Source organism: Staurois parvus, unplaced genomic scaffold (genome assembly GCF_062004578.1).
Source record: "Staurois parvus isolate SC_StPar_1 unplaced genomic scaffold, SC_StPar_1.0 ptg000385l, whole genome shotgun sequence".
In the NCBI taxonomy this organism is placed as follows: domain Eukaryota; kingdom Metazoa; phylum Chordata; class Amphibia; order Anura; family Ranidae; genus Staurois; species Staurois parvus.
Window position 1 is genome coordinate 839,200 of NW_028318181.1, and position 72,089 is coordinate 911,288.

At 43.1% G+C, this 72,089-nt stretch overlaps 1 long non-coding RNA gene across 1 annotated transcript; it reads right to left on the bottom strand.

Moving 5' to 3' along the window:
- Window positions 1-4,366: 4,366 nt before the first annotated feature.
- LOC149455889 (uncharacterized) lies at window positions 4,367-33,167 on the bottom strand. Its single transcript, XR_016314003.1, has 2 exons — window positions 33,109-33,167; window positions 4,367-4,845 (listed from the first exon to the last, which is right to left on the bottom strand). It is a non-coding gene; the product is annotated as an uncharacterized LOC149455889 (long non-coding RNA).
- Between the last annotated feature and the right edge of the window lie 38,922 nt (window positions 33,168-72,089).

Consider the following 72,089-nt stretch of genomic DNA (forward strand, 5'->3'; position numbering starts at 1 on the left):
TAAATCCTCTGAAGGGCAAGTGGTGAAAATGATTGTAAAGATATATATTTTTTTAAATAACAAACATGTAACACTTGTCTGCTCTGTGCAATGGTTTTGCACAGAGTGGTCCCGATCCTCCTCTTTCCAGGTCCTCCCCCAGTGCTCTTGGCTCCTTCTGGACAAGATATGTAACAAAATATATGCAAGAAATGCAATCGGGTAAAATATTGCTCGTGATAATCAGACCTTATAGAAAGTCCCTTGCGCACTCAGGGGGTTAAGGCATATACAGTTGCAAGAAAAAGTATGTGAACCCCTTGGGATTACGTGGAGTTTTGCATGAATTGGGCATAAAATGTGCTCTGAACGTCATCTAAGTCACAACAATAGAAGAACACAGTCTGCTGAACATAATACTACACAAACATTAGATGTTGCCATGGTTTAATTGCACATAACATGTAAACATTCACAGTGCAGGGAGGAAAAAGTATGTGAGGCCCTAGCTTAATGACTTCTCCCAGAGCTAATTGGAGCCAGGAGTGAGCCAACCTTGACTCCAATCAGTGTGATGATATTGGATGTGTTGCTGACAGCTGTCCTGCCCTTAAAAAACACACACCTGTTTTGGGTTTACTGGTTTCAAGAAGCACTGTCTGATGTGAACCATACCTCGCAGAAAAGAGCTCTCAGAAGACCTACGATCAAGAATTGTTGACTTGCATGAAGCTGGAAAGGGTTACAAAAGTATCTCCAAAAGCCTTGATGTTCATGTGTCCACGGTAAGACAGACTGTCTACAAATGGAGAAAGTTTAGCACTGTTGCTACTCTCCCTAGGCGTGGTCGTCCTGTAAAAATGACTGCAAGAGCACAGCGCAGAATGCTGCATGAGGTAAAGAAGAATCCCAGAGTGTCAGCTAAAGACCTACAGAAATCTCTGGCACATGCTAACATTTTTGTTGACACATCTACAATAAGGAAAACATTAAACAAGAATGGAGTACATGGGAGGACACCACGGAGGAAGCCATTGCTGTCCAAAAAGAAGATTGCAGCACGTTTGAAGTTTGCAAAAGAGCACCTGGATGTTCCACAGCACTACTGGCTAAATATACTGTGGACAGATGAAACCAAGATTGAGTTGTTTGGGAAGAACACACAACACTATGTGTGGAGAAAAAAAGGCACAGCACACCAACATCAAAACCTCATCCCCACTGTAAAACATGGCGGAGGGAGCATCATGGTTTGGGGCTGCTTTGCTGCCTCAGGGCCTGGACGGATTGTTGTCATTGATGGGAAAATGAATTCCAGAGTTTATCAAGACATTTTGCAGGAAAACGTATGACCATCTGTCCGCCAACTGAAGCTCCGCAGAGGATGGGTGATTCAACAGGACAATGACCCAAAGCATACAAGTAATTCAACAAAACAATGGCTGCAACAGCACAGAATACGCCTTCTGGAGTGGCCCAGTCAGAGTCCTGACCTCAACCCGATTGAAATGCTGTGGCATGACCTTAAGAGAGCGATTCACACCAGATATCCCAAGAATATTGCTACACTGAAACAGTTTTGTGAAGAGGAGTGGTCCAAAATTACTCCAGATCGTTGTGCAGGTCTGATCTGCAACTACAGGAAACGTTTGGTTGAGGTTATTGCTCCCAAAGGAGGGTCAACCAGTTATTAAGTCCAAAGGTTCACATACTTTTTCCTCCCTGCACTGTGAATGCTTACATGTTATGTGCAATTAAACCATGGCAACATCTAATGTTTGTGTAGTATTATGTTCAGCAGACTGTGTTCTTCTATTGTTGTGACTTAGATGACGTTCAGAGCACATTTTATGCCCAATTCATGCAAAACTCCACGTAATCCCAAGGGGTTCACATACTTTTTCTTGCAACTGTATATTATATATTAATAATAAAGAAGCAAGTGGTGCCTAACAAAAGTACAACACCTGTAAGTACTCGCTTTATGAGGAAAACGCAATGAGTGACCAAGATTGAACCAGCCCAATTGGTCGACACTGATGGCCCCATTGGTATCGTGGTTTTCATGTTGCTTTGTCGCTCTCACTAAAGACTGTTCAGACATCAACATCCAAGTGTGGAGCTACAACAGATTTAGGATACATTGGGGTTGATTTACTAAAGGCAAATAGGCTGTTCACTTTGCAAGGGCATGCCCTTAGCTTAGTAAATGTGCTATATTTATTTGTCCAAAATATCATAGAAAGCACAATAATCATGTTAGGCCTGGTTCGCAGCAATGCGTTTTTTAGTGCTTTTTGCAAAAACGCACTACAGTCCATTTAACATAGTAACATGGTTTCCTATGTGACACGTTCACAGCTATGCGTTTTTCAGCTGCTGCATTTTTGGAAAGGGTCATGGACTTTTTTAAGTGCAAAACATTGCCTTTTTTGGTTCAATAGAATCCAATGGAGAAACTACAGAAAATGCATGTAGTGTGTTTTTGACTCGTTTCTGATATGTTTTGCATTTTTAATCTGCTCAGGAACAAGTTGGCTAACAAAAGCATAAAAAAACGCAAAACACATCAAAAAAAGTGTGAAAAATGCATCAAAAACACACATGCAAAAATGCAAAATGCACTGCAGGAACAGATCAAACACAAACTGCATTGGTGTGAACCAGGCATTAGCAAACATTATGGACACAATAAATGCAAAAGAATAATATTTCTAACAAGATTTAATTTAACAGCAATAAATATAATTACCAAAAACAGCATGCACAAGATGACATTTTTTAAAAAAATATGCCAGGTAATTGCATAGACCACATGGAATTCCCAGTTGTGATAACTTTAGGAGTTTTGGCAATTGATGCTGTACTTTGGGTCCTGATATACTTTTATTTGGATTGTCCCTTTAATCAACTGAAATGTAGACCTCCCATATTTACATTTTTTGTGTCCGTAAACCCCAGGCATCCAATGTTTTTGTTATCATATACTCCTGTTATCTGGTAATTATTTGCCCAAAATCTTACTTGCTTTCCTTTTGTGTTTATATGTTCCATGGTCTCCAGTTTTTTTGTTTTGTGTCCTTATGCTTCCTTTGTGTTATAGTAGTTTTTATTGTTATTACTACGTGCATTTACTTTAGAGGTGTAGAATGTGTTGTTTGTGGTTTTGGGCATTCCCTGTAATCATTTTATGCGCTGGACATGCGTGCCTCCACACGTGATCCCTGTCATAGCCTGCACTGCAAATTGTCACTATGTGGAGTGATTCATTATGGACTTGTAAATGCATATACTGGTAATACAGTCATAGAATGTCGCATGTCTGAAAGATCCTTTGAGTAGTTTACAATTGTCTTTTGTAACGTGATCTTGTCTGGTTGACAATTAACATAATTTTGACAAATGATGACAATTGTTATTCCACGTGGTGCTTATGAATTATTAACGTGATTTATGAGACTGAATGAAAATGCCTTATGAGACTGTTGTGATGAATTTATAATTGTGGTATTTTCGGACTATTTTGACACTTGTTGGAATATAGGACCATGGAAGCTTCGATGATGCGAGGGTAAAATATTTTCATAAATGATATAATATCCATATTTGATCAAAATATCTTTATATATCTTCAATCATTTGCTTATTGGAGGAGAAGAAAGCTGAGACAGAGCTACACATACAGTGAAGTGCCCACTTTTGCATTACTTCTGTCCAGCCCTCATAGAATGTAGACATTTCTGATGCAGGGACATATTGTACCTCTTACCATGGTGACTATCCTTCATCACAATATATGTGTGATGTCACTTGCAGAAGTGTGATGTCACTTGCAGAACTGCGGATAAAGCCTAGGACCTTGTCTTGTTACTCCAACACAGACTGCCGATAGTTTACCCTACATTCTATGTTATGGAAAAGTGGCAGTTACTACAGAGGTGTGGGCGCAACATGCTGAGGTTTTACATGCACTGTGGTGGTGAATGGAGAAACGTTATACTACTAGTGGAGAATAAAAATGAACATTTACTATTTCTGTTCCCTAGTAGTTGGTTTACCTTGTTTGTCCCAGGATGCAGCATTTGTGATCTATGGTGATTGACTTTTCATCATTTATTGATCTCGGAGATAATTCTAGCTATGCATGACCATCCTTAAGGTGGGAATACACGGTTAGAAAATCGACCGATCGGTCATCCAATGACCGAGAGGCATTTGTTCGTTGGTCAAAATCGTGGCCCACATTACCCAATCTAAAATAATCGTTCGTCGGGCAATACGTAGTGTTGACGTCTTCCGTACAAGTGGAAGTGATGCAGTGTGTGTGTGACCTTGTAGCCACACCTTTCCGGCCAGAACGAGCGATATACACAACAATTAACAGCAATGAGTATAATATCGTTTATTACATTATCTATATACATAAATAGTGATACATAAAATATAATATGCATCATTCTGGTGTCATTATCTCATTAGGCCAATCTACTTTTAACATTTGGATTTTTCTTTCGTGTTTACAAAGATTCCTTGGACTAAAACATCCGGGTCATCTTCTGTTTCTGCTCATGCGTGATAGCGCTTGATATATTTTTTTCGGACGACCGTCATACCACTGCATAGAAAATCGGTTGTTCGTTTGCGAAACGACAACATTTTTCACTGTTGTTCAACCGCATTTTTTCCTTCACAATATTGTTATTGGTTATAACATCCTGCTCATCAGCAAAGAGCAAATCGTTCAATTAGTGCTTCCGATAAATGTTTCGTACGATTTTCTTATCATGTGTACGGGGCATTAGCCATTTATTTAGCTAGATACTGGAATGGTGGTTGAGTTGGTTGAGGGATGGTAATGGGATATACCTGTATTAGGAAGAAGATTTTCTATTATACCTTGCAAAGTATAATCTAGCGGACTGTGATTTTACAAGAACTGCTAACTTTTAAAATTGAGTTTACTTTCTAATATGTGAACATGAAGCAAATACATTTGCATGGAGGTTTTGAATGTTGCCTCTTCAGTGACCCCTCATAACCTGATTTACTGGTGGCCTATCAGGATTCAAATTAAATTTCTGTGACATTGTTAGTTAAAAAAAAATGTTTTATCGGTTAAATTGTAATAAATATCAGTAAACATGTATATTTAATACCAGGTAATGTACATTATACAATACACTATACTATACATTGTAATTTTCAGTTGGCTCCTTGTTCCTATACATTTTCTTTCAACCATAAAGTAACTCAAGAAGTATAATAACCTCATGAAGTTCTGTCCCTATACCACCACTATTAAGTGTCCACCTTAAAACATAGTAGAAAACCACTCTGCAATAGTTAATGGGTTTAGCTATACAGCTGCATTATATTGACATGTTCCTTTCTCTCCACTGTTTGGACCATGAGGCTTTTAGTTATATCTTGATATCTATGGAGTAAGTCATAAATACTGGAGAAATGGAAATGTAACTTTGAAAACAGGTTAGAAAATGAGTCCAACAGGTAAAGTTATAGCTTTAGACAACATCTCCAGTTTAGTTTCATTAGTCGTATTACTGCATACATTTTAGAAATGGTCTGTATTTATTATTCTCTATAGTCTTTACCCTTACAAGAACTATCCTGGATTTAAAGTGTTTAGTCACTGTAATATCTATGAAAACCACTTCAGGCCTTATCAGTGACAGATGATTTCCAAGAATTACTGTACCTACATGTGACACCACAATACACAGACATGGAAATATCAGCCCTGTCATGCTTTCACATCATTATCAGCCATAATGTACACAGACACATCAGCCAGAGAAAATGCAATGCGGTGTTTTATATGCACAGCTGACAAATAACTAGCAGGAATGGAAAGTTTTTTTGTTTGTTTTTTTTTACTTCAAGAGAACCTTTCATAGATTTTTAACTGCATTCAATTATTTCTAGACAATTAATGATGATGTGAAAATAGTGAAAGTCTATGACCAACAAACTGTGCTAAACGTGTAAATAAGTGATGTTTATCACTACTATATCACATCTATATATAGCCAATACGCTGCTACTTTAAAATATAAGACTTAGCAAAAATACACTTGAAAATTAATCTAGTGGCGCATAAATTAATAGTGCCGAAAAACTCTTATAAAATATATAAATAATATAAAAATTTCTTCCACATAAATATATATATATATAAATTAATGAAATAGCAAAAAAATTATATATATTCCAAAAGAAAAGTCCAAATAAATCAGTCTATAAAGCAATCACCACGTGAAGAAAACTTGTGAAGAAATGAAATGCATACATATACGTGCAGTGCTCCCCTCTCAGGTGTGCACTCACCAAAAACCACTCTCGTGGTTGGCACACTAAGTTTATATAGACGGTTTCTCCAAGGACCAGATCAGGTCACTATGATGTTTTATTGAACTCTTTATTCTTGAAACATTGGAATCCCAGGATAAAACGCTCCCAAACTCCGGCACATAGACTCTTCCTCACAATGCTCCACACTTCAATAACCATGCAGGAGAAAAAACGAGAGAACCCCAAATGGTGCAGTACCAACTACAAGAATTTATTGTCACAATAGAGTGCCACTTACAAGATGAGAATCAATAAAAACCGACCGGAACCCGCGTCAGAGATTGAGGGCCGACAGTGGTGAGAACACTGGTGTGGCTTTCTTAACACTGAGCGCTTGCTAAAGTCAACATCTTTGGGCTTTTTTATTGATTCTCATCTTGTAAGTTGCACTCTATTGTGACAATAAATTCTTGTAGTTGGTACTGCACTATTTGGGGTTCTCTCGTTTTTTCTCCTACATGGTTATTGGAGTGTGGAGCATTGTGAGGAGGAGTTTGGGAGCGTTTTATCCTGGGATTCCAATGTTTCAAGAATAAAGAGTACAATAAAACATCATAGTGACCTGATCTGGTCCTTGGAGAAACCGTCTATATAAGCTTAGTGTGCCAACCCCGAGAGTGGGAGGCAACACTTTTTGGTGAGTGCACACCTGAGAGGGGAGCACTGCATGCATATGTATGCATTTAATTTCTTCAAAAGTTTTCTTCACGTGGTGATTGCTTTATAGACTGATTTATTTGAACTTTTCTTTTGGAATATATCATTTTTTTGCTATTTCATTAATTTATATATATTTTTATGTGGAAGACATTTTTATATTATTTATATATTTTATAGGAGTTTTTCGGCACTATTAATGTATGCGCCACTAGATTACTTTTGAAGTGTAACTTCTCTCTAGTTCCCTGGTCTCCTCCTCCCATGCCCACCTCCAGGACTTCTCCAGGGTGTCACCCATCCTCTGGAACTCCCTGCCCCAACCCATCAGAATATCACCTATTGTCCTCTCCTTTAGGCGCACCCTGAAAACCCACCTCTTCAGGGAAGCCTACCCCACCCCCTGCTAACTTGCCAACCTCCTCCACTCTTCCTACCACCCCATCCCCCACAGCTATCTCCTCCTGTGCCACCATCCCCTCCCTCCTAGATTGTAAGCTCAAAAGAGCAGGGCCCTTGATCCTCTCATGTTTTTCATTGTATTGTTGTTGTTCTGTCACATGTTCTGTCCCCCTTTGTAATGTACAGCGCTGAGCGAACTATTGGCGCTTTATATATACTGTATGATAATAATAATAATAATGATGATGGTAAAATACAGATTGTTTACCCCATTCCCCAAAGTTAATCTACTGCAATTATTCTTCACTAGACAACTCTGTTTTGGACTACTTCCATCTCAAGTTTGACCAAATGTGTTGTCTTTCAAAGTTTAAAGTAGGACAACTCACAGCAAATTCACAATACAAAAATTGCCCAGTACTCAATAATTCTAGCAATCTCAAAAAACGTACCCAGCCCTTTAAAAACGTATTTAGCATGGTGTGGCAATTCTCTTTTATTCTTTTGGCTTATTACATAGAAATAAAATTGCAAAAGCCTACCACATTTTAATAAAACAGTGAGAGTGAGAGGAAATCCTGCAGACGTCTGTGACATATCTCTGGTGTAATATTTAAGGGAATTTCCAGAACTACATCCTCAGAGGAAGCACACTGTGATTGTGAAACCTGGTTGAGTGGTTAGCACTTCTGCCTAGCAGCACTAGGGTCATTGATCTGAATCCCAACCATGGCACTACCTGCATGGAGTTTGCATGTTCTTCCTTTGCCTGCGTGGGTTTCCTCCAGGTACTCCCATTTCCTTCCACAATCCAAAGACATGCTGGTGGATTAATTGACTCATGTCTAAAAATGTTCCTAGTATGTGTATGTATAATTGTGAGTTAGGGACCTTAGATTGGAGCAACTTGATAACAGGGACTGATATGATTGTACAATATATATATATTTACATGTTTTTATTACATTATAACAATTTAATTTGCAAGGTGGCCCCTATAAATTAGGCCAGTGTATGCATTATTGGATGAGTATGGTATCCATTTCTTTCGACATCCATGGACTTTCTGTGGAAAATATACATATGTGTATAACTAACAATAGCTCATGATTTTGCAACCAGATAGAGACTCTTAGTAACTGAAAGCTGAACTCCAGGAAATATTTGCATTGCAAACTTACCTTTGTCCAGCTTGGCACAGTATATCATCTACAGATCATACCCGATGGACCACTGGGGAAGTTGGAAATCACTGTATTAGTCAGGGCTGCTACAGTGATAGCAGTGAATTTCCAGGTCCTGCTCAGGTTCTGTGTGAGCGGATGGATTGTTCTATGTGATGCCCCACAGCATGATGACAAGGGATTGCTTGCTTGGCACCCCCGCCATTTATTGAATGCCTTTTTTTTTTCAGTGAATACTAGAAGTGTCACCACCCTCCTCTGCACCTTGTCCACTCAGAGAACACCTTATAGCCAGAGAAAAAATACAAGACGTTTTATGGATAGTGGCAGTGCTAACCGAGAGACGCCCTATGGGAACCTGAAGATCATGGCTTTCACTGTAGTAGTGCTGATTGCTACAGTGATTTCCAGCTTGCTAGTGGTCCATCAGGTATGAATAATACATACTTAAGCCCCATATTCAAAGGCTGAATACCGGGCGGTATTGGTATGTTCAATAGAAACTGGCCTACAATCGGCCCGTGTGTATTCCAGCCAGTCCAACTTCTGTCGAAGGGGCAGGGCCATGTGTAGCATGAGCTAAAAAGGTCTGCCAGTCCGCATCTGGTCAGAGCTCTCAGCCAATGGTAGAAAGCGCTCTGGCGGGGGGCCGTCCCCCTGTCAGAACACAATAGCTCAGTGGATTTTTAGTACAGGATCTCCTCCCAAGCTCTTCAGTTTTCTTTTCATTCAGCTGGTGGGTTAAGCGAAAAAAAACTGATAGTGTGTACTAGGCTTACTTTTTTGCCAAGCTGGACCAATGTAAGTATGCATTACAAATGATTCCTGGAGTTCAACTTTAAAAGTCTCCTAATAAAAACTACTCCATTGAAATGTAACAAACAGTAATATGTAAAGTATATCACAAGTATAGGCGCTCTTATAATATATAATTCTATATATATGGGGAACACATTACAGAAACACCTTGTGGCTAGAGATGAGCGAATCGAAGTAGGCGAAGTGGAATTCGTTTCGAATATTAGGAAAATTTCGATTCGCGTCGAATCCGAAAATAAGCAGACTTCGGATGCGCGAATCGAAATTTTTCCTAAAATGGCGGCGACATGTGCGGCGACGGAGCGGGGATGTCTGGGAAAGCGCGCAGACAAGGCGCGCTGACCCATAATGCATTCATTCATGACATGTGATCGCATTAGCCAATCAGCAGCCAGCCAGCACAGTGTAATGGTCGAGCTATAAATGGCGGCCATTTTAGAATTCTCCATTTGCCTCCAGTCATTCAACAGAGGCAGACCTGGCTGTATGCAGGGAGAGAGTTAGGGACAGAGAAACGTTACTTAGGGACACAGAAACGTTAGTTAGGGCCACAGAATCGTTACTTAGGGCCATAGAAACGTTACATAGGGCCACAGAAACGTTACTTAGGGACACAGAATTGTTACTCAGGGACAGACAGAATTGTTACTGAGGGATACAGAATTGTTACTGAGGGCCACAGAATCGTTACTTAGGGCCACAGAAACGTTACTTAGGGCCACAGAATTGTTACTTAGGGACAGACACAGAATTGTTAGTGAGGGACACAGATTTGTTACTGAGGGCCACAGAATCGTTACTTAGGGCCACAGAAACGTTACTTAGGGCCACAGAATTGTTACTTAGGGACAGACACAGAATTGTTATTGAGGGACACAGAATTGTTACTAAGGGCCACAGAAATGTTACTTAGGGCCACAGAAACGTTACTTAGGGCCACAGAAACGTTACTTAGGGCCACAGAATCGTTACTTAGGGCCAAAGAAACGTTACTTAGGGCCACAGAAACGTTACTTAGGGACACAGAATTGTTACTCAGGGACAGACAGAATTGTTACTGAGGGATACAGAATTGTTACTTAGGGCCACAGAAACGTTACTTAGGGCCACAGAATTGTTACTTAGGGACAGACACAGAATTGTTACTGAGGGACACAGATTTGTTACTGAGGGCCACAGAATCGTTACTTAGGGCCACAGAAACTTTACTTAGGGCCACAGAATTGTTACTTAGGGACAGACACAGAATTGTTATTGAGGGACACAGAATTGTTACCGAGGGCCACAGAAACGTTACTTAGGGCCACAGAATCGTTACTTAGGGCCACAGAATCGTTACTTAGGGCCACAGAAACGTTACTTAGGGCCACAGAAACGTTACTTAGGGACACAGAATTGTTACTCAGGGACAGACAGAATTGTTATTGAGGGATACAGAATTGTTACTGAGGGCCACAGAATCGTTACTTAGGGCCACAGAAATGTTACTTAGGGCCACAGAATTATTACTTAGGGACAGACAGAATTGTTACTGAGGGACACAGATTTGTTACTGAGGGCCACAGAATCGTTACTTAGGGCCACAGAATTGTTACTTAGGGACAGACACAGAATTGTTACTGAGGGACACAGATTTGTTACTGAGGGCCACAGAATCGTTACTTAGGGCCACAGAAACGTTACTTAGGGCCACAGAATTGTTACTTAGGGACAGACACAGAATTGTTATTGAGGGACACAGAATTGTTACTGAGGGCCACAGAACCGTTACTTAGGGCCACAGAAACGTTACTTAGGGCCACAGAATTGTTACTTAGGGACAGACACAGAATTGTTACTGAGGGACACAGATTTGTTACTGAGGGCCACAGAATCGTTACTTAGGGCCACAGAATTGTTACTTAGGGACAGACACAGAATTGTTACTGAGGGACACAGATTTGTTACTGAGGGCCACAGAATTGTTACTTAGGGCCACAGAAACGTTACTTAGGGCCACAGAAACGTTACTTAGGGCCACAGAAACGTTACTTAGGGCCACAGAATTGTTACTTAGGGACAGACACAGAATTGTTATTGAGGGACACAGAATTGTTACTGAGGGCCACAGAACCGTTACTTAGGGCCACAGAACCGTTACTTAGGGCCACAGAAACGTTACTTAGGGCCACAGAATTGTTACTTAGGGACAGACACAGATTTGTTACTGAGGGACACAGATTTGTTACTGAGGGCCACAGAAACGTTACTTAGGGCCACAGAAACGTTACTTAGGGCCACAGAATCGTTAGTTAGGGCCACAGAAACGTTACTTAGGGACACAGAATTGTTACTCAGGGACAGACACAGAATTGTTACTGAGGGATACAGAATTGTTATTGAGGGACACAGAACCGTTACTTAGGGCCACAGAACCGTTACTTAGGGCCACAGAACCGTTACTTAGGGCCACAGAAACGTTACTTAGGGCCACAGAATTGTTACTTAGGGACAGACACAGAATTGTTACTTAGGTCCACAGAAACGTTACTTAGGGCCACAGAAACGTTACTTAGGGAGACAGAATCGTTACTTAGGGCCACAGAAACGTTACTTAGGGCCACAGAAACGTTACTTAGGGCCACAGAATCGTTACTTAGGGCCACAGAAACGTTACTTAGGGCCACAAAAACTTTACTTAGGGCCACAGAATTGTTACTTAGGGACACAGAATTGTTACTCAGGGACAGACACAGAATTGTTACTGAGGGATACAGAATTGTTATTGAGGGCCACAGAAACGTTACTTAGGGCCACAGAAACGTTACTTAGGGCCACAGAAACGTTACTTAGGGCCACAGAATTGTTACTTAGGGACAGACACAGAATTGTTACTCAGGGACACAGAATTGTTACTGAGGGCCACAGAACCGTTACTTAGGGCCACAGAAACGTTACTTAGGGACACAGAATTGTTACTCAGGGACAGACACAGAATTGTTACTGAGGGCCACAGAATTGTTACTGAGGGCCACAGAACTGTTACTGAGGGCCACAGAACTGTTACTGAGGGCCACAGAACTGTTACTTAGGGCCACAGAAACGTTACTTAGGGCCACAGAAACGTTACTTAGGGCTACAGAAACGTTACTTAGGGCCACAGAATCGTTACTTAGGGCCACAGAATCGTTACTTAGGGACACAGAAACGTTACTTAGGGACATAGAATTGTTACTCAGGGACAGACACAGAATTGTTACTGAGGGACACAGATTTGTTACTGAGGACCACAGAACCGTTACTTAGGGCCACAGAAACGTTACTTAGGGACACAGAATTGTTACTCAGGGACAGACACAGAATTGTTACTCAGGGACACAGAATTGTTACTGAGGGACATAGAATTGTTACTGAGGGACACAGAATTGTTACTGAGGGACACAGAATTGTTACTGAGGGACACAGAATTGTTACTGAGGGACACAGAATTGTTACTGAGGGACACAGAATTGTTACTCAGGGACAGACACAGAATTGTTACTCAGGGACAGACACAGAATTGTTACTCAGGGACAGACACAGAATTGTTACTGAGGGACACAGAATTGTTACTGAGGGCCACAGAACTGTTACTTAGGGCCAGAGAAACGTTACTCAGGGACACAGAATTGTTAGCAAACACAAATGCTCCTGCGCTTGGGGATGGACTCGATGCTACAACCACATTAAGAATGTCCTGGAACATGCACACCTTGCTGCCCTCAAATGGACCGGGGGAATCCAAATATACTGAATGGGGAAAGAACAAAAAGAGGGCGCACAGGCCTAGTGCATTACCATAAAAAATGTTTAATAAAAAATAAAGTAGGTGTTGTACTCACAAACGCCAATATAGTCAAGGCACATCATAGAAGAACAGCTGGATCAACACCGCGCTGAGTAACAGTCCACAATAGGGAGTTTAGACATCCAAAAGGCTGACGTGTTTCGAGGACTTGCCTCTTCCTCAGAGCCACTGGCTCTGAGGAAGAGGCAAGTCCTCGAAACACGTCAGCCTTTTGGATGTCTAAACTCCCTATTGTGGACTCAGCCTTTTGGATGTCTAAACTCCCTATTGTGGACTGTTACTCAGCGCGGTGTTGATCCAGCTGTTCTTCTATGATGTGCCTTGACTATATTGGCGTTTGTGAGTACAACACCTACTTTATTTTTTATTAAACATTTTTTATGGTAATGCACTAGGCCTGTGCGCCCTCTTTTTGTTCTTTCCCCACACAGAATTGTTACTCAGGGACAGACACAGAATTGTTACTCAGGGCCACAGAAACGTTACTTAGGGACACAGAATTGTTACTCAGGGACAGACACAGAATTGTTACTGAGGGACACAGAATTGTTACTGAGGGACACAGAATTGTTACTGAGGGACACAGAATTGTTACTGAGGGCCACAGAACTGTTACTTAGGGCCACAGAAACGTTACTCAGGCACACAGAATTGTTACTCAGGGATAGACACAGAATTGTTACTCAGGGACACAGAATCGTTTAATTAAAGAGTATGTCAGACGACATGCAGAGGAGTGGCAGAGGAGGCAATGTTTTAGGAGCGAGCAGACGTGGCAGCAGAGGAAGGGGTCGAGGCAGCACTATTCGCAGCCAGAGGCCAGTGCTCCTGGTGTCATCCAGCGGTCGTGTCTCCACCGACAACCCTGCCGTCATCGATTGGTTGGCTCGGTCGTCTTCCTCTTCCCAGGTCACCTCTGACACCTACAGCCAACGGTCGGTGGGTACGTCAGACACAACCGTTAGTTGGCATGGCCCGGGAGCAAGCCCACTGAAATCACGTGTCCTCTACCTGCCCCTGTCCTTTGGTGTTCCCTCACCAAGCGAAGTATCGCATGCTGTGGGCTCAGCCCCACTGTACAGTGAGGAAGAGCTAACAGAGGGCGGTCAGGAACGGGGGGAGACATCCGCCTCTTCAGCAGCCAGGCGAAGAAGTAGTGGCGAGGAGAGTGGCTCGGTAGCCGGTCTAGAGACAGGTCTGTCTCCTGACCCACACGCAGCCGAGGGGGCTAGTAGTGAGGCGGAGACCCTAATTGATGATGATGAGGCTGATCGCACTTGGCAGCCTCGTCGTCATCAGGCTATTGCTTCCGCATCATCAGGAGAAGAGGGTGGCAGCTTGGCAGCGAGCAAAACAGTCGGTGGGTTGCCCAGGAGGCAGCAGGGTCGCAGCAGTGTCAGTGGAGGCAAACGGCCACGGAGTACAGCACCAGCTCCACTGCAGCCTACCACCACGGCCAGTAGTGGTGCCGGTGTGCACGGAGGAAGCAGCAGTCAGCCAGTGAGGAGTATCGGGGGCAAAGTTTCCTACTCGGCGGTGTGGCAATTTTTTGTCAAACCGCCCGAGGAAGTAAACGTAGCCAGTAGTCGACTATGTGGCCAGAAAGTCAAGCGTGGCCAGGGGGCCCATGTTGGGACTACAGCGTTGCGGCAGCATATGCAGCGTCGCCATTTGGTGGCCTGGGAAAACCGTGATAAAGATACGGCGGTTCTGCCCGCCCCAGCCCCCGCTCCATCACCCGCTCCGTTACTTGCTCCGTCACCCTACGTCAATCGCCCTCTATCAGCCAGTCAAGGCTCCAACACCTCTGCTGAGGGGAGTTGTCGCTCGTTGCCATCTTCCGCTCGTTCAGATGCTCCTTCTCCTGCTACTCCTGTTCACGGATTCCGTCAGCAGTCTTTCTTGGAATCCGTTTCCAAGAGACAACAGTTTGCGAGCACGCACCCGACGGTGCAAAAGCTGAACGTCCTCCTGTCCAAGTTGCTGGTGCTGCAGTCCCTCCCTTTCCAAGTGGTGGACTCAGCACCTTTCCGAGAAATGATGGCTTGTGCCGCGCCGCGGTGGAGAGTGCCAAGCCGTCATTTCTTTGCCAAAAAGGCAGTGCCAGCCCTGCATTCCCATGTAGAAGAGATGGTGGGCCAGTCTTTGAGCATGTCGGTCTCTGCCAAAGTGCACGGCAGCGCCGACGTGTGGAGCTGTAACTACGGTCAGGGACAGTACATGATATTTACGGCCCACTGGGTGAACGTGGTGCCGTCACAGCCGCACCAGCAACTTGGACAGGTCACGCCGCTTTTGCCTCCACGTTTGCACGTCCTTGGTCCACAAAAGATGTCCGCCTCTACCACCTCTTCTTCCTTCGTGTCCTCAGCCGCCACCCCCGTGCCAAGTCCCATTACCCGACCGGCATATCACATGTGCAGGGCGCAACGGTGTCACGCTGTGCTGCACCTGGTATGCCTTGGCGAACGTAGTCACACAGGGGAGGAACTTCTCAGTGTAATGAACAGAGAAATCGACAGATGGCTGTCTCCGCGCAAACTCAAAATCGGAACCATGTTGACCGACAACGGAAAGAACATGGTGTCTGCTCTGCGTCAAGGAAGGTTGTGCCAAGCGCCATGCATGGCTCACATGTTCAATCTGGTTGTCAAGCGGTTCCTAAAATCCACCATCCCACTGCAAGACATCCTTAAAATGTCACGTAAACTTTGCATGCATTTCAGCCATTCCTACACCGCAAAGCACACCCTCCTTGAGCTGCAGCGGCAGAACGGAATTCCACAGCATCGCCTGATCTGCGACGTTGCAACAAGGTGGAATTCAACCCTACAAATGTTAGACCGCCTTTACGAACAGCGAAAGGCCATCACCGATTTCCTGATGTTACAAGCGGATAAAGGTACTCCCCTGTGTAACTTCGATGTCAGCCATTGGCAGCTCATGCGTGACACCTGCCGCTTGCTCAGGCCCTTTGAGGAGGCCACGCTATTCGTGAGTCGGCAGGACTATGGGATGAACGACGTCATTCCTCTGTTGCACGTCCTGGAACAAATGCTGTTAACAATGGCTGGTCAGGGTGCGGTAGACGTGGCGCACAGATCTCAACGCCACATGACCCCTGTGGGGGCAGGACAGGAAGAAGAGGAGGAGGTAGAGGAGGACATTTGTGCTCAGGAATTATTGAGTGAAATGGGTGATTTTTCCACTCAGCGGACAGGAGTGGAGGAGCAGGAGCATCTGCTAGAGGAGGAGGAGGAGGAGACAGAGGACCCAGACGCACCGTGGCAGTATGCTGTGGAGATGGAGGCAGGGAGTCCCTCGCATTCCTTGGCACAAATGGCCCATAGCATGCTCGGTTGCTTGCGTAGCGACAGCCGAATAATAACCATCAGACAGAGGGATGACTTTTGGCTGTCCACCTTGTTGGACCCTCGCTACCGTTCAAAAATGGTGGCCTTTTTCACACCTGCTGAGAGGGAGGCCAAAATAACGTACTATAAAAACCACCTATGTAGTCAGTTGGTCTCTGCCTTTGTGCGCCAACGTCCATCCTCAGACACTGTGGGCCCTGTGCGCTCGCGTTCCGCTGCCATGGCAGCAGGGGAGGGGTGGGGTGGTAGGAGCAGTGGTAGCTCCACCAGCAGCGGCTGCCTCAGTCTGCAGTCGATGATGAGTAGCTTTCTTCACCAGCGCAGTGAGGAAACTAGTAACCAGCCGCAGCAGCAGCAGCATCAGGTGGACCTGGAGCAGGACCTCAAACAACAGGCTTGGGCATACTTGGACAGCACCCAGCCAACCGAGGTAGACAATCCCCTTGACTACTGGGCAACGAAACTTGACCTTTGGCCCCAACTAGCTGAATTTGCCCTTGAAAGGCTGTCATGCCCGGCCAGTAGCGTGGCAGCGGAGCGCGTGTTTAGTGCGGCAGGAGGTATTGTAACTCCGCGGAGGACACGACTGTCCACCCAAAGTGTGGAGAGACTCACGTTTGTGAAAATGAATCAGGCGTGGATTAGTCTGGATTTCAAACCACCAGTTCCTGACACAACTGACTAAATCCGCCATGAATCATGCCCCTGCCATGTGCCACTTTCAGGTCTACTCACACTGCTGGTGTGTTCAATTTTTTGTCATAGGGTGCTGGCAGATTACGGGCCTCCCATAGCTGCTGCCAGGCCCCTAATCTGCCATGGGCCCCTGTACCGCCTCCTCATGCTGCTGCCAGGTCCACAGTGTCTCATGCCATGTGCCACTTTCAGGTCTCCTCACACTGCTGGTGTGTTCAATTTTTTGACATAGGGTGCTGGCAGATTACGGGCCTCCCATAGCTGCTGACAGGCCCCTAATCTGCCATGGGCCCCTATACCGCCTCCTCATGCTGCTGCCAAGTCCAGAGTCTCTCATGGGTCCCTGTACGGCCTCCCATTGCTGCTGTCTCCATCGCCACACTCTGCCATGTGCCACTTTCAGGTCTCCTCACACACTGCTGGTGTGTTCAATTTTTTGACATAGGGTGCTGGCAGATTACGGGCCTCCCATAGCTGCTGCCAGGCCCCTAATCTGCCATGGGCCCCTATACCGCCTCCTCATGCTGCTGCCAAGTCCAGAGTCTGTTATGGGTCCCTGTACGGCCTCCCATTGCTGCTGTCTCCATCGCCACACTCTGCCATGTGCCACTTTCAGGTCTCCTCACACACTGCTGGTGTGTTCAATTTTTTGACATAGGGTGCTGGCAGATTACGGGCCTCCCATAGCTGCTGCCAGGCCCCTAATCTGCCATGGGCCCCTATACCGCCTCCTCATGCTGGTGACAAGTCCAGAGTCTGTCATGGGTCCCTGTACGGCCTCCCATTGCTGCTGTCTCCATCGCCACACTCTGCCATGTGCCACTTTCAGGTCTCCTCACACACTGCTGGTGTGTTCCATTTTTTGTCATAGGGTGCTGGCAGATTACGGGCCTCCTATAGCTGCTGCCAGGCCCCTAATCTGCCATGGGCCCCTATACCGCCTCCTCATGCTGCTGCCAGGTCCACAGTGTCTCATGCCATGTGCCACTTTCAGGTCTCCTCACACTGCTGGTGTGTTCCATTTTTTGTAATAGGGTGCTGGCAGATTACGGGCCTCCCATAGCTGCTGCCAGGCCCCTAATCTGCCATGGGCCCCTATACCGCCTCCTCATGCTGCTGCCAGGTCCACAGTGTCTCATGCCATGTGCCACTTTCAGGTCTCCTCGCACTGCTGGTGTGTTCAATTTTTTGACATAGGGTGCTGGCAGATTACGGGCCTCCCATAGCTGCTGCCAGGCCCCTAATCTGCCATGGGCCCCTATACCGCCTCCTCATGCTGCTGCCAAGTCCAGAGTCTGTCATGGGTCCCTGTACGGCCTCCCATTGCTGCTGTCTCCATCGCCACACTCTGCCATGTGCCACTTTCAGGTCTCCTCACACACTGCTGGTGTGTTCAATTTTTTGACATAGGGTGCTGGCAGATTACGGGCCTCCCATAGCTGCTGCCAGGCCCCTAATCTGCCATGGGCCCCTATACCGCCTCCTCATGCTGCTGCCAAGTCCAGAGTCTGTTATGGGTCCCTGTACGGCCTCCCATTGCTGCTGTCTCCATCGCCACACTCTGCCATGTGCCACTTTCAGGTCTCCTCACACACTGCTGGTGTGTTCAATTTTTTGACATAGGGTGCTGGCAGATTACGGGCCTCCCATAGCTGCTGCCAGGCCCCTAATCTGCCATGGGCCCCTATACCGCCTCCTCATGCTGGTGACAAGTCCAGAGTCTGTCATGGGTCCCTGTACGGCCTCCCATTGCTGCTGTCTCCATCGCCACACTCTGCCATGTGCCACTTTCAGGTCTCCTCACACACTGCTGGTGTGTTCCATTTTTTGTCATAGGGTGCTGGCAGATTACGGGCCTCCTATAGCTGCTGCCAGGCCCCTAATCTGCCATGGGCCCCTATACCGCCTCCTCATGCTGCTGCCAGGTCCACAGTGTCTCATGCCATGTGCCACTTTCAGGTCTCCTCACACTGCTGGTGTGTTCCATTTTTTGTAATAGGGTGCTGGCAGATTACGGGCCTCCCATAGCTGCTGCCAGGCCCCTAATCTGCCATGGGCCCCTATACCGCCTCCTCATGCTGCTGCCAGGTCCACAGTGTCTCATGCCATGTGCCACTTTCAGGTCTCCTCGCACTGCTGGTGTGTTCAATTTTTTGACATAGGGTGCTGGCAGATTACGGGCCTCCCATAGCTGCTGCCAGGCCCCTAATCTGCCATGGGCCCCTATACCGCCTCCTCATGCTGCTGCCAAGTCCAGAGTCTGTCATGGGTCCCTGTACGGCCTCCCATTGCTGCTGTCTCCATCGCCACACTCTGCCATGTGCCACTTTCAGGTCTCCTCACACACTGCTGGTGTGTTCAATTTTTTGACATAGGGTGCTGGCAGATTACGGGCCTCCCATAGCTGCTGCCAGGCCCCTAATCTGCCATGGGCCCCTATACCGCCTCCTCATGCTGCTGCCAAGTCCAGAGTCTGTCATGGGTCCCTGTACGGCCTCCCATTGCTGCTGTCTCCATCGCCACACTCTGCCATGTGCCACTGTCAGGTCTCCTCACACTGCTGGTGTGTTCCATTTTTTGTCATAGGGTGCTGGCAGATTACGGGCCTCCCATAGCTGCTGCCAGGCCCCTAATCTGCCATGGGCCCCTGTACCGCCACCTCATGCTGCTGCCAGGTCCACAGTGTCTCATGCCATGTGCCACTTTCAGGTCTCCTCACACTGCTGGTGTGTTAAATTTTTTGCATAGGGTGCTGGCAGATTACGGGCCTCCCATAGCTGCTGCCAGGCCCCTAATCTGCCATGGGCCCCTATACCGCCTCCTCATGCTGCTGACAAGTCCAGAGTCTCTCATGGGTCCCTGTACGGCCTCCCATTGCTGCTGTCTCCATCGCCACACTCTGCCATGTGCCACTTTCAGGTCTCCTCACACACTGCTGGTGTGTTCAATTTTTTGACATAGGGTGCTGGCAGATTACGGGCCTCCCATAGCTGCTGCCAGGCCCCTAATCTGCCATGGGCCCCTATACCGCCTCCTCATGCTGCTGCCAAGTCCAGAGTCTCTCATGGGTCCCTGTACGGCCTCCCATTGTTGCTCTCTCCATCGCCACACTCTGCCATGTGCCACTTTCAGGTCTCCTCACACACTGCTGGTGTGTTCAATTTTTTGACATAGGGTGCTGGCAGATTACGGGCCTCCCATAGCTGCTGCCAGGCCCCTAATCTGCCATGGGCCCCTATACCACCTCCTCATGCTGCTGCCAAGTCCAGAGTCTGTCATGGGTCCCTGTACGGCCTCCCATTGCTGCTGTCTCCATCGCCACACTCTGCCATGTGCCACTTTCAGGTCTCCTCACACACTGCTGGTGTGTTCAATTTTTTGACATAGGGTGCTGGCAGATTACGGGCCTCCCATAGCTGCTGCCAGGCCCCTAATCTGCCATGGGCCCCTATACCGCCTCCTCATGCTGCTGCCAAGTCCAGAGTCTGTCATGGGTCCCTGTACGGCCTCCCATTGCTGCTGTCTCCTTCGCCACACTCTGCCATGTGCCACTTTCAGGTCTCCTCACACACTGCTGGTGTGTTCAATTTTTTGACATAGGGTGCTGGCAGATTACGGGCCTCCCATAGCTGCTGCCAGGCCCCTAATCTGCCATGGGCCCCTATACCGCCTCCTCATGCTGCTGACAAGTCCAGAGTCTGTCATGGGTCCCTGTACGGCCTCCCATTGCTGCTGTCTCCATCGCCACACTCTGCCATGTGCCACTTTCAGGTCTCCTCACACTGCTGGTGTGTTCAATTTTTTGACATAGGGTGCTGGCAGATTACGGGCCTCCCATAGCTGCTGCCAGGCCCCTAATCTGCCATGGGCCCCTGTACCGCCTCCTCATGCTGCTGCCAGGTCCACAGTGTCTCATGCCATGTGCCACTTTCAGGTCTCCTCACACTGCTGGTGTGTTCAATTTTTTGACATAGGGTGCTGGCAGATTACGGGCCTCCCATAGCTGCTGCCAGGCCCCTAATCTGCCATGGGCCCCTATACCACCTCCTCATGCTGTTGCCAAGTCCAGAGTCTGTCATGGGTCCCTGTACGGCCTCCCATTGCTGCTGTCTCCATCGCCACACTCTGCCATGTGCCACTTTCAGGTCTCCTCACACACTGCTGGTGTGTTCAATTTTTTGACATAGGGTGCTGGCAGATTACGGGCCTCCCATAGCTGCTGCCAGGCCCCTAATCTGCCATGGGCCCCTGTACCGCCTCCTCATGCTGCTGCCAGGTCCACAGTGTCTCATGCCATGTGCCACTTTCAGGTCTCCTCACACTGCTGGTGTGTTCAATTTTTTGACATAGGGTGCTGGCAGATTACGGGCCTCCCATAGCTGCTGCCAGGCCCCTAATCTGCCATGGGCCCCTATACCGCCTCCTCATGCTTCTGCCAAGTCCAGAGTCTGTCATGGGTCCCTGTACGGCCTCCCTTTGCTGCTGTCTCCATCGCCACACTCTGCCATGTGCCACTTTCAGGTCTCCTCACACACTGCTGGTGTGTTCAATTTTTTGACATAGGGTGCTGGCAGATTACGGGCCTCCCATAGCTGCTGCCAAGCCCCTAATCTGCCATGGGCCCCTATACCGCCTCCCCATGCTGCTGCCAAGTCCAGAGTCTGTCATGGGTCCCTGTACGGCCTCCCATTGCTGCTGTCTCCATCGCCACACTCTGCCATGTGCCACTTTCAGGTCTCCTCACACACTGCTGGTGTGTTCAATTTTTTGACATAGGGTGCTGGCAGATTACGGGCCTCCCATAGCTGCTGCCAGGCCCCTAATCTGCCATGGGCCCCTATACCGCCTCCTCATGCTGCTGCCAAGTCCAGAGTCTGTCATGGGTCCCTGTACGGCCTCCCATTGCTGCTGTCTCCATCGCCACACTCTGCCATGTGCCACTTTCAGGTCTCCTCACACACTGCTGAAGTGTTCCATTTTTTTTCATAGGGTGCTGGCAGATTACGGGCCTCCCATTGCTGCTGCCAGGCCCGTAATCTGCCATGGGCCCCTGTACCGACTCCTCATGCTGTGACGTTGCAACAAGGTGGAATTCAACCCTACATATGTTAGACCGCCTTTACGAACAGCAAAAGGCCATCACAGATTTCCTTATGTTAAAAGCGGATAAAGGTACTCCCTGTGTAACTTAGATGTCAGCCATTGGCAGCTCATGCGTGACACCTGCGCTTGCTCAGGCCCTTTGAGGAGGCCACGCTATTCGTGAGTCGGCAGGACTATGGGATGAACGACGTCATTCCTCTGTTGCACGTCCTGGAACAAATGCTGTTAACAATGGCTGGTCAGGGTGCGGTAGACGTGGCGCACAGATCTCAACGCCACATGACCCCTGTGGGGGCAGGACAGGAAGAAGAGGAGGAGGTAGAGGAGGACATTGGTGCTCAGGAATTATTGAGTGAAATGGGTGGTTTTTCCACTCAGCGGACAGGAGTGGAGGAGCAGGAGCATCTGCTAGAGGAGGAGGAAGAGGAGACAGAGGACCCAGACGCACCGTGGCAGTATGCTGTGGAGATGGAGGCAGGGAGTCCCTCGCATTCCTTGGCACAAATGGCCCATAGCATGCTCGCTTGCTTGCGTACCGACAGCCGAATAATAACCATCAGACAGAGGGATGACTTTTGGCTGTCCACCTTGTTGGACCCTCGCTACCGTTCAAAAATGGTGGCCTTTTTCACACCTGCTGAGAGGGAGGCCAAAATAACGTACTATAAAAACCACCTATGTAGTCAGCTGGTCTCTGCCTGTCTGCGCCAACGTCCATCCTCAGACACTGTGGGCCCTGTGTGCTCGCGTTCCGCTGCCATGGCAGCAGGGGAGGGGTGGGGTGGTAGGAGCAGTGGCAGCTCCACCAGCAGCAGCTGCCTCAGTCTGCAGTCGATGATGAGTAGCTTTCTTCACCAGCGCAGTGAGGAAACTACTAACCAGCCGCAGCAGCAGCAGCATCAGGTGGACCTGGAGCAGGACCTCAAACAACAGGCTTAGGCCTACTTGGACAGCACCCTGCCAACCGAGGTAGACAATCCCCTTGACTACTGGGCAACGAAACTTGACCTTTGGCCCCAACTAGCTGAATTTGCCCTTGAAAGGCTGTCATGCCCGGCCAGTAGCGTGGCATCGGAGCGCGTGTTTAGTGCGGCAGGAGGTATTGCAACTCCGCGGAGGACACGACTGTCCACCCAAAGTGTGGAGAGACTCACGTTTGTGAAAATGAATCAGGCGTGGATTAGTCTGGATTTCAAACCACCAGTTCCTGACACAACTGACTAAATCCGCCATGAATCATGCCCCAAACATGTGCCACTTTCAGATCTCCTCACACTGCTGGTGTGTTCCATTTTTTGTCATAGGGTGCTGGCAGATTACGGGCCTCCCATAGCTGCTGCCAGGCCCCTAATCTGCTATGGGCCCCTATACCGCCTTCTCATGCTGCTGCCAAGTCCAGAGTCTCTCATGGGTCCCTGTACGGCCTCCCATTGCTGCTGTCTCCATCGCCACACTCTGCCATGTGCCACTTTCAGGTCTCCTCACACTGCTGGTGTGTTCCATTTTTTGTCATAGGGTGCTGGCAGATTACGGGCCTCCCATAGCTGCTGCCAGGCCCCTAATCTGCCATGGGCCCTTATACCGCCTCCTCATGCTGCTGCCAGGTCCATAGTCTCTCATGAGTCCCTGTACGGCCTCCCATTGCTGCTGTCTCCATCGCCACACTCTGCCATGTGCCACTTTCAGGTCTCCTCACACTGCTGGTGTGTTCCATTTTTTGTCATAGGGTGCTGGCAGATTACGGGCCTCCCATAGCTGCTGCCAGGCCCCTAATCTGCCATGGGCCCCCGTACCGACTCCTCATGCTGCTGCCAGGCCCGTAATCTGTCATGGGCCCCTATACCGCCTCCTCATGCTGCTGCCAGGTCCAGAGTGTGTCATGGGTCCCTGTACGGCCTCCCATTGCTGCTGTCTCCATCGCCACACTCTGCCATGTGCCACTTTCAGGTCTCCTCACACTGCTGGTGGTTTCCATTTTTGTCATAGGGTGCTGTATGGCCTCCCATTGCTGCTGCCTCCACCGCCACACTGTGGCTCCACACTCTGGTTTTGGCCCCGTGACTGCCCAAATGAGTGAAGTGTGCGGTGATTCTAAGATCGACGGCACTCATCTGCATGTCATACTGACTGTCAGTATTATTTCTCTTCCCCAGCAGACTCCAAGGGCATTTAAATTAAAGGTACAGTGTTCTGCACTAATATAAAGGCTCTCTGAAGCCTAGAAACACCCTTTTATAAGTTAAATTCGCAGCGAATATATTCGACTCGAATCGAAATTTTTCCACGAATTCGCCGAATCAGTCGAATCGAATTTTTGAATACTTCGCTCATCTCTACTTGTGGCACATTTTCTAGTTTTGCAGATTTGGTGCAACCAAGACTTCTAAATGTTAGACATAGTTTACAGTTAGATTCTTTCAGTTGGCTAGCAGCATGGTGTGATCCGTTATTTTTGTGATATTTTATTTACCTGGACATCCCCTGATTCTGGGACCTTTGATGCATATGATAAAGCAAAAATAAGTCTCTTCTTAGTTTTCCATCCACCCTTCACTGAAACTTAATGCAAGAAAGTACCTGGCATTGCTGGGAGCAGGAACATGACATTTACAAGAAGATAAGGGAATTATTCTTGTGTGGTTCAAAGTAGTTTAGATATATTTCCTAAATAAACAAGGCAAAGTTACAGTCTCTTTAAAGCCACCCCCAACCCATCTATATTCACCTTCTTTACACTTCCTTGCTGCTCCATTCCTCCAAACATGAAACCCTGTACTCCCCATACTCACCCTAAACTGGAAGAACTGGGTATTTTGCAGCAGTTTGGGCTTTAAAGAGACTCTCACTTGGGTTGGCCATACACTATACAGTTTTCTGTCTAATTTCCTTTAGATTTACCTTCAATTATGTAGTGCAAGAGCCTGCCTAATTGAATACAATTGAAAGTGTTGTTAGGTTTGACCTCCTATTATATGGTTTTTGTTAAATCTAAACCAAAAATCTCAAGATAATTGTATAATGTATGGCCAGCCTTTGTCCTGGATGGACAAGGCAACAGAGTCTATCTAAAAATATTACCGCTCTAAACCAACACATTGACTGGTGTCATGCAGAATTTGGTTCGGATTCTGGTCTACCATGGGTATGAGGTAAATTCTGCCTGTTTTCAGTCCCACGGAAATAAAGCTGCATTTCATCTGGCTGAATGCTTTGAAGCCATAATGAACTGCAAGGGCCTTTGAACCAATCAGCTGGTATAGAATAAAGACTGGTTTCAGGGGTTCTTTTTTTTTCCTGCAAGGCTTTGCTTTAAATAAAGTAGGCTTTTGTTTCAGGAATGCTTTAAGTTTTTTTTTTTGGGGGGGTTCAATTTCTTAATTCTGAATTTATTTTTAGGGTCTTTTTTGGGGTGCCCAGAATGCAGTATCAACTATCTCCAGAGTAAAAAATTCACCGGTTATGCCTATTCTCTGTGAATAAAACTGTCCTGCTGCTGGCCAATTTTACACTTCTAAAGTATCTTAATTTCTGTAGTAAAGCCCCAGCCTGTGTCTTTCTCTCTATTAAATTGAGCCTAGGCTTGCCTTGATCACAATGAAATAATCATTCCCCACTAAACTACTAGTTAGAATTCTTACCCTAGCACTTGCAGTTTACCACTTTCAATTCCTTTCAATACATTTTTATTGAAAACATTTTTGTTTTTAGAAGATACAGTTACAATTGCAGTCATGTATACAGGTAGAAGTATGGAATCAATAACAGGCAAGTCAAATGTGGTTATGCGTTAAACAGTAAAACTGTACCAAGTGTCGAGATAGTTGGTATGTCAGAAGGTGCACAGATTATGCCATACTAATGATACAATGTGGATAACAGGAGAAAAACCATACGCCTACAACATGAAACCAGGTCTTGGTGAGGGAGGTGTCTGTGTATAAAATTTACTGAGCAAAGGATCAAACAGACAAGTATATAAGAACAAACCGTAAACTGTCCCTACCACTTTCACGTCTTCCAGCTCCTGCCCTCTCAGTGCTGCTTCTCTGAACTTCAAGTCTTCACAGGAAAAAGTAGACAGTAGACAGTACAGTCTACAGCTTAGACTGGAGACTGTACTGTTAGATTGGAGAAGAGAGGGGAGCAGTGTGTGTGAGTGTGTGTTTTGGGGGGGGCAGAAGTGTGCCTTGTCATCCTAGACCAGGGGTCTCCAAACTTTCTAAACAAAGGGCCAGTTAAAGGTCTTTCAGGCTTTAGGGGGGCCGGACTGCGAGAAGTCAGAGAAGAAAAAGTCCTGGCTTCACTGGGAGTAAACAACGCCCGATCTTTGGAATCAGGGGAGGAGTCGTACCCCATCTTTGGTGTTAGTGGAAGGAATAGTTCTCCATCATTGGTGTCTGTGGGAGGAATAGTACCCCTTCACTGGTGTCAATGGAAAGAATTGTGGCCCTTTGTTGGTGTCAGTGGGAGGAATTGTTCCCCATAACTGGTGTCAGTGGGTGGAATAGTGGCTTGTCATTGGTGTCAGTGGGAGGAACAGTGCCCCACCACTGGTGGTAATTTGAGGAATAGCACCCCATGGTTGGTGTCATTGGAAGGAATTGTATCCCAGCACTGATGTCAGTGAGAGGAATTGTGCTCTGCTATAGGTGTCAGTGGAATGATTAGTGTCCAACTGCTGGTGTCAGTGGAAGGAAGTGTGCCATATCGTTTGTGTTTTTGGAAGGAATTGTGCCCCATTGTAGGTGTCAGCAAGAGAAATATTGCCACATCGTTGATGTCATTGGGAGGAATAGTGCTCCATTGTTAGTGATATTAGGTGGAATTGTATACTATCATTCGTGTAAATGGGAGGATTTTTGCTCCATTGTTGGTGTCATTGGCAGGAATGATGTCCCAATGCTGGAGTCAGTGGATGGAATAGTCCCCCAAGGGCCGGATAAAAACAAGCAAAGGGCCACATCCAGCCCCTGGGCCACAGTTTGGAGACATATACTATAGACTATAGGACTGTATGTTTCTATTAATGTACACTGTATAGCGTGACACAACTGCATGTAAGGATGGCTCCATAGGATGCTGCAAGAGAAAGGAGCCACCCTGAATAGACAAGGATTAAAAGAAGTTGCATACTTAGTAAGTGATTAAATCAGCTGCTGAAAGTGCTTAAAAAACTGGGGGTTTAATGCCACAGTAATGTGAGTCATCAGACTTAAACCACACATGGCACTATTGCAATGACAAAAGCAGGCATAACTGTCTGTCATAGATATTAGTAAAATAGTTTACGGCTGTACTGTTTGCATTGTTTGTTTAATGACTGTAAAGGAAGTATCAGTAATGCACCAAATGTGCCTCACCTTATGAAACTTGATTGGAATACATTAATCACCATATCCATGTATCATAGTTTTATTTGACTCATAAATCCTGCTGAAAAGTTTTTTTAATTTTCCTTACAAATTGAGTCAGTCATAGCCATAAATTCAAAATCAACCCAAATCTAAGAAAAAAACTGCACATTTTCTGACTAATGAATGAACGGATTTGTTTTGTAACATGTGGGATGTATCCCATGGGTGGTACACATTCCCTTGGTGGGCTAGGCACTAAAGACCTTTATCTAAAAATGGGAACAGATAAACCCACAGCAGAAAACAGTTGTAAGAGATGGTTTAAATCACCACTCCATCCAGTAGCTGGGGTGAAAATATTCTCTATATATTTACAACTCTGATTTTACATTCTCCTTTAGATTTGCTAAAAAAGGTCTGCTTTAAATTTAAATTAAATGGATTTTTTTAGCCCAGCTTTTCTGAAACGGTTTACCATAAAGGAACCCTTGAAATCATTTTCAGGTGTCAGGGAACTCCCTGCTAAAAAGTTCTATATCTACAACTCACAGACAATGAACATGATCAGTAGACAAAATTAGAACAACCAAGCTTTATCTAAAAATGAAAATAAGATAAAAATGATGACCGGGCAAGAAAAGCAAACAGTGAAAACTGCAATTTTCCCCTGACATTGGTGATCATAGAGAATTGCCCTCTACAATGATGGTCTGTGGAGAAGGGCCTCCTCACATTGGTTATTGGCCAGTGGAGTAAGTGACTCCTCACATTGACGGAAAGGTAAAGAATGTAATTTACATTATTAACCAGTGAAGAAGAGCATCTATTGAAATGGTGGTAAGTGGAAAGGTGCCCCCTATTTTAAAGGTCAGTGGAGAAGGGTTAGTAGGACAAGGGCCCTCACATTGGTGGATAATTGGAGGAAAAATGTCCTTTACACTGGAGATTAGTCAAGCCCTAGCAAAATCTGAAGGAACCCTGGTTGAAAAAGGTTGGTTTGGGCCTTCTTACTAGAATATGTGTTGGTAAATCTGATTGAGATTGTAGAACAAAATTGTAATATGTTTGGCCAACTTGGACTTTGTACCAACCGTGTCTCTTTTGGGGTATAGTTAATATTTTAGAGTGATGAATGACTTGATTAGATGTTGGTAACTATAGAAAAAGAAAGGACTGTGTAGAGATTCAAATAGCAGTATAGATAAAACAGAAGTATAGCTGAGACAAAGATGGTAGTTAAGATGGCACATATGGCTCACAATGGTGCTATTCCCTATATTGCCTGTGATTACCTTACATTGCTAAATGCTTCCAGATATTTTTGGTGTAAGTGTACATTAGCAATGCAGTCAGTGACCTATTACAACCCTGTTAGATGCAATTATGCATGTGTTTATTTGCAGTGAGGAAGCTAGGTTTGGGGATGAGGTCTTAATGACCAACTTCCATTAATTGTTTTGATACATCATAGTCAACCTGTACTCCATTCCTAACCTTTAAAGTCCAACTTCACCCAAAATCAAATCCCTCCATCCAGGTCCTTTGCTGACACCATTTCCTGCTGATGGGATCATGAATCCGGTGCAACCTGTAAGCCTCACTAGCCAGTCCTCTTCACTCCCATGTGTCCAACATAATCTCTCTTCATGATCATAACAGGACGCACCCATTGGCAGGCCAATGGAAATTGTCAACATCGTACAAGAAGTGATGTGGACACCAGGAAGAAGGACACCTCCAGGAACAAAAAGTAAGAAAAATAATCCAGTGCTGGATGATCACATGGCCATGGGTTCAGGTAAATGCAAACAAGATTTAGAGAGGTCGTTTTTGTTAACGCTGCGATCAGCTACAGGGAAGTGGAAGGGAGGGCTGGGAGGGGGGTTATGTTTATCCTGAAGTTGGGCTTTAAAGCCAACAGTCTTGCCTAACAGCATTCTCAAGATGCCTAGTATTATATTTATCATTCACAAGGGCCTTTTCTGTGCCCCTCTGATTTAGATTTTATATGTTTTTTTCAGGGACCTGACTTTCCCTGACTTTAGTTTCATCAACTGTCATCTCATTGTCAAATGAGAGAGACTTTACTGGCAACCGAGGCAGTCTCATTATATATGTTACAGTACCCCCGTAAGAGCCAGTAGTTTAATAGGTTCCTGAGCTCTTTTCCCAACTTTGCCCCACAACTAGGCACACAGTCACTCTATGGCTCAATAAGAAGTCCAGGGTAATTCTTTTGGTGTTTTTATTTTTAGGGATAACTTGGATAGGGACAGAGATGAGTGGGATACTCCAAAAAGAACTATGTACAAGAGGAGGACACTGAACTTTCTTCTGTAGAACTGTAAGCAAAGTCCGTGTAGGGGAAGGTAGTGAACATGGCTTTGTAGAAGCAAATAAAAGGCACACAACTTCCTTCTTTAACCCCTTCGCACTGGCGCCTCCTTTAAGGGTTTCAAAAGCCAGGAGGCGGGGCAGGGTTTAGGGCCATGTGACTGCCGTGACACGCTGTCACGGCGGTCACATGATTGGTAAAGGTCCCGATCGAAAGAGGACCTTTCCGTGAGTACCGGATATGTGCAGGGCACGCACTCTCAGCACATATGTTCTTTTTTAATAGAACGCAAATGTGCGGTAGCTCGGTGTCTATGCCCAGACGCCAGGAGGCCGCACATTTGCGGTCGGCAGGCGTGAAGAGGTTAAGCAACTTGAGCAGAGTCCCTTCACACAGAACCAGATGGACACAGCTCTTCAAGACTCCAGCCAGTACCCCTTTGCACACACAGTTGACTCTTTAGTACCAGAAAGGTGGCAGCAGCCAACTGTTTCTAGGATCTCGCACACCAGTCTGTACTCATAAATGTCCTCAGATGATGGTTGCCTCCAGTCAAAATCCTTCAGACATCTTTACCAGTGACCTTAGAGTAGATGCTCAGACAACAGCCCTTCAGTCAGCTTCCAGCCACTTTCAGCATCCAGGCCTATCAGCTTGCCCAGTTGAGGCATCACGAACAGGAAGCACATGGGAGGACTGGTCAGAGGGCAGCGGGCCCTCCAGGCTCCCCTGCAGGACAAGACAAGACTTCCCCAGGTCTCAAACTATTATATCCAATTCCAGCAGCCATCTGTGCAGGGCTCACAAATATTAGCTGGGACAGTATAATTCATGCTGCCCATTTACATTACTCCACTCATATGTTCCAGAACTGAGGGGGTTCTGGGGATACAGGGTGAGAGCAATTAAATCTGCAGCCCTTGAGACACTGAACAGACCTAACCAATATCATGCAGCTGCACTGACTACATTGCATTAGAGCTAAATTTGCCTAACTCAGAAATTGTAGCCACACTGATTACACCGAGACAACTAAATTTGCCTAACAACAAAAAATGCGGCTCCACTGGATACAATGAGCCAGAACTATATCTATCTACTCCTAGCACCTACAGTATCTAGGAGTGTGCTACATACAATTGAATGTTGGTGGAATTTAGCCACGGAACGTAAGTCCCTGAGACTAATTTTAAAATGTTTTAGCAGGCATTCTGTGACATTTGCTACTAGGTATGATACACAGAACACAAGAAAACTTAAAGGAAACTCAAGCACAGATTGCAACTTCCCCTAATTTCCTCATACAACTTCCACATGCATAGAAATAGTCTACATAATCGCAGCACATTCACAATTATTGAAAAGATACAGTTTGCAATAAGTTAATATGGTTGCCCAAATCTATCTGTGTTTTTTTTACACATGTTTACACTAGTCTATCCACTTCTAACAAAACAGATGCACAAAATAACAGTTCTTACATGCTGAGACTGCTGTCCCAGGGTGTCTCTCTGAAGAGCAAAATTGCTTTGGCTTCCTAAAGGTTTTTTAAGACTCTGAAAGGCTGAGAGAGACTGAAGAGCAGCCATTCTCAACCAGAATTCCATGGAACCCTAGGGTTTCTACAGAGGATACTAGGGATTCCCTGAGCTGTGGCTGATTGGCCTCCTATTTGGTGGTGCCTGCAAAATTCTGGGACCAACACCACTTGGCAGACCAACAGCATGACACCAAGTACCTTTTTGGCTGTCTGTAAGGGTGGCCACCTGACCACCACTGTAAGGCTTTTATTTCTCCTACTGACTACCAACGTAATGGGCACTTTTTCCCATTGACCAACGATAAATTGGTTTTAGTAAGGGTTCCCCAAGACCTATAAATGAGTGTAGGGGTTCCTCTGTGGTAAAAAGGTTGTGAAAGTCTGCTCTGGAGAGGCTCTAATGGTAGCTAACTCCTCTATCAAGAACATTCAGCCATGGCACCTTTCCTTGCCACACTTGCTTTCCTAGTATTCCAGTAACCCCTGGGATAACTTTTCAGAGAGAGAGAGACATAAGCATTATCAATCTATCTATAAAATATAAATTGGAAGGATTTTATATGTACATACAGTGGCTAGACATTCTTCCACTGAACTAATTGATTCTATCTGTCTATCTATCTATCTATCTATCTATCTATCTATCTATCTATCTATCGCTCTATAAAACATGACATAATTGAAATTACCGTATATGAACACACAGTGGCTAGGCAAGCATCATTCACACTGATTTTAAAGGTCACAGTATGCTTTCAGGGAAGTAGAAGCAGGGTTCTCTGCATGCGACTGATAAAGCGGTCTCAGATCTTTCTATGAACTAGCTTCCACATTCTAAGAAATGATCTACAGTCTTATACCACAGAGCGCTTGCAGAATGTTAACACATTGCGAGACGGGAAGGGAGCTGTGACAACTTCTGTTACATGTGTGGCTGCACGTATTTTAAGCCTTACACATGCCATGCTTTGTAGGAAAAGTTTTTATATCTGTATTAACTCATTTTCCAAACAGCTCTTTCATGTTAAAGTGTAGGTACATAGGTAATGCTCCTTTTCCGACTGAGGTAAACCTGTAGTGATGAATAATATATCTAAACCAACACTTCCACATAAAGTAGCAGTACATAACTCTGTGGTGTCATACTGACCTTGCAAAATACTTCAAACCCCAGCTTGTGTTACTTCTGTTTGGCCTTATAAGTCAGTTGTACATTAGCTGAACATTGGTCTAGGCTTCATTGACAGATGTGTGTTAAAGGGTTTATATCTTGTGAAATATGAAGCAGGTAATCAATCACTTCATATTGAAACATAATTTGGTGAACAGTATGCGGCACTACAACAAGTTATAACAAAAATGTTAAAGTTGTTCTAAAACCAGAATGTTTTTTACCTTAATGCATTCTATGCATTAAGGTAAAAAACCTTCTGCATGCAGCTCCCCCTCCCCCAGTCCCCTTTTACTCACCTGAGCCCAATCTCAGTGCAGTGGCTCTCTCGGCTCTCTCCTTCCTCATTGACTCAGAGACAGCAGCAGAAGGCACAGTCAACCACAGTCAGTAAGGAGGGATCAGGGGGTGGGACACATAGCCAGCTTGGGAGTAAGCCAGCATGAGTGTCCTTAGCGGCTTAGTATGGGAGCACTCGGGGGGGGTGGAAGCGCCAGTGGGGGACCTGAGAAGAGGGGGATAAGGGCTGCTCTGTGCAAAGCTATTACACAGAGCAGGTAGGTATAACATATTTGTTATTTTTAAAAAATAAAATGTAATCATTTACAATCACTTTAAAGCCCAAACCTAGGAAGAATAAAAGTGCTGGTCCTCCCTTGCAGTGGGGGTGTGCCCCCATTGCAGGGGTCAACCGCTCATTTCTGTCTAGGGCACAGAAACATTTTTTTATTACTTTATCCCCTGCTCCCCTGGCAGACAGTATTCCCCCATGTTTCACCGATGCACTGTTCCTCAGCATCCTCATGTCCAATTCAGGACTATTACTTGATGATGTCAGGACCTTAGATTGCCATTCTGCAGAGGAGAATATGCTGCAGGCACCGGTCTAGCAGAATGGAGGAGCCTGAAACAGATACGTGCTTTTCAATGTCCCCTAGACAGCAATGATCATTTAACCCTTGCAGTGTGGACCATGCTCCAATGCAAGACGGCATTTTCACTTTTACTGGAGATCAGTTTTAAAATTTGTAATTTCTAGTTAAAGACAGCTTGATGGTAGTTAAACATTACAGCTATAAGCAATGGCCTTCAAAATCCCCTTTTCATAGCCAAAATGCAGGGCTGTTCTGAGAAACAAAGCCTTGAAATTTTTTTTTGCTGAAGCTCACCTGCCCTTTTCTATGTCCTACACTTTCTTATCCAACAGTTTGGCTGCCTACCATAGTGGGGGGTCAATAAGAATGGCTAGGACAGGGCATAGTGGAAAGTTACAACTCTTCCCAGAAGTATCCAAGCTTTGCCTGTTAGAATGTCACAGCATTTGGCCAATAGAGGAGGGTTTGGGAGGCTTCTGAGTGTATGTGCAGGTAGCTGTAGATGTCATCTTCTGCCCCACTCAATATCGTACAACTGCATAATGCCAGAAGATCAGTGGGCAGAAGAGGTTGACAGTATTGAGGTTTAATTTTAGAAGGGACTATGGCTTAAATTTAAAATTAAAAACAGTGGGCTCCTGTAAAGCCTTGACCTAGGATTTAAGAGGTTCCACAAGCACACAGAGACCAATATGAAGACTAAAGTAGGTGCCTACACCTTAACAGCCCTGTTACCTTAGAATAACTTTAGATCAAGAAAGGTTTACTTTAACTTTTAAGAGATTTTCAGAGGAGCAGTAGTGAGAGGGATAGATAAGTTATACAACAGTACACATGAGATTGTAGATAGAGAATCTTGTCAGTGAAATTCCAGGTAGGAGTGTAGTGTAGTGCCCTTTACTCTCCATACTCAGATGAAGGTGCAGGCATCTTTAACTAATTTTCCCACAATTCCCTGGGTTCCTGGACATGCCTAGAGAAAATAAATTACTCAGCTTCTCTCCCTCAACAGCTCAGACAAACCTAATGTGGCAGATGAAGCTGGGCAAGTGATCTGCAGCCAGGTGAGTGCCCCTCCACTGTCAGAACCGGCATTCAGGCAGCCAGGCCAAAACCTAATATGCAGTTTCCATAAAGGTACCAGCTACTGTCGGGAGCCCCTCTTCAATTGCCAGAGTACCCCAGTTTCAGTGCCCCCTCCCATGCCTTTGAGCTTTGGATCCCTCCATCTGTTCACCTGTGTTACCAGAGCTGCCCTGGACTTCACTTTGAGCCTGGGTTCACATATATGCAGTGTGGTATATTGCATGTGTATTGTACAGGAACCACACCGCATTCCTGTGCAAATCACATGCGATTTGTGTGGGGTGCGATTGGAGCCAAACATTTTGCATGGCTCTATTCACACCGCACTCACACCCAAAACATGCAGGACCTATTTTTTGGTCCGCACTAGAATCGGATTGCATAGGTATTCACACCCATGCGATCCTATTCTGCACATCGCAGTGCATTTTGCAGATCGCTTTCGGGGTGTTGTTAACTTATCATACACACCTGTTCACATGAATGGGGTGCGATTCTGATGCGGTGCAGCATTTGCACTGAAAACGCTGCAAATTCTACACCACATCAGTGTGAACCAGGGCTCAGAGATGCTCTTTATGAGTATAATCACAAGTAGCTGTTTGTGATATAAAATATTTTACTGAAGTTACGATTCTCAAGTAGACACTCTGTTGTTATAACGTCTTATAGAGACTATGCTTTATAGCCACATGTTAACCTGACTGAGCCTCAGGTACATTACTGTGAAAGAGTCCATGTTTGTGCAGCTTTCATATTCTGTTTTATCGTATTATTATGCATGCCCTTTGCCATTTTGAACGTATTTTGCATTATTGCTTCTAACTTTGCATCTGTTTAGTAAACTGCAAAGTGACAGTTACTCCCTGTCAGGGGTGGACTGACCATTTGGAAACTCGGGCACTGCCCGAGGGCCTGGGGTCAGTAGGGGGCCCCATGAGATGCCCCTGGTACCTTTTTCATAGGCTTTTTTGAGTTTGGGCAAGGACACAGGGGCCCCATGATCCCCTATTGCCTAGGGGCCCCATGAGTTGTCAGTCCGCCCCTGTCTGATCTTTCAGCGGATTGCTTTTTCTTTTAAAAGTCTACTTTTCACAATTTTTTAGTTAGCTAAATTTTTTTTTTTGCAAATTTGTCTGACCTGAAGAAAACTATACAATTCGGGAATTCAGGCAATTGTGAGCCATTGGTTGGACAAATCTGTATGCTATGCAAATTGATTAGTTCATCAATAGCCACATTTATGTCATACCATGAGCACAAGATATAGCAGAAAAACCATTACAGCTTCCACCTCTGCATCACTGCATTGTTTTCCAACCATCTCTGGTTTTCTAAGCATGAGATGTCATGCCATCATCTGTCCAAATAATGTATCTCCAACATGAAAATGACCCAGGCATCCTCTCATTTTTGTGCATAAATAAATAAGTAGATATAAAACAGTACGCTGTGCAATATTTTTATATATATATATATATATATATATATATATATATATATATATATATATATATATAAATAAAATGTTCTAAATTACTTATAAGTCATTTAGTCAACATATTTTGCTTGTTACATAAATGACGTGGAAGACTTCTGTTTTCTCATGTGTGTTGTCACCTGGTGGTTCATGTAGGCTAAAACCAATAGCTTTCAGGAGTCCCACAAGTATATTAAACCAAGCTAACATGCAAATGAAAAATGTGTCAATCTTTCCCACAGAAAGGTACTTTCCAAAAGTCATATAAAATATCAAGTTGAGGTCATTTTAAGTAGAAATGACTCTATAGAATAAAAACAAAACTGTTAAAACTTAGTACATGTTCAGAACCTGTTCATGATCTAAAAAAATTCTGATAGGTTGACTTGTGGAAAATAGCCATTAATATTTTTTTTTAACCCCTTCACGCCTAAGGGTAAAGCAAATCTTAACGCCTGAGCACAATTTTGCAACTTTGACATGTGTTAGTAAAACCGTACATATCATCACTACATTGTACATCCAGATGAATTATACTTGTTTTTTTCAGGACAAATTGGGCTTTCATTTGGTGGTAAATGGTAATGGATATCTCCCGATTTTCTTTTATTATCAAAGGAAGACTGGCCCAAAATAGTAAAAAAAATAAATTTCTTTTAACTTCTTTTCTTGTTACTACCATAACCTACCACCAAAGAACAACCCAAAATACATTTTCCAGCCCTTGACGATTACAGTGATACCATATATGTCTATGTTATTTGTTGTTTGTACCAGTACTACAGCCCAGAAACAATAGTGCGCATTTTGTTTTTTTTGTTTTTTTCCTAAAACACACTGATACTGACACTGATACCAATTAAAAAAAAAAATCAAATCCTGACCTTTGACCCCGACCTTTGACCCTGACCTTGACCCAAACACTAACCCTGGCACTGAACTAGATCAAACCTTGATCTAGGTATTTTTTATTTTATTTTTTAATATCTATTTATTTATTTATCTATGTTTTTTTACAGTTTTCTTTTCTCTATGCAAGGAGAGAGAGAGATACAATATATCTCTCTCCTGCATTTAGAGAGAGAAAAAAACAAGGGGGGCAGGCTTCACAGTGACTGATCACTGTGATAGCCAGGCAGTGACTGATCACTGTGATAGCCAGGCAGAGGCTATCACAGTGATCATATGATCCGGAAGCAGGAGTCCTGGGTCCCGATCGTTAAAAAGGGACTCGGAGCTCTCAGTGACACGACGGTCTTTGTGCTGGAAGTGTGCTGTGCAGAGCGCTCCCAGCACAAAGACAGGTACGCAAATATGCGGCCCCACGGAATAAAGCCCAGTTCTGTGAGGCAGCATATTTGTGTGACGTCGGCGTCAAGGGGTTAAATAATAAACATGTTATACTTTCCTGCTCTGTGCAATAGTATTGCACAGAGCAGCCCAGAAGCCTCCTCTGGGGTCCCCCGCTGGTGCTCCAGGCTCCTCCTTTTCTCAGTGTACCACCATAGGAAGTTGCTTCCTATGGGGGCACACCTGCAGACTTACAACCAAGCCAGACTGTGTGCATCTGTAGACACACACAGCACGGCTCAACCCTGCCTCCCACTCTCTGCTTACAGGATTTGACTGACAGCAGCAGGAGCCAATGTCTCCTTTCTGCTTCTGTGTCTTGTGAGGAGAGATAAATTGGCACAGTGCTTGATCAAGATAGGACTCAGATAAGTATGGTGAGGGGGGGGTGAGCTGGCAATACTTGCACTGGAACAATTCTTACCTTAATGCAGGGAATACAAAACATTTACAGTAAGGCTGCATTCATATCTAAGATTTCCGTTTCCATGTTTCTGCCTGCATTTTTGTAAACATGTGAAATACGCGCATCGCCCTTGCAGCGCCAGTATTTCTTAATGGCACCCCAAATGCAGATAACAGTTATTAATTTTGCCATGCGCTTGGCTCAGTGCCAAATAAAAAGGTACACAAAATACTTTGGCATGTTTGTCACATGTATGGCAGCTCTATGCTGTGAATAGGTTGCCCAATGCTGTCATGTGACAAAGGGCGCACCAAAAAAATCAATGCATCACTCAGGTGTGAAAGCAGACTAACACATTTCTGGATCTCTTAGGCTGGATTTACACTTGCGTAGCATCTTTGAGCATTTGTTGGGCATTTTTTTTGGCTATTTTTGCGTGATTGTGCACGTTTATGCGTGTTTTTCAGCTGTTGGTGATCTTTAGCGGTTTTTTTTTATTAGTCAATAGAGAAAAATATCATCTGTTGCAAGGTTTTTCAGCTTTTTTGCTTTTCCATCAGCTTTTGTTTATTTTTATTTATTATTTATTTATTTTTTGTTATGCTAGAGTTAGAGTGTTAAGGTTAGGCTACGGCTAGGATTAGGGGTTGGGGTTAGGGGTTAATAATAATAGTAAATGAATAAATAAATGTAAAATTAATTTTAAAAAATACACAAATAACTAAAAATAATCATAAATATATCCAATAAATGAACAATATGTAATAATAAATGAATAAATAAACAATAATTAATACCCTAACACAAAATAATAATAATAATACTTTTTTTGTTTGGGTTTGGGTGTTTATTATTATTATTTTATTATTATTATTATTATTATTATTATTATAATTAATATTCATAATTTATTTGATATATTTTTTAGGGTTGGGGTTAAGGTTAGCGGTTAATTATTATTATTTATTTGTTTATTATTACATATTATTATTATTTTATTTATTCATTATTTATTTATGATTACTTTCATTTATTTGTATTTACTTTATATTTATTTATTTGTATATTATTACTATTTTCTTTTACATGTTTTCATTTGAGAAGAAAAACGCACAAAAATGTATGACAAAAGGCACAATTTCTATGGTATCAAAAAATACGCAGATCTGCCCGATTTGAGTGACAATAAAAGCGCCAGTACTTGGTTGAGCTTCAGGCGTTTGGCTTCAGGTGACTTGGAGTGGAGATGTGAACCACCTCCATTGAGAATAATTGATTTTTTTCTACTCAAGTGTTTTGGAGCTTTGAGCTACGAATCACTCAGCTGTGAAAGGGACCACTGGAGCTACCTGTAGAAAAACTCTGCTCAGCCAAGGAGATGCATAGATTGCAACTTAGCAGCCTCCATTATGGCACACGATTATGGGGAATCTGTGAACCCCACAAAATGTCCATGAACTTATGGGGTCTACCAATGAGCCCCTCAAATAGCAGAGATCTCTCAAAGAATATCATGCAGAAGGACATACTAGCAACAAACCTGTTACTTCTCAGGTCTGTTGTAAGATTTTCCTTTGATATGTGCCAGCAAGGGAACATACAGTCAGGTCCATAAATATTGGGACATTGACACAATTCGAACATTTTTGGCTCTATACACCACCACAATGGATTTGAAATGAAATTAACTAGATGTGCTTTAACTGCAGACTGTCAGCTTTAAGTTGAGGGTATTTACATCCAAATCAGGTGAACGGTGTAGGAATTACAACAGTTTGCATATGTGCCTCCCACTGAAATTAACCCCAAGCTACACTCGGGATTACCGCCAGGAAGGTTAAACAACACATGCACTGAGCTTTTGCAATGGGCATAGTAGCAGCATTAGAAGTCTATGGCAAATTGCAGATAACACATGGGAAATCCACAAGTGCATTGCATTGCACCCTCGGTGCTGGTAAACTGCAGCGCATCGATGTGGAAGATACTTTTAGGGGGCTCAGCACGGGTATGCTGTTCCTTCAGAGCGCATGCGCTTGCTCTAAAAATGAGCTAATATCTCCTAAATGTGCACAAATATTCATTTTACCTATGGGTAAGCTTTATTATAAAAAGAAGAGTTTGCTACCACTTTAAAAATAGAGCTTAGATCTGTCTGTCTACCTGTCTGTCTCTGTCTGTCTGTCTACCTGTCTGTCTCTGTCTGTCTGTCTACCTGTCTGTCTGTCTGTCTGTCTGTCTGTCTCTCTCTGTCTGTCTGTCTACCTGTCTGTCTCTGTCTGTCTGTCTGTCTGTCTGTCTGTCTGTTTCTGTCTGTCTGTCTGTCTCTGTCTGTCTGTCTGTCTCTGTCTGTCTGTCTCTGTCTGTCTGTCTCTGTCTGTCTGTCTACCTGTCTGTCTCTGTCTGTCTGTCTGTCTCTGTCTGTCTGTCTACCTGTCTGTCTCTGTCTGTCTGTCTACCTGTCTGTCTCTGTCTGTCTGTCTGTCTACCTGTCTGTCTGTCTCTCTGTCTCTGTCTGTCTATCTGTCTGTCTCTGTCTGTCTGTCTGTCTGTCTACCTGTCTGTCTCTGTCTGTCTCTGTCTGTCTCTGTCTGTCTGTCTGTCTGTCTCTGTCTGTCTGTCTGTCTACCTGTCTGTCTGTCTCTCTGTCTCTGTCTGTCTATCTGTCTGTCTCTGTCTGTCTGTCTACCTGTCTGTCTCTGTCTGTCTCTATCTGTCTGTCTGTCTATCTGTCTGTCTGTCTCTGTCTGTCTGTTTGTCTCAAAGGGCAGCACAGTGGCTAAGTGGTTATCTCCCACCTAGTAGCACTAGGGTCATGGGTTCAAATCCGGACCATGGTGTTCGTTCAACTCTTAATTTGTTTGTGAAAAAATGAACATACACTTTAAATATTTTCAAACACACTTCCACTTTCATTTACAACAGTTTTTATATATGAGCCCTTAAAATACAATTCATGTTTGGAAGCATAGGGGGAAGAGGCGGGGGAATGGGATAAGAGCAGAACGCGGGTCTACTCAAAATATCATATTTAGATGTTTTCATTTAAAATGTGTTTTTTTTAAGTCTCTTAAAAGAAATCCCATGATGTGACCATTAGAGTTGAGCCAATGAATAAAAACTGGCACAAAATGTGCTGCTTATGACTGCTAATCAGATTTCCTAACTTGTGCTAGAAAAACCACAGCTGGGGTCTGAATGGCTGCTATACATGCAACTGATTTCTTTTTGACCTGACAACAGAGGAGCTAGTATGTATATATTGTAGCGTATGCAGCCAGCAGTAATAATCTATGCAAGTATCAGAAAATACTATTTTACGTATGACTATTGGCTCTCAGAATTTAGGTAAACTATGCCGGAACAAAGCAGCATACATTTGCATACACATCTGTCTGATTAGGTACTGATATCAACTAAACCATTAAAATAAAAAAATTAAAAATAACTAATAATAATAATAAAAAAAATAATAATAATAAAAAAAAATATTTATATATATATATATATATATATATATATATATATACCCAATACCCATGGGCATTTGTGCCAATATATGAACATAACCTCAGCCTGACAAAGTTTTGTCATTTAAAGAAGTATGTAATTATGTGCTTTATATGCCAAGGACATTTTTGTTTTTAGTCTGTCCTAGATGTCTTAATGCTGAAATGTCTGAAACCAGGCAAACTATGTTGATACTAATGTGGGCTATTAGGTGAAAAGAATTTGAATATCAGCTCATATTTTTCTTCAATTATTCCTAATTAGTCATCAGCTTGTAATAAAAGCACACCCCCACATTTTAAATGCATAAGTATAAATGTTACTACTACGACTCATTGATTTACAGTGCCCATTAAATAAAAACAAATGTGTACTACTATGGTGCTACATTTCCTATTAAACATAATACAAAAAAAAAAATGTTATATATATATATATATATATATATACACACACAGTATATTACTGTCCAAAAGTTATAGGCAGTTGTGAACAAATGCTGTATATTCACCACTTGCCCTCCAGAGGATTTACCCCCCTACCTGACCAGGCTATTTTTTGCAATACGGTGCTGCATTACTTTAACTGACAATTGTGCGGTCATGCAACGCTGCACTCAAATTAAATTTATGTCCTTTTTTTTCCCACAAATGGAGCTTTCGGTCGGTGGTAATTGATCGCCTGTGCGGTTTTTATTTGTTGCACTATAAACAAAAAACAAACCTGACAATTTTGAAAAAAAACCCCCAATATTTTTGACTTTTTGTTATAAAACATATCCAGTAAAAAAAATTTTAAAAATCAAATTTCGTCATAAATTTAGACCAAAATATATTCTGCTACATGTCTTTTCTAAAAAAAAATCCCAATACACGTAAATTAATCGGTTTATGTGAAAGTTATAGTGTCTACAAATGGTGGTATATACATATATACACTGTATATACACCCTGTTCCAAATTATTATGCAAATTCTATTTAAGTGTCACAAAGATTAAATATTTTGTTTTTCAGTTTAACTCATGGAACGCATTGTGTCTCAGGGCTCTTTTGATCACTGAAAACAATCTCGGACACCTGTGATAATTAGATTGGCAAGTGAGCCCAATTTAAGGAAAAACTACTAAAGGAGGGTGTTCCACATTATTAACCAGAGCACCATTTTCAAGCAATATGGGGAAGAAAAAGGATCTCTCTGCTGCCGAAAAGAGTGAAATAGTTCAATGCCTTGGATGAGGTATGAAAACATTAGATATTTCACGAAAACTTAAGCGTGATCATTGCACTATTAAGAGATTTGTGGCTGATTCAGAGCACAGACGGGTTCGTGCAGATAAAGGCACATTGAGGAAGATTTCTGCCAGATCCATGCATCGGATCAAGAGAGCAGCTGCTAAAATACCATTACATAGCAGCAAACAGATATTTGAAGCTGCTGGTGCCTCTGGAGTCCCACGGACATCAAGGTGTAGAGTCCTCCAGAGTCTTGCAACTGTGCATAAACCTTCTATTCGGCCACCACTAACCAATGCCCACAAGCAGAAACAGCTGCATTGGGCAGAAAAATACATGAAGACTAATTTTCAAACAGTCCTGTTCACTGATGAGTGCCATGCAACCCTGGATGGTCCAGATGGATAGAGTAGTGGATGGTTGGTGGATGGCCACCCTGTTGCAACAAGGATGCGATGTCAGCAAGGCGGTGGTGGAGTCATGTTTTGGGCCGGAATCATGGGAACAGAGCTGGTCAGCCCCTTTAGGGGCCCTGAAGGTGTAAAGATGACCTCTGCAAAGTATGTGGAGTTTATGACTGACCACTTTCTTCCCTGGTACAGAAGGAAGAACTATGCTTTCTGTAATAAAATCATCTTCATGCATGACAATGCACCATCTCATGCTGCAAATAATACCTCTGCATCAATGGCTGTTATAGGGATAAAAGGAGAGAAAGTCGTGGTGTGGTCTGCATCCTCCCCTGACCTCAATCCTATTGAGAACCTTTGGAGCATCCTCAAGCAAAAGATCTATGAGGGTGGGAGGCAGTTTACATCCAAACAGCAGCTCTGGGAGGCTATTCTGACATCTTGCAAACAAATTCAAGCAGAAACTGTCCAAAACCTCACAGGTTCAATGGATGCAAGACTTGTGAAGCTGCTATCAAATAATGGGTCCTATGTTACAATGTAACATGACCTGTTAAAATGTTTAAAAAGTTAAAATGTTGTTAAAAGTTTGATTGAAATAGCTTTTGATTTCAGTAAATATGCTGCAAACACAACAAATGACAATTTTCAGTTCTTTACAACCTATAAAGTGTTTTGAAACTTACTGTGCGTAATAATTTGGAACAGTGCATTGGAAGTTGTTTATGTTTAACCTCCCTAACGGTATTCCCGAGTGTAGCTCGGGGTAAAATGTCAGTAACAAAAGCGGTAACCCCGAGCTACACTCGGGCTTACCATGCGGCGCTGCATAGGGAGTCCCTGCAGAGCTTACCTTGTCCTTCGCTCCCGCGATGTGTCCCCTGCAGCGTCCCCGGCCATCTCCTCTGGCTGATGCCGGCATCCGGCTCCTGTTTTCCGGTCCCTGTGACGTCGGAACGTACGGGCGCCGGCGGCAGCGGGAAATTTGAAAATTTGAAAAAAAATTCATTTTTTTCAAAACAATTTTACATAGTAAAACATTGCTGTTTCAACCCATTTCACATACATATTGTCCCTAGTGCTCTGTCCTGTGCCCTGTCTGCATTTTGAATGTTCTTTCTGCCTGGAAACTTAGAAAAGTCCATGGCGTCCAAAAAGTGTCGCTTTAGGTCAAAAGCGGGTTTAGATCAGCTAGAGAACAGCAATAGTAAATCAGAACCACTTGCAGAATTGAGTGATAATGATTCGTGGAGAAATTCGTCATCAGACACTGAAAACAATTTTGCGACTTTGCTCAACGATGTGCGAACTTGGCGCTATATTTCAAATTTCAGTGTTTTTGGTTTGATTATATTATTGAATTAAATGTAATATTATTATATTATTATTTTTTATGATTATTTATTAAATTATAATTTATGATTTTGTGTTTCAAATTTTATCATACCCGGGATGTTTAATAGACTCTTGTTCGGACAGATTTCAGTGAGTTATTCCTAAAAATTACAGCCTACAATAAAAAAAACGACATATTTCCATGCAAAATAATGGTACCGCTTTCAGCACCAAAATCTGAAATAATCATACCGCTAGGGAGGTTAAAGAAAATACTGTTATCATTAGGAGGTTTGTTCAATAAAATTTGAATTGTACTCTTAATAGTTGATAACATGAGAATTATGCTGACTGTTATTTACATCAATTATTTAGGTAAATGAGAAAAATATAATTTGCATAATAATTTGGAACGCGGTGTATAATATATATATATTGAAATTTTTTATTTATTTATTTTTATACTGTAATGACGGCGATCAGAGACTTATAACAAGATTATGGCAGACATTCTGACACTGGGTGGAAACTGGCTGTCACTGACATCCCCAGTGACACTAATACACTGATCAGTGCTAATAAAAAGCACCAACACTGTATTAATGACACTGGGCAGGAAGGGGTAACATCTGGGACGATCAAAGGGTTAACTCTGTGCTGTTTCACATTATATGCTGCTTGCTGTTTTACTGTGTAAGCATGCAGAGCAATACAAAGCAGAATGCTGGTGCTGACAGGGGCGAGATCTGTATTGTTTACATACAGACCTCTCCCCTGTCAGTGCTCCTCAGCGATCGCCGGGTACCGGCAGGGAATCTCCAACCGGGAACCAGTGATCAACAGCTGTAGTCGCCAATGGCAGTGCATGTAGAGCGGCACTCGCGCCCCCTACCCGGAAATACAAAATCACGTACAGTGGATTTAAAAAGTCTACACGCCCCTGTTAAAATGTAAGGTTTCTGTGATGTAAAAACATGCAAAAAAGATAAATAATTTCAGAACTTTTTCCACCTTTAATGTGACCTATAAACTGTACAACTCAATTGAAAAACAAACTGAAATCTTTTGGGGAGGAAATAAACATAAAAAACTAAAATAATGCAGTTGCAGTTAAGTGTGCACACCCTCTTATAACTGGGGATGTAGCTGTGTTCAGAATTAAGCAATCACATTCAAAATCATGTTAAATAGGAGTCAGTACACACCTGCCATCATTTAAAGTTCCTCTGATGAACCCCAAATAAAGCTCAGTTGTTCTAATAGGTCTTTACTGACATTTTCTTAGTCGCATCCTGCAGCAAAAGCCATGGTCCGCAGAGATCTTCCAAAGCATCAGAGAGATCTCATTGTTAAAAGGTATCAGTCAGGAGAAGGGTACAAAAGAACTTCCAAGGCATTAGATATACCATGGAACACAGTGAAGACAGTCATCATCAAGTGGAGAAAATATGGCGCAACAGTGACATTACCAAGAACTGGACGTCCCTCCAAAATTGATGAAAAGACGAGAAGAAATCTGGTCTGGGAGGCTGCCAAGAGGCCTACAGCAACAATAAAGTATCTGCAGGAATATCTGGCAAGTACTGGCTGTGTGGTACATGTGACAACAATCTCCTGTATTCTTCATATGTCTGGGCTATGGGGTAGAGTGGAAAAACGGAAGCCTCTTCTTACAAAGAAAAACATCAAATTTGCAAAAACATATCTGAAGTCTCCCAAAAGCATGTGGGAAAATGTGTTCTGGTCTGATGAAACCAAGGTTGAACTTTTTGGCTATATTTCCAAAAGATATTTTTGGTGCAAAAACAACACTGCACATCACCAAAAGAACACCAGACCCACAGTGAAGCATGGCGGTGGCAGCATCATGATTTGGGGCTGTTTTTCTTCAGCTGGAACTGGGGCCTTAGTCAAGGTAGAGGGAATTATGAACAGTTCCAAATACCAGTCAATGTTGGCACAAAACTTTCAGGCTTCTGCTAGAAAGCTGAACATAAAGAGGAACTTCATATTTCAACATGACAACGACCCAAAGCATACATCCAAATCAACAAAGGAATGGCTTCACCAGAAAATTAAAGTTTTGGAATGGCCCAGCCAGAGCCCAGACTTCAATCCGATTCAAAATCTGTGGAGTGATCTGAAGAGGGCTGTGCACAGGAGATGCCCTCGCAATCTGACAAGCTTGGAGTGTTTTTGCCAGGAAGAGTGGACAAATATTGCCAAGTCAAGATGTGGCATGCTGATACCCAAAAAGACTGAGTGCTGGAATAAAATCAAAAGGTGCTTCAACAAAGTATTAGTTTAAGGGTGTGCACACTTATGCAATCATATTATTTTAGCTTTTTATTTTTACTTCCCCCCACCTAAAAGATTTCAATTTGTTTTTCAACTGAGTTGTACAGTTTATAGGTTACATTAAAAGGTGGAAAAAGTTCTGTAATGATTTATCTTTGTCTAATTGTTTTACATCACAGAAACCTGACATTTTAACAGGGGTGTGTAGACTTTTTATATCCACTGTATATACGTATATGTGATTTTACACAGCCCTACCGCCCTGTAACAGTAGTTCTACTATAGGGCGGTCGGGAAGTGGTTAAGAATGCTTTCAGACATAGAAGTGTTCAAATTTATCAATTAACAAAATGGAAAGTAAATGAACATAAGAGAAATCCAAATCAATAGTTGATGTGACCACCCTTTGCCTTCAAAAAAGCATCAATTCTTCTAGGTAAACTTGCACACAGTTTGTAAAGGAACTCAGCAGGTAGGTTGTTCCAAAGATCATGGAGAGCTAACCACAGATGTTCTGTGGTTGTAGGCTGCCTCAAATCCTTATGTCTCTTCATGTAATCCCAGGCAGACTCGATGTTGTCGAGATCAGGGCTCTGTGGGTGCCAAACCATCACTTCTAGGACTCCTTGTTCTTCTTTACACTGAAGATAGTTTTTAATGACATTGGTTGTATGTTTGGGGTCATTGTCCTGCTGAAAAATAAATCTGCAAACATGCAAGGAACATCCACCATGCTTCACTGTTGCCTGCAGATACTCATCATTGTACTGCTTTCCAGCCCTTCAGCAAACAAACTGCCTCCTGCTACAGCCAAATATTTCACATTTTGACTCATCCGTCCAGAGCACCTGCTGCCATTTTTCTACACCTCAGTTCCTATCTTTTCATGCATAGTTGAGTTGCTTAGCCTTGTTTCCATGTCAGAGGTGTGGCTTTGTGGCTGCAATTCTTCCATGAAGACCTCTTCTGGCCAGACTTCTCCAGACAGTAGATGGATGTACCTGGGTCCCATTGGTTTCCACCACTTCAGTAGTGAAGGCACTTCAAGACATCTGATGGTGTGACCCTCCTGCGCTCCAAGTGTATATTTAAAAAATTAAATAAATCAATTAAATATGTGTGTAAATCCCAAAGAGAGCTGCTAGCATTAAATCATATACCAGTGATTAAGTAAATATAAAACATAAGGAATGCTGCGCTACATTCAAATCAAACAAAATGTGAATGTGGGATCCCAAAATATTAAATAAAAAAAAAAAAATGTGACAATGTTATCAAAACAGGTCTATACGTGCTCACTGATAATAACATAAATCAAATAAATAGCTCAAAAACATGTGGAAACACAAAAAAACATCTATATATATGTGCATAAACCAAAAAAACACACATATATAATATAATCACACGTGCCTATTGTGAAGTGAAAAATAACCATAATAATGGTACACACAAACTTATATCTCAAAGTCCAAAATATAAATATTGTTGGTGAACCAAACAGTAAACGGTGCTTCCAAATTGTACTGTTAGTGACCACAGGTGAAAACTCGTGCAGGTTTCTGGGTGTATACAGATCTGCGAATCCAACCACCATCTGGATTAGCCTCTCACCTTATCCCTTCGACCCTTGCGGATCAAAGAGCAGTAGTGGATCCCTCTCACAGATCCTCCAGGCATCAAAACACTCCAAAGACAGTTTTCTCAGAGTATAATATTCCCACTATGGCTCTTCTCCAGGAAAAGTTGTAATATCAATCTCTCCTCTGCTGCCACTTCCACCAATGTCTCCTCTTGGTGACATGGAGATATAAGTTTGTGTGTACCATTATTATGGTTATTTTTCACTTCACAATAGGCACGTGTGATTATATTATATATGTGTGTTTTTTTGGTTTATGCACATATATATAGATATTGTTTTTTTGTGTTTCCACATGTTTTTGAGCTATTTATTTGATTTATGTTATCAGTGAGCACGTATAGACCTGTTTTGATAACATTGTCACATTTTTTTTTTTTTATTTAATATTTTGGGATCCCACATTCACATTTTGTTTGATTTGAATGTAGCGCAGCATTCCTTATGTTTTATACTTCAAGACATCTGATGTCAAAGGGAAGTAAGCATGATGTGTCTTTCATCTGCTGCATTAAGTTTCCTTGACCTACCATTGCATCTACGATCCTCAATGTTACCCGATCAATGATGTCCTCAAAGATCTGATGAGACCTTAGAATGCCCCCACTCTGGATGAAGGAGAACAGGGGGCACCTCAGATCAGTAGCATTGTCAGTCTGGTGGGAGGGGAGTGTTAGATATACTAGCAGATTTAAATACATTTGCAGCCACATTCCAGCTAATACTTTTTAATCAGTTAAAACAAACAGTTTTTTTACTTTTGGGATAAAAGTTTTACACAAATTATATGACAAATTGTAGGCACCCCTGCTAGTGTTAAATGCTTTGTCTCATCACAATACTGTATACCTTTTTCTGGAGAGCTTGTTCTTTTGAAAAACAACAGATCTACTGCCTGGATCACTAGGTGAACATAAAAGAAAGAAAGCCTAAAAAAGATAATGACTGCAGCCAACACATCTAAGAAATGTTAAGCTGCAATATAATAAATAATTGCTTTTGAGTTTAATACCACTTCAAAGATTCCCTACTCTACCCCAATCAAAAAAAATATTCACATTTCCATGAGTTCTGTACCAGACACAGTGGTCACAAGACAATTATAGAGTGTGGATCTACTCACTGGAGATAGACATAAAAGTTTAACTGGGTTTTAATATTTCCATACAATATTTAAAACTAAAAAAAATTGTCTTTAAATAAACTTTAAAGAACCACTATAAGGGAATCATTTGTATTCAGTACATATATTTAATGTACTAAATATATATATTGTTGACATATGCAGTACAATGTCCATAGAAGAATGTATACTCTCAGATACCATTGTGTTCCCACATCTGAACACACACAAGCCATTAGAAGCTAGTTGACTTGGCAGTGTGATTCTGGTTTGTGGGAAGAATTCAGAACAACCAAAGAAAACACACACCATGAAAACTCCATACAGATGACATCCTGGTGGAATATTAACTCGTCATTTTGGGAGGTCATTGCAAGACCTCAATACTAACCCATCCATGATGCTGTGAAAGAAACTACCAAGAGAAGTTTAAAAACCATTAATAAAACATCCAGGGCCGGCAGCAGCATAAGGCGGTTTAGGCAGCCACCTTATGGCACCTGGATAAAGAGGTGGATCAGTTGGACAAAGAGTTGGATCAGTATTTTTGATTGTTTCATTTGTTTGTTTATTTTATTTTATGTTTAAGAGCACTTAGTTCTCCAGTGCTACGAGGGATATACAATAAAACACACATTTATGTATAAAGGAGAAGAGACAAGGAGAGAAAAGAACTAAGTGAATTTTTTTGTTATTTCCATTACTGTTGGAAAAACCCTCAAGGGACTTTACCTCGTGTAATGTGGAATCATTGAATACTGTGCATTTACAGTAAATAGGGTACTACTTGGGGCTTTTTTTCAGCAGAATGCAGCGATACGCAGTTCCGTCACCTTCAGCAGCAAATGTATCTGTCAAGGGGTGCTTGGATGTGCAGGCAAGCGCCCAAAAAAATCTCCAGGCAGTTGGACTATTTGAGTGCAGGTCGGACTGTGGATTTATCTTGGCCACATTTGCCGACATTTATTTTATAGTTCCAGGCCAGCTCAAATAGTCGCCTCCACTTGCAAAGGAGGAAGTCATTATGTCATTCTGTCAGTCATGACTCCCTACCCACAATGACAGATGGAGGGGGGGGGGGGGTCTGTTGTAGCTGGAGTCTATTGGTGCAGGCTGCTGGAGGGTCTATTAATGCAGGCGCTGGGAGATCTATTGTTGCTTGGAAGATCTATTGTCGCTGGAGGGTCTTTTAATGCAGGCGCTGGGAGATCTATTGTTGCTTGGAGGATCTATTGTCGCTGGAGGGTCCTATTGTTGCTGACTGCAGGGATCTGATTTTACTGCCTTTGCTGTATCATTATTAAATTTCCTGCACATGACCTACACTACACAGAACAATACTGGCTTCTCTATCCTCTAAAAGGGAGCAGAACTGGGAGCCAGATAGGTGGTGGCAAAAAGTGATGGTGCGTAGAATGTGGAGACAATGGTGATCAGGGTGGGGGGGTGAGTATTTGTTCCTATTGTCTATGGTTGCATCAGATAGCTCTGTGACAGGTTGCAGTGTGTCTGCATCCTGATGCAAACTAGGGAACCCCTCATTTTCATGCTTTGTGATTAGTGAGTGTTGGTGGGTTATGGTGAAACCCGGCAGCAATAATTATGCAGCAACTGATTTTTAAAAGAAAAAGACTGTTGTTATAACATTTTCTGCCTGCAGATCAGTCTGCTTAGGAGTATTTTTAAGTCCATTTAATATTCTGACATTTCTTCCAGCCCTGATGAAGGGGGGTTGTATGACCCCCAAAATGTGTTGTCTGTCTTTTGCCGTGCTTATTGGAACCAGTCAAACCATAAAGACTAATTTGTGCACACATACTGTATTTGTACAACGTAGTAAGGCATACAATTTAATGCACATTGTGTTAAGCTGGACTTTTTCTTTTTTTTTTTTTCTTAGAGAATATGTGAAGGAACTTTCCCTCACCAGCCAAGTCCCCACTTACAACCAGGCCATTATACAGAGGAGGGAAGTAAAGCAGCGCCACATAATGGGTATGATCAAGGCTCAGAACCTTGTATCACATAAGGCACAAGGTTTATGAATGTGTCACACACAAAATACAGGACTCAGGGATCCATAGTAAACAATGCACAGGGCTTAGGAGTGCATATTGTAAAATGCTGAGGCGTGTGTATTACACAGGATGCAGAAAAAAATCAGCACATGGGACAGTACTTACATGTAATGCTAGTGTCCCTTGTGCTGCTGATTGCTGTTGTAGTTGGAATCTGAAGTCCTCTGCCCCATGTAACAAATTTTCAGCCTGTGACAGGTCCCTCGGGTCTATTAACCCCTGCAGTTTTGGAAGACTACAGCTGCGAAGAAGTATGTGTTGGGGGAAGCTGTCTTAGGACTTAGCATTTCAACTAAAACAGCAACACAAGAGACACTTTGCATTTCATGTAAGTATTGTGTGTTCGACAAATGAGAGTCTTACAGACACATTGAAACCTCAGCACAATCATTTCTAAATAATTAAACTGTTCCATTACATATACTGTACTTTTCTGCACACAGAATATAGACAGAGGGCTATCACCTTGTCTAAACCTACCCTAAAGAAGAACTTTAAAATAATTAGAGACAGCTTAGCAAATGGAAACTGTTGAGAGAATAAACAGTTTGGCCAGCAGTGTGTATATACAATATAGCATAATACAGCCGAAACTTCTATACTACAATATAGCATAATACAGCCGAAACTTCTATACTACAATATAGCATAATACAGCCGAAACTTCTATACTACAATATAGCATAATACAGCCGAAACCTCTATACTACAATATAGCATAATACAGCCGAAACTTCTATACTACAATATAGCATAATACAGCCGAAACCTCTATACTACAATATAGCATAATACAGCCGAAACCTCTATACTACAATATAGCATAATACAGCCGAAACCTCTATACTACAATATAGCATAATACAGCCGAAACTTCTATATTACAATATAGCATAATACAGCCGAAACGTCTATACTACAGTATAGCATAATACAGCCGAAACGTCTATACTACAATATAGCATAATACAGCCGAAACCTCTATACTACAATATAGCATAATATAGCAGGGACTTCTATACTATTATATAGCATAATATAGCAGAGACTTCTATACTATTATATAGCATAATATAGCTAAAACGTCTATACTACAATATAGCATCATACAGCCGATACATGTATACTACAATATAGCATAATACAGCCAATACTTCTATGCTACAATATAGCATAATATAGCAGGGACTTCTATACTACAATATAGCATAATATAGCAGGGACTTCTATACTACAATATAGCATAATATAGCAGGGACTTCTATACTACAATATAGCATAATATAGCAGGGACTGCAGCAGCCATAAACATGAAGGATACAACAGTAAAAGGAACAGTATGCCTTGCCTCCTTAAAGCAGAACTAAACTCCCGCAATCAACATCAGCTATTTTTAATCCTTAAACTGCTAACATTAGTACATCGATGAAAAGGTATAATAGATTTACTTTGTTTTAAACTTTTTTTTTTTACATTTCCTAATTTCTTTAGTTGTTTCCAACTGAGGTCAAAATGATGTCAAACATCCCCAGAGTTTTCATGTTTTTTTTACATCTGGAGAAGGAGAGGAGGGGCTTTCTCAGCTAAGCTTGCCTGCACGTCTGAGCATAGAGCAGATGGATTCTAGGAAGTGTATGCTAAATTAATCATCTGCCCTTACTCAAGATGGCCGCAAGTAGTAATTCAAAGTGATTTCTCAAGAAACTAAAGTATGGAGACATGGATTGATGGGTGAGTTTGCTTTGAATATTAAAAATTAATTAAATATTGTTTCCATTTTTAATATTAAAAATTAATTAAATATCGTTTTCTATTCCACTTTTAGTGTATAACAGGGAGGTGACCTGTTTTTAGTGGAAAGCTATCATTTCTGGTCCCCCGCTGGTGAGATATGCGTAAACATTAGCAAGTATTGGCAATGTGAGGAAAAGAAGGAGCGAAGAAATATCAGGGTTTCCTGGTGGGTGGAAGAGTTAAGGGGGTCTTACCTGGCACAAGACTATGAAATGGACGATGAGACCAACTCATACACTCTCACGGCTTCAACTACCACCTCTATGCCGACGACACACAAATCTATCTCTCAACCCCCCACCTCACCCCCTCGGTCTCCGCCCGAATCACACACCTAATGAGCGACATATCAGACTGGATGTCGCTCCACTTCCTTAAACTGAACCTCTCCAAAACAGAGTTTCTTGTCTTCCCCCCAGCCCTGACACCACCCCCCATTGACTTCTCCGTCACATCCAACAACGCCACCATCAAACCCGCCCCGCAGGTCAGAGTACTTGGTGTCATTCTGGGCTCCAACCTATCCTTCCAGCCCCAAGTCCAATCTTTAACAAACTCGTGCAGACTCCACCTCCGCAACATCGCCAAAATACGCACGTTCCTAACCCCAGAAACCACTAAACAGCTCATCCACTCCCTCATCATATCACGACTCGACTACTGCAACTCCCTCCTTACTGGCCTGCCTCGTCGCTGGCTATCCCCGCTTCAGTCGATCCTGAATACGGCTGCCAGACTCATTCACCTTTCCAACCGCTCCATTTCCGCCACCCCCCTCTGCCAATCCCTCCACTGGCTTCCGATTGCGCAATGGATCAAATTCAAAATCCTAACACTGACGTACAAAGCTGTCCACCATACTGCCCCGAACTACATCACTGACCTAATATCCAAGTACCGCCCAGCACGCACACTCCGCTCCTCACAAGACCTCCTTCTCTCTAGTTCCCTGGTCTCCTCCTCCCATGCCCGCCTCCAGGACTTCTCCAGGGTGTCACCCATCCTCTGGAACTCCCTGCCCCAACCCATCAGATTATCACCTACTCTCCTCTCCTTTAGGCGCACCCTGAAAACACATCTCTTCAGGGAAGCCTACCCCACCCCCTGCTAACTTGCCAACCTCCTCCACTCTTTCTACCACTCCATCCCCCACAGCTATCTCCTCCTGTACCACTATCCCCTCCCTTCTAGCTTGTAAGTTCGAAAGAGCAGGGCCCTTGATCCCCTCATGTTTTGCATTGTATTGGTATTGTTCTGTCACATGTTCTGTCCCCCTTTGTAATGTACAGCGCTGAGCGAACCATTGGCGCTTTATAAATACTGTATAATAATAATAATATTGATAAAATAACCAAGTTCAATGAGACATAAAAAGAGAGTCTAGAAGACTAGACTAAGGTAAAATGATTGATACCATTATTGTGCCCATTATTCCAGCCAAATGTGCATTCTCTGGCAGAAAGCTGCACTGGCACACCATTACTGTTAGCCTGTATTTGGTCCCATTTCTTGAACACTGTTAACTTGTTCATCTCCATTACTAATACATTCTTCTGTATGGACACTCTGCTAAACAAAACTGTATATTGTAGGATGTATGGATATGTGTTGTCTCAAATCATTAAGCAGATCAATCACCTGCCAGGGGTATTGTATCCTCTTCACTTAAGGGTTATCTATATGATTTAAAGTGACTCTAAACCATATCCTTAATCTCCAAAAATAATCCATATACAACTGCTACTTAAAGTGTTACTAAACTCACAACAGTAAAATCAGTCTGTATATGCAGCACAGCATGTTTGTTATACTCACTGTGGAACCTAAAGGGTAATCCTCCACATTGTATAAAAAGGCTGTTTGATCCTGACTTCTCTGATCCTCCCCTTCTTTCATGTTCCCCATTTCATCTCCTGTTAGAAAACAGCCTCGGGAACACTCTGCACATGCTCAGTTTGGTGTGTATTGCTAGAGTGTTTTTTTTTCTTGGGAGAGTGCATATGAGCAGCACAGGGCCAATCAGCACTGTCCAGACAGAGGTCTGGGGTTTCGCATCCTCCTAGAGCAGAAAGAGAACTCCTCTTACAAGCTTTACCAGTGCTCTGCTGGACACTGATAGAAGTCACAAGACTGCTGTAACTGCTGTTGAGAAAAGGTATTTAGCAGTTTATATTTACTAAAATAATTGCATTTCCATGTTCGGGGGAGACCATATAGTGAATGCAGGATTCTGGGCTTAGTAACACTTTAATGGCCCTGTAATCTATATTTCATGAAATTGTTTCTTAATGTGTATCTCTGCTTTTCCACCCCATTCTTTGGGATGAGCAGTGCACATTAATTGTGGTCATATGCACTGCTCTAAGCACACTACAAAACAAAGATTTGGAGAAGAATGAGAGTAACAGAAAGTACTTTTTTTAATTTAAAGTGTTTGTAAAGGCAGAAGGTTTTTTACCTTACTGTATTCTACTGTATGCAGCAGGGTAAAAAAGCAGATTCTCCCGTAGCCCCCTAAATACATACCTAAGCCCGATCTCAATCCAGCGATGTGCACAAGAACCGAAGCAGTGTCGGCTCTTTTGCTGCCCATTAGCTCAGATTTAGCAGCAAGAGCCATTGACTCTTATGGACACACAGAGCAGGAATCAGGAGCGAGTGCACATGAGTGCCCCCAGAGCAAGCGGCTTGCTCTTGGAGCACTTGGCGGGGTGTGGAGCCCAGAGTGCCGGCGGGGTCCCCAGAAGAAGAGGATCGGGGCTGTTCTGTGCAAAACTATTACATAGAGCAGGTAGGTATAACATGTTTGCTATTTTAAAAAAAATGAACCTTTAATATCACTTTATAGGGTAACTCCACTTTTGTGGGGAAAAAAGTACCAAATAAAAAAAAAAATATTATAGTGTATGCAATCGCAACACAAGTCATATTGTAACTGAATGTTAATAAAAATGACCTTTCTTTTTCAATCTGCATCGCTGTAATTTTCTGTAAAATGCAATGCAATATGGCAACCTATAGGCATTCTGTACACAGATGGTGTTCAGAATGCCTCCCAGAAATGTCATTTTCTGTTTGTGTGCTTGGTTCACTGATTTTTCCTGAAGTCTGCACTATGATACAAGTCTGATTTGAGCTTCCCCTGCAACAAAAAGGTCATGTTTGGTGAGATACTCCTAAAGGGAGATCATGACTAAAGGGATGCAGACCCTGCCACTTTCTTCATTAGAGCCCTGCAGGTGCAGCAGCTGATTGATAATTATAGAACCACTCCCATACAGGTTTACTTTGCATATGGACACAAACAAGCAAACAAGCTATTTCTTCAGAATAACAAAAGGGAGGAATCTGCAACCAAGTGTGTTAAAATCTCTGCAATGTACATAGATCACCCAGAGGGGAATGTTTTTTTCTCAACAAAGGTGAGGTTACTCTTTAACAATTCATAATCGAATAGAATTGTTTTAACCGCTTACGCACCGCCCTATATTAAAAATATTGCTACAGGGCAGCATGGGTGAGCATAATCATGTATATATATGTGATTTTGCAGTTCTGCACGCGCCCTACCTGCGTCGCCATTTGTGGCCTTGGATGTCAATCACCGGGTCCCGACCTATGATTCCCCGCCGGCACCCGGTGATCTCCCAGTATTACCGACGGGAGAGATCTGTATGTAAATAATTCAGGTATCTCCCCTGTCAGCTCCTGCACACTTACAGTCTAAAGCACACACACAGCCCCATAGTAAAACAGCACACAGTTAACCCTTTGATCGCCCCAGATGTTAACCACTTCCTGCCCAGTGCCATTAGTACAGTGTCAGTGCTTTTTATTAGCACTGATCACTGTATTGGTGTCACTGGGGATGTCAGTGACACCAAGTCAGTCACCTCCAGTGTCAAAATGCCAGTCGCAGTACCACTATAAGTCGGTGATCGCTGCCATTACTAGTAGAAAAAAAAAATTCCAGCATATATACTGCCATTTGTAAATCCTATAACTTTCACGTAAACCAATTAATTTACATGTATTGGGATTTTGTTTAGCAAAGACATTTGGCCTAAATTTATGACAAAATTAGATTTTTTTGTATTTTTTCACTGGACATGTTTAATCGCAAAAAGTAAAAAATATTGCATGACCGTGCAATTGTCAGTTAAAGTAACGCAGCGCCATATCGCAAAAAATGGCCTGGTCAGGAACGGGAGTAAATCCTCTGGAGGGCAAGGGGTTAAACCAGAGTTTGGTGTGACTTTAACACCTCCAACACAAGTAGGAGGAAATTCACTAGAAAGAGAGAGTCCTTTCACTAGGTAACCCAAACCCAAGACAGTTTTCGTTATTACCAGTAATCAGCTTTTCTATCAGGGTTCAGGTCCAGCTCTATAAACATGATTGGGACCTCTGCTAGACATTCTCAGTCATATTACAAAGCCACAGTGGAAGAACCCTTCAAGCTGGGTATTTCTAATGGCAGGAACCGTGGGTGTGACGTGTGGTTTGTATGCTTTATGACAGGGAATTCACCTTTCGGCACAAAACAAAAGTGAAAATGTTTCAGAGGAGTGATAAGGTAATAGTCTCGCAGCTTGACCTTTGTATGGAAAATGTTAGCTGGAATTTCATTTTATGTTTTGGCTGCCACCCTGGTTTGCGTATATCCCCTACAGTAATTATTTTTTACCCAGACACAGACATATCCAAATCCCCAGACAGATCAGATAAGAAGCTTATATGTTATATGTAAAGATGCTACGGCTGAAAGCATAAAGCAGCAAATTGGAAATGTTACCCTGGCAACAGGATCCATGGGGGATTTGTAGAGTAAATTGATGTTGTATTTAGCATGTTATACGTGGTTACTATTTCTTGCTGTCACTAACTAAAGGCATTCCTTTTATTTGAAGTTTTATAATGAGTTGGTAGCTGATCCAATTTAAATCGGTATTAAAATTCAAAACAAAAATGTAATATATTGCAGCAATCCTTAGATATATTCCGAATAAATAAGTGCAGCGCTAAAAATGATACATATAATAGTCCACATAAGTAGAGGTATTCAGAATGAAAACTAAACGGAAACAGTCCATAAGTGACAATCTGTGCAGGTCTAGGTGAAAATAGCAGCAATAAAGATCCAGTGTAGGTGCTCCAAAACAGTATGGTAAGAATTCGCACTCACCAGATGCGTAATGTAAATACGTATTAAATCAAACAGTAGAGGTCCCCTTTAGGAGTTGGATATGATCCTGGCCAAGAATAATCCTCCCTCTGGATAAAGGTGGTGCTGTCGGAGCTCACAGGTGGTAAGGGATCCAGTCAGCCAGAGGTCCCCTTAAAGGGATGGGTGAGTGTAGAAGCCTGTGTGACAAGGACTCCCTCCTCTGGATACTGCGGTGGGCTGGATCAGGTGAGCTCTACAAATGAATTGCTCTGCATAGCAAGCCATAAAGAGTGCCCATAGTGTAGTAGGTAAAATCGATATAATTTATTAAGCAGTAGAATTTGCAAATTCCATAAAATCAAATGAGTAAAAGCAGCTTAGTGAACATGGACTAATCTAATCCTTAGATATAGTGACTGCATTGGTTTTCTTTTTTTAAACTTTTTTTCCCCCTTTATTTCACCTGATGATCCTGCCAGTAACACACCTCCTGTCTTAGGGTGGCTCCTCTCTGAATGGAGCAACAAACAATCCTTTGGACATTACATTGCCATTCTGGGGAGAAGGTGGTATTATAGCAGTAGATTTAGATGAACTTGAATAACAAAATTGAGGCTGTACTCCAGCTGACGCTTTATTGGAAAAAATGGCCTGGTCGGGAAGGGGGGTAAATCCTCTGGAGGGCATGTGGTTAAAGGAAGTTGAACAATAAGACATACTGGCTGGATCACCAGATTGTATTAAAAGAGGTATAGACTCCAGAGAGAGAGATATCATATTACCCCGATACAAATCATTAGTAAGACCTCATCTGGAATATGCAGTTCAGTTTTGGGCACCAAATCACAAAAAGAACATTGGGGAACTGGAGAAAGTACAGAGAAGGGCAACCAAACTGATAAGAGGCATGGAGGAGCTCAGCTATGAGGAAAGATGAGAAGAACTGAATTTATTCTTGAGAAGAGGAGATTAAGGGGGGATATGATCAACATGTATAAATACATCAGTGGTTCATATAGTGAACTCGGTGTAGAGCTCTTCACTCTGAAGTCATCACAGAGGACAAGGGGGCACTCTTTACATCTGGAGGAAAAGAAATTTAATCTCCAAACACGGAAAGGTTTCTTCACAGTGAGAGCTGTGAAAATGTGGAATAGACTCCCTCAAGAGTTGGTTCTGGCCAGCTCAGTGGATTGCTTTAAAAAAGGCCTGGATTCTTTCTTAGATACACAAAATATAACTGGATACTAACATGTATAGGTAAAGTTGATCCAATCAATATATCTGAAATATCCAATTGCCTTTTGGGGGATCAGGAAGGAATGTTTTCCCCTGTAAAAGCAAATTGAATCATGCTTTGCTGGGGGGGTCCTTCCTCTGGATCAACTATGAGTATAGGATTATAACTATTTTTTTTATGGTGGAACTAGATGGACTTTTGTCTTTTTTTCAGGCAGACTAACTATGTAACCAGATACAAATAAAGTAAAGAAGTAAAAAAATAAAATAAAGCAAATGCAGCCATCACATCTAAGAATTGGTCATTTGCAATATAATACATGTTTGTTTTTGGCTTTAATTAAAGTACAACATCTCCACAGAGTTAATAAGTAATTACTATACAAACATTTGTCCTCTGAATATATGGGTAAGTTTGGATAGGGAAGAAAAGGACTAATCGGATTATTTGATCTAAATACCTTGATTTTCTTAGCATATCATGTATTATTAATAGGTATTTTAATTTTATGTACTTTTTTAGTTGCACGAGAAGGTTAAAGATGTAAAAAGAGAAGTATTAAAAAAGTGCATTCCATTCTGGTAAAACAAGTTTTGAAAATTCTTGAAAAAATAGGTTCAGGGTTAGCTTTAGACTTCAGTTTTCTGCTTTTCTTTAGTAAATGGGGCTGCCTCCATAAATTGAAGCGTAGAGCTAACCCTTTAGGAGTTGCTGAGTTATTTTCAGGCTCCCTGCCATTCCGGACCCCTCTCTGAAAGCCCAACCCCTGCTGACACCACAGTACTCTCTTGGCTAGAGTACGTTATCCCCAGAAAATAGACTCACACACAGATTAGAGTGAACTCATATGATGTGTATAGTAAACTTGACTGCAAGCTCAGTCAAACAGTATAAAGTGATATATGTGTACGTAATAGCAGTTATCGGTGTTAGCAACTCTAAGCAAGGAAAACAACACATACAGTCAGTGTTAGCAGCCCTGCTATCCAGAATTTAACCCAAACCACAAACCTGAGGTATTTCTAATCCTCAGTGAGAAAGGAAACTATCAAAGGTTGAACTAGTTCACTCTGGGTTCTCAGGATCTGATGGCAAGGTTTAAATCTGCGATAGGAAAGAGCTCTATATTTGGGGTAGTCAGTGTCCCTTTAAATGCAGTAAGGGATCTTCTGCACACTCATTGGGGCCCAGTTGATGCACTACAATGATCCAGACCTTTTTAAGTGGGAAGAGATGAAGGTGCCAGTCCCTCAAAGTATTAATACAAGAACAAGAAGAAGGAAGAAAAAGTACTATCCCTTTAGGTGGCACTTGACCTGGATGGTGTCCCTTTTTAGTGCACTAAGCAGGTTGAATATTCTAGGCAAAAAGGGTGCCAGAAGTTGGCAGAAACACTTGCTGGCAATGGGCAACTCCTCTCTGGAACACAGTGACTAGTAGCAAAGGGGTAGATGGTCCTTTGAGAGGGTAGGCTGATGGTCAAGGGAAATTATATGGCTCAGCCTGTCGAAGGTGTGCACTGAGCTCAGCTCTGATGATTGGACGTGCTGTAAATGTGTATAATAGGAACGGCTGGGGGAACTAGGCCACAACACGTGTTAACTATATGCAATGTCCGGAACTGTGTGCAGGAAAGTGACAGATTTGACAAGAATATCAGTGTTCACTTATTTGACTGGTTTGTGGGACTCTGACCTGAACTGTAGCATCACTCAGGTCCCGCTGGTCTCTTACTATGTGTAGATAGAGGCCCCCACAAGTTCTCCATTTCCCTGTGAAGCATTTTGTCCGGGCCCTGCACTCCAAGTCACCTGCTGGCAGAATGTCTCGCTGAACAGGTTGGCAAGGCTGGCAGTCAGTGACTCCTCCTTGGACTCCTTGCTCTCTAGCTCTGTGGCCTGCTGCGGAACTCTGGCAGTCAGCACAACTTTCTCTTTTCACTTCTGCTCTCCAGATCTCTCCCTTCTCACTTCCCATCCTGGGCTTCTGTACATAAATGCCCCTGCCCACACACCCAGTAAAGTCCTGTGGTTCAGCATACAAGATCCATGAAGCTGTTCTACAGAGTGTGAGCTCCACTGAATAGCAGGATACTGCCATCTTAACATTCTGCAAGTTGCACTATACCATGGTGTTACACAAGTTTGTATGACAACTATAAAAATTATTCTTTTTGAGGGGGGTGGAGAGTCTGTGTGTGAACAATCCTAAAGTTCTTTTTTGAGAGCTCTGCAACTAAACACTGATACTAACACCATCATCAAGTTTAAAACTACAATCATCCTCTTGAGGGAAAGCCTTTTCCATGACAAGAGAGCATTCATCAATAAAATCCCATCAACACCTCACATAAAAAACGTTTTCTTTTCCAACCCCTGAAAGGTTCAAGATGGTGCAGGATGGCAATGCTGAGGCCTTGCTGTCCTCTCCTCTCTCACAATGTCTCTTTAACATCCTTATACTACTATAATATAGAAAGAGATCCTGATCCATAGAAGAGAATTTTACAAAACTAGACCTCAACCATGAACCCTGGGAACCTGCACAAAAAAGATCTCTAATACTATCTAAATGAAAATATCTAAAGCCACACGGTTTCTTAATTTGGATTGCAGAACTGAACAAACTGGCACAGTGAACACAATGGTGCACCTTTGTCAAATGGTAACATTTCTGTAAGAATCCCTCTGGAGAACCATAGTAGATGAAACAATGTAAACCGACCATAAATGGTTCGAATTTTGGCCTGTTCAGCAGGGACCAGCCGAGATTTGAACCATCTATGCGCAGACTGATTGTATCCAAGTTGATTACTGTATGAGATGGGTACAACCAGCATGTCTGATTTTACACAGTAATCACTGTGTTTCCCCGTCAGGGATGGCTCCAGAAAAACACAATAGCTTCCAGGGAGCACTTCATCATGGTCAGTGTTGATGGGGGAATCAAGCGATTTTCTTTCCTGCAACCTGTGGTTACGCATTATGTATGGCCTGCCTTTCGCAGCCACTGAGTATTAGAAGGGGTAACAGATATTCAGGTCTACATACTTGGCCTCTTCAGCTATATGCTTCCTGATACAGCTCAGAATAGGTTTGAATGTGATTGCATACAGTTCATATAGCTTAAAGTAGAACAGGGGTCTCCAAACTTTCTAAACAAAGGGCCAGTTTACTGGCTTTCAGACTTTAGGAGGGCCAGACTGTGGCCATTGAGAGTAGAAATTGTCCTGCTTCATTGGGAGTAAACAATGCATATTTGGCATTAGGGGAGGAATAGCGCCCTATTCTTGGTGTAAGTTGGAGAAATAGTGCCCCATCGTTGGTGTCAGTGGATAGAATAGAATTGTTTCAGTGAGAGGAATAGGGCCCAATTGTTGGTGTGAATGGGAGGAATAGTGTCTGTTGTTGATGTTAGTAGAAGGAATTATGCCCCTTTGGTGTCAGTGGGAGGAATAGTGTCTTGTATCAATAGGAGAAAAAGTGCCACATGGGCAGGATAAGGGTAAGCAAAGGGCCGCATCCAGCCCCTGGGCCTTAATTTGGAGACCACTGAAGTAGAACAACAGGCTAGAACTAACTAAGCTTAAAATGGCTCCCACCCTTATCTCCTACATTAACTACCCTGTAGAAGAAAGACGCTTATACTTATGTAGTACCTTCCTAGATAGGTGCTAGGATTAGGTAAACTTAGTTCTGGCTCACTGCATCCAGTGGAGCTGCATTCTTGTTGTTAGGTAAATTTAGTTTGGCTCACTGTAATCAGTGTGGTTGTTTGTGATTGCTTAGGTCTTTTTTGTGTTTCACATACTGCAGGTGTGATTACTGATAGTGCAATCTAGAACTATCTGAGTGGTTCTGGAACATAGGTGTGGAGTAAGGCAGATGAGAGACATGACTATCTATACTGTCTCAGCTAATCTCTGTGGGAAGAGGGCACAGATGTATGCTGGGAAAGTGTATAAATAGTTTGAGACCTGGAACAGAACGGGGGGTGGTGGTTGTGTTTGATTGCTGCCTTAGGCAATCTTGCCATGCGCTTGCTGCTTGTGGAGGCCTCAGCTGGGGTAGCTGAGGGGCCTGACTGTTGAAGATTGCTCAAAGCTGACTGAGAGACTGTCATCTGAGGATCTAATCTGGTATCACAGGGAGGAAGTGTCTGGAAAGCATTGGAAGGAGGCAGTCAATCATCTGAAGACATTTGTGAGTTCAGACAATGGTGAGAGATCCTAGAGACTTCTATTAAGAAGTGGAATGTTCAGGGATCTCTTGATACCAAGCCAAGGTCAGGTAGACCAAGGAAGATTGCAGGCATAACTAACAGAAGAAATGTCTGGGATTCAATGAAAAACCCACAGGCAACCTCAAAAGAAATACAGGCTGCTCTGGAAAAAGATGGTGTGGTTGTTTTTAAGGAGTACAATACGGTTATACTTGAACAAAAATGAGCTGTTTGGTCGAGGTGCCAGAAAGAAGCTTTTTCTGCACCAATGCCACAGAAAAGCCCAGTTACAATATGCCTGACAACACCTTGACATGCCTAACCAGGCCTTTTTGTGTCATTGATGCAGTAAAGGCTTCTTTCTGGCACCTTGACCATGCAGCTCATTTTTGTTCAAGTGTCATCATATTGTGCTCCTTCAAAACAACCACACTGTCTTTTTCCTGAGCAGCCTGTATTTTTCTTGTGGTTATCTATGGGTTTCCCTTTGTATCCCGAACAATTCTTCTGGCAGTTGTGGATGCAATCTTTCCTGCTCAACCTGACCTTGGCTTGGTATAAAGAGATCTCTGAACTTTCCACTTCTTAATAGGTGATTTAACAGTACTGATTGGCATATTCAAGGCTTTGGACATCTGTTTATGTCCTTTTCCATCTTTATAAAGTTCCATTACCTTGTTACACAGGACTTTTGACAGTTCTTTTCTGATCCCCATGGCTCAGTATCTAGCCTAGTCAGTGCTTCCATGTAAGAGCTAACAAACTCATTGACTATTTATACACTGACACTAATTGCAATTTAAAAAGCCACAGATGTGGGACATTAACCTCTAATTGGCATTTTAACCTGTGTGCGTCACCTTGTGTGTCTGTACCAAGGCCAAACATTTCAGGGTATGTAAACTTTTAATCATGGCCATTTGGGTGATTTATGTTATCATTATGATTAAAAAAGGAGCCAAACAACTATTGGATAATAAATGGCTTCATATGGTCATCATCCTTTAATAAAAGAGCATTTTTTGGCATGATCAGTCATATTTTCAATATCAATGCCAAAATTTCACAATTTCTGCCAGGGTATGCAAACTTGTGAGCACAACTGTAATTCCTAGTGAAAGGACTTTGCTTGCACTTTCCAGAGAGGAAGATTATTCTCCTCAAGTTGCTGCTACAACACTTAGCCCATTCCTTTACTTGTGCAAGGACTTGGCTCATACCTCTACAGAAGTGTCCTCCTATTTGTACGTAGTCTTGGAGTAGCCCGCTCAATTCCCTAACCCCATCCAAGCTGCCCAAAAATAAAAACACCAAAAAAAAATAACCCTGGACTGTTCATTGAGATAATGAGTGACTGTGACCGTGTGCCTGGTTGCAGGCAACTACTGGGAAAAGAACTCTGGGCATCTTTCTAGCAGCTCCTTTGGGGGTAGTACTAAATTTACCTGTTACTGGTTTGGTCACTTGATTGGCTCTCAGCGGCCAGCTTCAGGGGACAGAATGTGGACAGACAGCAATGGATGTCCCAGAGTAAGCCCATGGGTAATGTCACTGCTCAGGCATTCTATCCATTGTCAGTACTCTCTCCTCTCCCTTGAAGTCAGCTTCTGGGGTGATCACATGACCAGACCAGAGCACCCTGAGAATAGGTAAGTATAAGCATCTTCCTTCTACAGGGTAGTTATTATGGAAGTTAGAAGCTGGGGAGGAAAGCTTTTATAGTTAGTTCTAGCATGGATTTCTACTTTACAGATGAGCAAAATATAACTGGGTTTGGTGAACATTAGATAAGCTCAAATACTGAATCCAAACTGAAATCAGTGGGAGCCAAATATGTAAAATCAATAACAGCTATTTTGGCTAATAGGCTAGGGATTGTTAAAGTGTAAGTGCAGCTAATATCACAAATAGAAATATCAGCACAAGGAACATACCTCACGGTCAATAGCATATGCTCTTGTGCTGATTCCTCTTTTGTTAGGGAAAAGCTTCCTCTGTCCACAATAAGGGAAGGTGCGAGGATAGTGGTGACATCATTGCCCATGTATAGCCATTTACAGTGCCTTAAAAAAGTATTCATACCCCTTGAAATTTTCAACATTTTGTCATAGTACAGCAAAAAATTTATTTTATTGGGATTTTATGTGATAGATCAACACAAAGTGGCACCTAATTGTGAAGTGGAAGGAAAATGATAAATGGTTTTCAAAATTTTTTACAAATAAATATCTGAACAGTGTGGCGTGTATTTGTATTCAGCCCCCCGAGTCAATACTTTGTAGAACCACCTTTCACTGCAATTACAGCTACAGATTTTTTGGGGATGTCTCTCCCAGCTTTGCACATTTAGAGAGTGACATTTTTGCCCATTCTTCTTTGCAAAATAGCTCAAGCTCTGTCTGATTGGATGGAGAGCGTCTCAGAACAGCAATTTTCAAGTCTTGCCACAGATTCTCAATTGGATTTAGGTCTGGACTTTTACTGGGCCATTCTAACACATGAATATGCTCTGATCTAAACCAGGGCTCTCCAAACTATGGCCCTCCAGGTTTTAAGGCACTACAAGTACCACGAGGCCTTGCAAGACTCTGACAACCACAGGCAAGACTCCCAGAGGCAGAGGCATGATGGGACTTGTACTACTTCAAAAGCTGGAGGGCCATAGCTTGGAGAACCCTGTTCTAAACTATTCCATTGTAGCTCTGGCTGTATGTTTTGGGTCGTTCTCCTTGTAGAAGGTGAACCTCCGCCCCAGTCTCAATGCTTTTGCAGACTCCAACAGGTTTTCTTTTAAGATTGCCCTGAATTTGGCTCCATCAATCTTCCCATCAACTCTGACCAGATTCCCTGTCTCTGCTGAAGAAAAGCATCCCCACAACATGATGCTGCCACCACCATGTTTCACAGTGGAGATGGTGTGTTCAGGGTTAGTTTTCCACCACACAGAGTGTTTTGCTTTTAGGCCAAAAAGTAAAATTTTGGTTTCATCTGACCAGAACACCTTCTTTCACATGTTTGTTGTGCCCCCAACATGACTTCTCGCAAACTGCATACAGGACTGCTTATGGCTTTCTTTCAACAATGGCTTTCTTGCCACTGTCCCATAAAGGCCAGATTTGTTGAGTGCACCACTAATATTTGTCTTGTGGACAGATTCTCCCACCTGAGCTGTGGATTTCTCCAGCTCCTCCAGAGTTACCATGGGCCTTTTGCTGCTTCTCCTTGCCCATTCTATCAGTTTAGGTGGATGGCCATGTGTTGGTAGGTTTGCAGTTGTGCCATACTCTTTCCATTTTCGGATGATGGATTGAACAGTGCTCTGTGAGATGTTCAAAGCTTGGGATATTTTGTTATAACCTAACCCTGCTTTAAACTTCTCCACAACTTTATCCCTGACTTGTCTGATGTGTTCCTTGGCCTTCATGATGCTGTTTGTTCATTAACGTTCTCTAACAAACCTCTGGGGGCTTCACAGAACAGCTGTATTTATAATGAGATTAAATTACACACAGGTGGACTCTATTTACTAATTAGGTGACATCTGAAAGCAATTGGTTCCACTAGATTTTAGTTAGGGTTATCAGAGTAAAGGGGGCTCAATACAAATGGATGCCACACTTTTCAGATATTTATTTGTAAAAAATTTTGAAAACCATTTAACATTTTCCTTCCACTTCACAATTATGTGCCACTTTGTGTTGGTCTATCACATAAAATCCCAATAAAATACATTTACGTTTTTGGTTGCAACATGACAAAGGCACTTTTTCAAGGCACTGTAGATATATTTAGGCAATGTTATCACCCCCAATCCATGCCCCCTTAGTTTTGTGGCTGGTGATTTGCTGCCATGTAAGCAAATGGGGCAATGCGAGTGGTTGCTGAGGATGCAGCAGGCGCTTGCATCCACCTTGTCCTTAACAACCACTGACATCACCCAGCCCATTCACTTACATGGCTGTGAATTCCCAGAGAAATCCTCACTCTAAGACATTCCATTCACCGGTCCATCACTCCTCCTTATATTGACTACATCCTTCTTAGCCCATCACAATGTAAACCTTTCAAAATGGTATAAGAAAAGATTGAAAATTTCTATAGTAATGAATGCATCCTTAGCATGCTGTCAGACACCTTGTCTGCATTCAAGACATTTTGGCAACCCTGGAAGAGATACCACCAGGACCACCCTCTTCAAGCCTTCTCCGTAACATAAGCCCTAGAATGCCATCTGGAAACCAAAGGGGTTTGACATCCCGTGAACCTACTTAATATAACTGGAGCCTCTTTAATACCTAAACTAAAACAGGATAATCCTGAGAAATACCTAGTGAGAGTTTTGAGAGTCTTGCATATGGTCAAGTTACGGTTTATGTTTTTACCCTATTTGTTGTAACTGTTGTTTGCAGAAAATAATTGTCTGTTTTATACTGTCACCATCCACTGTCAATATGGATGATATCCTTTCTTCTGATATTCTGGGGGTTGACTTACTAAAGACAAATAGGCAATTCAAGTTAAAAGGAAATTCTTCCTTAGCTTTGTGAATGCAGAGAAACTTCTACATGCAAAGAAAACCCAACCGCATGCAAAGAAAATAAAATGGTGTTTTTACTTACATATACTGTAGTTGGATGATGGAAACCAACAGGTCTTCCCGTTGTTCACTAAGCAATTGGAAAATTCCCTTCCAAAGTGCAAAGGCCCTTGCAAAGTACACAGCCTATTTGCCTTTATTAAATCACCCCCATTGTGTCTAAAATATTGCTTTCATGTATATCGAAATAAAGCTAATGTGACTCTTTGATTTTCAACATACTTTATTACAATTGTCAGTGGTGTACCCCAAGGTTCAGTGTTGGGACCCTTACTTTTTAATATATTTATAAACGATATAGGGTCTGGGATTAAAAATCCCATTTCAGTCTTTGCAGATGACACCAAGCTGTGCAGTGGAATAACGTCCTTTCAGGATGTCTCTAATTTACAAGCCGACCTCAATGCACTGTTTAATTGGGCAACTATGTGGCAAATGAGGTTTAATGTTGATAAATGTAAGGTTATGCACTTGGGGGCTAAGAATATGCATGCATCATACATACTAGGGGGGAGTACAACATTTATAACTAACGTTTATCCTGGGAATATCTAATTGCCTCTCGGGGGATCAGGAAGGATTTTTTTTTCCCAGCAGGAGCAAATTGGATCTTGCTTTGCTGGGTTTTTTTTGCCTTCCTGGATCAACTGTGGGTATAGAATTATAACTTTTTTTTTTTTTTCATGGTTGAACTGGATGGACTTTTGTCCTTTTTCAGCCAGACTATGTAACTAGGTAAAAATTTTATACAGACAAAACAAACTTAAAAAGAATAATTTGTTACAAAAGTACCTCTGCAGAGGACAACAAAACAATTAGGTGGTTTGTAATGATGTCATGTATTGTTCAAAGCAGTTAGTTTTGATGCTGGGGTATTAAAATATTAAGGTATTCATTTTTTTTCCCTACATCCGATAAAAATAACATAACTAACATGCAGTTGAATTTCTCCCTCAAAACTTCCTATTTCAGTTGTCCCCGGGGCAGTGTCACCATATTCCCATTTCTGTGCCACCAGGACCTATGGAGTTCTGTGTGAGTCTCTGAAACGTGTGCACTCCTGCTCTGTACTACAACTCTATGTGCGGCCCCTCAGAGGACTGCACACACAGTCAGTGCCAGTGCGACACAGAGCCGCCATCAATCACCACTGTGTAAGAGCATCAGATTCATGGCCTTTGCTTGGTTTCTCCCTCATGCTGGTTGTGTGCAGAGTTGCTGATAGAAACTATGGGGCCCCATACAGCCAACCCAACAGGGCCCACCTGAAAAAAAAAAAACACAGTTGTGAATGAATACAGTGAGTGATTGTTACCAAGTACTCATTGTGTTCGTTCGGGAAATAAAGGGGCTGGTAAAATGCAACATATTTACAGGACCCTTCCACCACTCTCCATCCTGAAGGATCCCATTTTGTGCTTGCAGTTGCTGGTTGGAAGGAGAGAAGAGAAGCTGGCAGCACTGCAGGGGTGATGGCACACAGGGGGGGGGGAAGCATGGGGAAACATATGGCGCACAGGGAGGGTGATAAGATGCTACGGGGGGGGGGGGGGCAATTTCTGGAACCAATCCCCTGTATGGCTCTCTCTGTAGCAGCTGAAAGCCAGTGGTTGAGAGAGGAAAAGAAGCCAGCTTTTAGCTGCTGCAGAGAGAGTCATACAGGGGATCGGTTCCAGTAAATGCACCCCCTACATGCTCATCACCCTTCATGCCCACATCTGATTCACCCAGCTGCCTGGGCTCCCCTGTTGGCCTGGGCCCCATACTGGAGGACTAGTGGTACCCCCTTATCCACGGCCCTGGTTGTGTGCAGTGCTCTGAACAGCTGCAAGTAGATTTGTAGTACAGGGTAGGAGTGTGGAAGTAGAGGGGTCTCCTATAGGACTCCATGGGTCCCAGTGGCACAGGGATCATGGGAGAACGGGAATATAGTGCCTCATCCAGGGGACAATTGAAAAAAAAAATCAAATGCATGTTAATTATGTTGTTTTTATCTGATCTAGGAAACTAGATCAGATCCTAGACTTTTTTCCTTTAAAATTTTGATTTTAATACCACATTATATCTACTCACTGTGTACACTGTGCAGCAACTCTTGCACCAACAATATATGCTAAATTACTGTGCCACAAGTGAGAGTCTCACAGGCACACAGAAAACTCACCACAAAGTATACTTTGTAAAATTGGACTCTTCCAATTTTTTTTATCTTTCTGTAGTAGACTATAGACAAAGAGTCAACAACTTATCTCAAACTACCTTAAAGTGGTTGTAAACCTCAGACATGAAATCTGAACAAAGCACATATTTCTATAGTGTTTACTTGCCTCGCTCCCAAGTACTAAATGTCATTTTTCTCTGCTGTCTAGTGTCTTTGTTATCAGCATGAGTCACTTATGACAAGTTTTCCTGACACCAAGAGCTAAATAGGTGACAGGGAAGGGTACTCCAGCTAATGACAGCCTCAGCTATGTTTCTGTGTGCTGTGTCAAGGGGGTGTGTCCTTTTCCTCCAATCAGCTCACAGAGCTCTTGTACAGTGTGTAACTGCAGCTCCTGCCCCCTGCTTGGTGAGTCTGTGAAAAATCCTTTTAATCTCTGAGTTTTACAAGGATGTACAGGACAAATGGCTGCAAATTAATAAGTACAACTTATGTAAGAGTATTTGTTTCACCTCTTTGTATCCCCTGAGGCCAGCCACTTCACTGGGTATATGTAAGGGTTTACAATCACTTTAAAGGAGAGCACGTTAACATGTACATTAACATTGCAGAAGACTACATTATAAACCAGAAACTGTTGAGACAATTAATATTTTGGTTAGAAGTATGAAACATACTGCCCACAACACAGTGGTCAGGAGGGGGTAGCATAACATACTGTATAAAGTTCAATGGTCAGATGTACAGTATGTAATATATAACAGCATATAAGGTGCATGGGGCAGAAGTGTGTCATGTACAGAAATAGAGCTGAATGTTACTTTAAAACAGGGGTAGGCAACCTTGAAGAGGTGAAGTTAAAGATCACCAGGCACAGTGTCACCCAGCAGGGGCGTAGATAAGGGGAGGGTCTGAACCCCCCCAGAGGAGAGTTGCCAATCATCCCAGCAGCCCTGAAATTTTGAATGCAAATAGGGTGTGGGCGGGGAGCAGTGTCGGAACTAGGGGTGTGTGGGAGGGGTGGCAGTGGGGGCAGTGACAAGCAGCGAGCTCCTGTATGGCTTTCAATGGAGCAGCTGGAAGCCGTGGGAGGGAGAGGAGGAGAATCAGCTTTCAGCTGCTTCATTGAAAGCCATACAGGAGAACACTACTTGTCAATATCCCCACTGCTGCACAGAACATAACTGATCGTTCTGTTTTCTTTCTGGCCCTACCTCCCTCTCCCCCTCACTGCTGCTGTGTTCTTCTCAGTCCCCAGCCCCTCCCTCCATGCT